Source organism: Salmo salar, chromosome ssa26 (genome assembly GCF_905237065.1).
Source record: "Salmo salar chromosome ssa26, Ssal_v3.1, whole genome shotgun sequence".
NCBI classification, from domain to species: Eukaryota; Metazoa; Chordata; class Actinopteri; order Salmoniformes; family Salmonidae; genus Salmo; species Salmo salar.
Genome location: NC_059467.1, coordinates 51,690,075 through 51,762,163, shown reverse-complemented (window position 1 = coordinate 51,762,163; position 72,089 = coordinate 51,690,075). Strand labels below are relative to the sequence as shown.

The 72,089-nt window shown below is 46.6% G+C and overlaps 2 protein-coding genes and 1 long non-coding RNA gene across 4 annotated transcripts in view; all 3 read right to left on the bottom strand.

Moving 5' to 3' along the window:
- The window catches only part of LOC106588034 (collagen alpha-1(I) chain), an 8,730-nt gene extending 7,679 nt beyond the window's left edge, over window positions 1-1,051 (bottom strand). Inside the window, exon 1 of the mRNA XM_045708657.1 lies at window positions 655-1,051. The gene's annotated coding sequence lies outside the window, so the exon portion shown is untranslated. The remainder of the gene's footprint in view (window positions 1-654) is intronic.
- Window positions 1,052-31,252: 30,201 nt separating this feature from the next.
- On the bottom strand, window positions 31,253-32,748 carry LOC123730804 (uncharacterized). Its single transcript, XR_006762236.1, has 2 exons — window positions 32,085-32,748; window positions 31,253-31,746 (listed from the first exon to the last, which is right to left on the bottom strand). It is a non-coding gene; the product is annotated as an uncharacterized lncRNA (long non-coding RNA).
- A 459-nt stretch (window positions 32,749-33,207) lies between these two features.
- Window positions 33,208-58,767, bottom strand: LOC106588035 (tubulin polymerization-promoting protein family member 3). Of its 2 annotated transcripts, none has more exons than XM_045708431.1 (4): window positions 58,617-58,767; window positions 38,968-39,170; window positions 38,206-38,359; window positions 33,208-36,025 (listed from the first exon to the last, which is right to left on the bottom strand). In XM_045708431.1, exons 2-4 carry the CDS (start codon window positions 39,153-39,155, stop codon window positions 35,834-35,836), a joined length of 534 nt encoding a protein of 177 aa, XP_045564387.1. In that variant the 5' UTR covers window positions 39,156-39,170; window positions 58,617-58,767; the 3' UTR covers window positions 33,208-35,833. The 2 variants fall into 2 exon arrangements, with proteins under 2 accessions (XP_045564387.1, XP_045564388.1); XM_045708432.1 differs by having other exon boundaries at window positions 38,968-39,167; window positions 58,617-58,752.
- Window positions 58,768-72,089: the final 13,322 nt, after the last annotated feature.

Sequence of the window (72,089 nt, the reverse complement as noted above, 5' to 3'; positions counted from 1 at the left end):
ACTACTACTACTACTACTACTACTACTACTACTACTACTACTACTACACAGTGATATCACTAGATAGTAACTACTACTACTACTACTACTACTACACAGTGATATCACCAGATAGTTACTACTACTACTACTACTACTACTACCACTACTACTACTACTACTACTACTACTACTACTACTACTACTACTACTACTACCACACAGTGATATCACCAGATTGTAACTACTACTACTACTACTACTACTACTACTACACAGTGTAATCACCAGATAGTAACTACTACTACTACTACTACTACTACTACTACACAGTGATATCACTAGATAGTAACTACTACTACTACTACTACTACTACTACTACTACTACTACACAGTGATATCACCAGATAGTAACTACTACTACTACTACTACTACTACTACACAGTGATATCACCAGATAGTAACTACTACTACTACTACTACTACTACTACTACTACTACTACTACAACACAGTGATATCACCAGATAGTAATGGACCACTTTCCACACACTGGCTGTGATTTGGTTTTCACCATATACTGTTAATTACTGTATTATACGGCATTATACTTAGAATCATATTATTCGTAAGTGTACTCTATATTACTGTTGGTAATTGATATGGTCTCTAACCTGAGGTGAGCCTCAGCAGTCTGCTGGTCCGGGCCTCCAGGTCCAGCTCTGTATCTCTGGGAGGTGGTGAAGCCAGGGGCTGGAGTACTGGAGTCAAGCTGGAGGAGAGGGAGGGCCAATGGGCATGGCTGCACTCAGGGGCCCAGGCTTTTGGGGCCTGTACTGGGTCTGTCCCCAATGGAGGGGTCCATGGTGCCTGTCCCCTGCCCAGTTGGGCATCATACGGCTGGAGGTTGGGCTGGAGGTTCTGAGGGTCGGGTGTTGACACATCAGAGGTGTTGTTGTCACTGGAACAGTCCTGAGCGAAGGTCACCCTACCTCGGTCTCTGGAGCGGGTTGGAGAGCGGCCGGAGCGCAGAGAGGAGCGAGGGGGAGAGGGGAGAGAGGAGCGAGGGGGAGAAGGCAGAGAGGAGCGAGGGGGAGAGGGGAGAGAGGAGCGAGGGGGAGAGGGGAGAGAGGAGCGAGGGGGAGAGGGGAGAGAGGAGCGAGGGGAGAGGGGAGAGAGGAGCGAGAGGGAGAAGGCAGAGAGGAGCGAGGGGGAGAAGGCAGAGAGGAGCGAGGGGGAGAGGGGAGAGAGGAGCGAGGGGGAGAGGGGAGAGAGGAGCGAGGGGAGAGGGGAGAGAGGAGCGAGGGGAGAAGGCAGAGAGGAGCGAGGGGGAGAAGGCAGAGAGGAGCGAGGGGGAGAAGGCAGAGAGGAGCGAGGGGGAGAGGGGAGAGAGGAGCGAGGGGGAGAGGGGAGAGAGGAACTAGGGGGAGAGGGGAGAGAGCAACTAGGGGGAGAGGGGAGAGAGGAACTAGGGGGAGAGGGGAGAGAGGAACTAGGGGGAGAGGGGAGAGAGGAACTAGGGGGAGAGAGGAGAGAGGAACTAGGGGGAGAAGGGTAGGGGCTGGAACTCTGAACCACAGTTATGAGCAGATGTTAGATGAAGGTGTGATGTTTCTCTATGTTTGTTGGTTGAGTTGTTCTTTAATCATTAGTCCTGAACCAAAAAAAAACATTTATACAACCTACTGAATGGAACACAGATGAAATGTTGATCTGAAATGGCAATCCAAACTCTACATGTAGACCCAGGTCCTTACCCTCTTCCTGTAGGTCCTTACCCTCTCCCTGTAGGTCCTTACCCTCTCCCTGTAGCTCCATGTCCTTACCCTCTTCCTGTAGGCCCATGTCCTTACCCTCTCCCTGTAGGTCCATGTCCTTACCCTCTCCCTGTAGGTCTTTACCCTCTCCCTGTAGGCCCATGTCCTTACCCTCTCCCTGTAGGTCCATGTCCTTACCCTCTCCCTGTAGGCCCATGTCCTTACCCTCTTCCTGTAGGTCCTTACCCTCTTCCTGTAGGTCCTTACCCTCATCCTGTAGGTCCTTACCCTATTCCTGTAGGTCCTTACCCTCTCCCTGTAGGTCCATGTCCTTACCCTCATCCTGTAGGTCCTTACCCTCTCCCTTTAGGCCCATGTCCTTACCCTCATCCTGTAGGTCCTTACCCTCTTCCTGTAGGTCCTTACCCTCTCCCTTTAGGCCCATGTCCTTACCCTCATCCTGTAGGTCCTTAACCTCTTCCTGTAGGTCCTTACCCTCTTCCTGTAGGTCCTTACCCTCATCCTGTAGGTCCATGTCCTTACCCTCTTCCTGTAGGCCCATGTCCTTACCCTCTCCCTGTAGGTCCATGTCCTTACCCTCTCCCTATAGGCCCATGTCCTTACCCTCTTCCTGTAGGTCCTTACCCTCTCCCTGTAGGTCCATGTCCTTACCCTCTCCCTGTAGGTCCATGTCCTTACCCTCTCCCTGTAGGTCCATGACCTTACCCTCTCCCTGTAGGTCCATGTCCTTACCCTCTTCCTGTAGGTCCTTACCCTCTTCCTGTAGGTCCTTACCCTCTCCCTGTAGGTCCATGTCCTTATCCTCTCCCTGTAGGTCCATGTCCTTACCCTCTCCCTGTAGGTCCATGTCCTTACCCTCTCCCTGTAGGTCCATGTCCTTATCCTCTCCCTGTAGGTCCATGTCCTTACCCTCTCCCTGTAGGTCCATGTCCTTACCCTCTTCCTGTAGGTCCTTACCCTCTCCCTTTAGGCCCATGTCCTTACCATCTCCCTGTAGGTCCTTACCCTCTCCCTGTAGGTCCTTACCCTCTCCCTGTAGGTCCATGTCCTTACCCTCTCCCTGTAGGTCCTTACCCTCTCCCTATAGGCCCATGTCCTTACCCTCTCCCTGTAGGTCCATGTCCTTACCCTCTTCCTGTAGGTCCTTACCCTCTCCCTGTAGGTCCATGTCCTTACACTCTCCCTGTAGGCCCATGTCCTTACCCTCTCCCTGTAGGTCCATGTCCTTACCCTCTTCCTGTAGGTCCTTACCCTCTCCCTGTAGGCCCATGTCCTTACCCTCTCCCTGTAGGTCCATGTCCTTACTCTCTCCCTGTAGGCCCATGTCCTTACCCTCTTCCTGTAGGTCCTTATCCTCTCCCTGTAGGTCCATGTCCTTACCCTCTCCCTGTAGGTCCATGTCCTTACCCTCTCTCTGTAGGTCCATGTCCTTACCCTCTCCCTGTAGGTCCATGTCCTTACCCTCTTCCTGTAGGTCCTTACCCTCTCCCTTTAGGCCCATGTCCTTACCCTCTTCCTGTAGGTCCATGTCCTTACCCTCTCCCTGTAGCCCCATGTCCTTACCCTCTCCCTGTAGGTCCTTACCCTCTCCCTGTAGGTCCTTACCCTCTCCCTGTAGGTCCTTACCCTCTCCCTGTAGGTCCCTACCCTCTCCCTATAGGCCCATGTCCTTACCCTCTCCCTGTAGGTCCATGTCCTTACCCTCTCTCTGTAGGTCCATGTCCTTACCCTGTCCCTTTAGGCCCATGTCCTTACCCTCTTCCTGTAGGTCCTTACCCTCTCCCTGTAGGTCCATGTCCTTACCCTCTCCCTGTAGGTCCTTACCCTCTCCCTGTAGGTCCTTACCCTCTCCCTGTAGGTCCATGTCCTTACCCTCTCCCTGTAGGTCCATGTCCTTACCCTCTCCCTGTAGGTCCATGTCCTTACCCTCTCCCTGAAGGTCCATGTCCTTACCCTCTCCCTGTAGGTCCATGTCCTTACCCTCTCCCTCTCCCTGTAGGTCCATGTCCTTACCCTCTCCCTGTAGGTCCATGTCCTTACCCTCTTCCTGTAGGTCCTTACCCTCTCCCTTTAGGCCCATGTCCTTACCCTCTTCCTGTAGGTCCTTACCCTCTCCCTTTAGGTCCATGTCCTTACCCTCTTCCTGTAGGTCCTTACCCTCTCCCTGTAGGTCCATGTCCTTACCCTCTCCCTGTAGGCCCATGTCCTTACCCTCTCCCTGTAGGTCCATGTCCTCTCCCTCTCCCTGTAGGTCCATGTCCTTACCCTCTCCCTGTAGGTCCATGTCCTTACCCTCTCCCTGTAGGTCCATGTCCTTACCCTCTCCCTGTAGGTCCTTACCCTCTCCCTGTAGGCCCATGTCCTTACCCTCTCCCTGTAGGTCCATGTCCTTACCCTCTCCCTGTAGGTCCATGTCCTTACCCTCTTCCTGTAGGTCCTTACCCTCTCCCTGTAGGTCCATGTCCTTACCCTCTCCCTGTAGGTCCTTACCCTCTCCCTGTAGGCCCATGTCCTTACCCTCTCCCTGTAGGTCCATGTCCTTACCCTCTTCCTGTAGGTCCTTACCCTCTCCCTGTAGGTCCATGTCCTTACCCTCTCCCTGTAGGTCCTTACCCTCTCCCTGTAGGCCCATGTCCTTACCCTCTCCCTGTAGGTCCTTACCCTCTCCCTGTAGGTCCTTACCCTCTCCCTGTAGGTCCTTACCCTCTCCCTGTAGGCCCATGTCCTTACCCTCTCCCTGTAGGTCCTTACCCTCTCCCTGTAGGCCCATGTCCTTACCCTCTCCCTGTAGGTCCTTACCCTCTCCCTGTAGGTCCATGTCCTTACCCTCTCCCTGAAGGTCCATGTCCTTACCCTCTCCCTGTAGGTCCATGTCCTTACCCTCTCCCTCTCCCTGTAGGTCCATGTCCTTACCCTCTCCCTCTCCCTGTAGGTCCATGTCCTTACCCTCTCCCTGTAGGTCCATGTCCTTACCCTCTTCCTGTAGGTCCTTACCCTCTCCCTGTAGGTCCATGTCCTTACCCTCTCCCTGTAGGTCCTTACCCTCTCCCTGTAGGCCCATGTCCTTACCCTCTCCCTGTAGGTCCTTACCCTCTCCCTGTAGGTCCTTACCCTCTCCCTGTAGGCCCATGTCCTTACCCTCTCCCTGTAGGTCCTTACCCTCTCCCTGTAGGCCCATGTCCTTACCCTCTCCCTGTAGGTCCTTACCCTCTCCCTGTAGGTCCATGTCCTTACCCTCTCCCTGTAGGTCAATGTCCTTGCCCTCTCCCTGTAGGTCCATGTCCTTACCCTCTCCCTGAAGGTCCATGTCCTTACCCTCTCCCTGTAGGTCCATGTCCTTACCCTCTCCCTCTCCCTGTAGGTCCATGTCCTTACTCTCTCCCTCTCCCTGTAGGTCCATGTCCTTACCCTCTCCCTGTAGGTCCATGTCCTTACCCTCTCCCTGTAGGTCCATGTCCTTACCCTCTCCCTGTAGGTCCTTACCCTCTTCCTGTATGTCCTTACCCTCTCCCTGTAGGTCCTTACCCTCTCCCTGTAGGTCCTTACCCTCTCCCTGTAGATCCATGTCCTTACCCTCTCCCTCTAGGTCCTTACCCTCTCCCTGTAGGTCCATGTCCTTAGCCTCTCCCTGAAGGTCCATGTCCTTACCCTCTCCCTGTAGGTCCATGTCCTTACCCTCTCCCTCTCCCTGTAGGTCCATGTCCTTACCCTCTCCCTGTAGGTCCTTACCCTCTCCCTGTAGGTCCTTACCCTCTCCCTGTAGGTCCATGTCCTTACCCTCTCCCTGTAGGTCCATGTCCTTACCCTCTTCCTGTAGGTCCTTACCCTCTCCCTGTAGGTCCATGTCCTTACCCTCTCCCTGTAGGTCCTTACCCTCTCCCTGTAGGCCCATGTCCTTACCCTCTCCCTGTAGGTCCTTACCCTCTCCCTGTAGGCCCATGTCCTTACCCTCTCCCTGTAGGTCCTTACCCTCTCCCTGTAGGTCCTTACCCTCTCCCTGTAGGCCCATGTCCTTACCCTCTCCCTGTAGGTCCTTACCCTCTCCCTGTAGGCCCATGTCCTTACCCTCTCCCTGTAGGTCCTTACCCTCTCCCTGTAGGTCCATGTCCTTACCCTCTCCCTGTAGGTCCATGTCCTTGCCCTCTCCCTGTAGGTCCATGTCCTTACCCTCTCCCTCTCCCTGTAGGTCCATGTCCTTACCCTCTCCCTCTCCCTGTAGGTCCATGTCCTTACCCTCTCCCTGTAGGTCAATGTCCTTGCCCTCTCCCTGTAGGTCCATGTCCTTACCCTCTCCCTGAAGGTCCATGTCCTTACCCTCTCCCTGTAGGTCCATGTCCTTACCCTCTCCCTCTCCCTGTAGGTCCATGTCCTTACTCTCTCCCTCTCCCTGTAGGTCCATGTCCTTACCCTCTCCCTGTAGGTCCATGTCCTTACCCTCTCCCTGTAGGTCCTTACCCTCTTCCTGTAGGTCCTTACCCTCTCCCTGTAGGTCCTTACCCTCTCCCTGTAGGTCCTTACCCTCTCCCTGTAGATCCATGTCCTTACCCTCTCCCTGTAGGTCCTTACCCTCTCCCTGTAGGTCCATGTCCTTACCCTCTCCCTGTATGTCCATGTCCTTACCCTCTCCCTGTAGGTCCTTACCCTCTCCCTGTAGGTCCATGTCCTTACCCTCTTCCTTACTGCCATTTGTCATCTTTCTGGAATGTTGTGGTTCCTGTATGAAACAGGAAATTAAGACTTGATTCAGTTTGATTGAGCCCATACAACATTATGCAATAATATATTCTGATACTGTAGTCTTGGTAACAGTATCATATAGAATGTTGGACCACTGTCTTCTTAACCTGATATTATACCACAGTCAGTGTTTATTGGTCAGATAAACTTCTGAGAGTGTTTTACCTCATCTGGACATTCTGACCACCGTGCTGCATAGACTGCAAATTTTGTCTATTGACTAGCGAGCTCCAGTATTGAGTCTTATTGGCTGAGTCATTGACTAGTGAGCTCCAGTATTGAGTCTTATTGGCTGAGTCATTGACTAGTGAGCTCCAGTATTGAGTCTTATTGGCTGAGTCATTGACTAGTGAGCTCCGGTATTGAGTCTTATTGGCTGAGTCATTGACTAGTGAGCTCCAGTATTGAGTCTTATTGGCTGAGTCATTGACTTGTGAGCTCCAGTATTGAGTCTTATTGGCTGAGTCATTGACTAGTGAGCTCCGGTATTGAGTCTTATTGGCTGAGTCATTGACTAGTGAGCTCCGGTATTGAGTCTTATTGGCTGAGTCATTGACTTGTGAGCTCCAGTATTGAGTCTTATTGGCTGAGTCATTGACTTGTGAGCTCCGGTATTGAGTCTTATTGGCTGAATCCTTGAAGCATAAATCAAATCAAATCAAATGTATTTATAAAGCCCTTCTTACATCAGCTGATATCTCAAAGTGCTGTACAGAAACCCAGCCTAAAACCCCCCAAACAGCAAGCAATGCAGGTGCAGAAACCTGTGAATGATTAGCATATCCATTCACTGAATGTAGCTTCCTGTCATCATAACCAATATGGGTTTGCGTCCCTATGGGCCCTGGTCAAAAAGTAGTGCACTATATAGAGAATAGGGTGCCATTTGGGACACGGACAATATAATATATGAGACCCCAGGCTGTGTCGCTCTGTGACGTTTCTAAAGCCTTCGTCTCTTATAAATCAAATTACATTTTATTGGTCACATACACATGGTTAGCAGATGTTAATGCGAGTGTAGCGAAACGCTATGTAGAGATTGAAGGTGATTCTGTAACTTCGGGCACTTTTTCCCTGCAAGCTTTCAGAAATTAAAACACAATTTTAGCATTATTATAATTGTCTTTGATTTGTCTAGAAACTATATCTGATAATGTCTGTGATCGTTCTATTCAGGAATTTAGATATTTTTCAAAGTTTTCTCAGACAACAATTGTCACTGTTGTCGTAAGGAGAAGCGGACCAAAGTGCAGCGTGTGTGTCGTTCCACATTATATTTACACTGTGAAACTATGCGATACATATAAACTGAATGACAAAAACAACAAACCGTGACGCAGAGTTAACGTACATATACTCAAAAACAATCTCCCACAAACCCAGGTGGAAAAAAACCCTACTTAAGTATGATCTCCAATTAGAGACACACGAGGACCAGCTGCCTCTAATTGGAGATCATCCCCAAACAAAACCCCAACATAGAAATACAAAACTAGACCCTGACAACATAGAAATAGAAAACATAGAACAAAAAAAACTGTTACACCCTGATCTACTCTACCATAGAAAATAACATCTTTCTATGGTCAGGACGTGACAACAATAGAAAAATATCATTTACATCAAGTCATTAAACATCCATTTTTTTGTCAAATGAAATATTATATAATTAATTTATAACGGATTTCTTATACATTTGTACGTTAACTTGTATTGAATATAATTTTTAAGTGATTTTTAAGGTTTTCCTAAAAGTAATAATTCAACACGACGCCTGAATGTATAAACTTGCCTTGGTAACAGCTCAAAACATTTATCATGAAAAATAAGATATTTCCACCCAACCTTTTTGTGAGATTATGATAACAGCCATATGATTTCTCTATTTAAAACAAATCAATCAATGTAAATTATACATCATATATTAATTTTCCCGCAAAAATATGGGTGTGGTGGAAATGACATCTACGTTAAAAAAAAACGTATGTAAACAATATTTTATTGCAAACATTTTAAACAACAACCATTGTAAAACAAGACAAAGTAAGATTCCAAAAAGTTGCCGATGGGCAGAGCTCAAGGAAGTATATCATAAGGTGAACGCACCAATTTGTAAGTCGCTCTGGAGAAGAGCGTCTGCTAAATGACTTAAATGTAAAAATGTAAATGTAAGCAGGCCAGTGTTTTTGAGAGATGGGGCCCAGATTGCAGAGGGGTCATGCCACATGGAAGAGCTCAGTGAGCAAAGTGAAACTGTATCATTTGTTGTAATATCCAACACAGGTGTAGAGAATCTGCTTGTGAGAATCACAACTACCTGGATTTCACTGCTGTAGTTCTCTGCAAAGTCAATATGTTCGATGATCTCCTCTTTCCCCAGATTCTCTTTTAATTCTCTCCGTTTGGAGTATTGGTGTCGAATGTTGCACACGTGTTTCGCCAACTTCTCTTTCAATCCTTTTGGAGAAGTCCTCCGGTAGAATCTGCAGTGTGCCACATACCTTTTCTTTTACTGTCAAATGTACAGGGAACTTCTCTCTCTCTTTCCTTTTCTCTCTCTCTCTCTCTCTCTCTCTCTGTCTCTCTCTCTCTCTCTCTCTGTCTCTCTCTCTCTGTCTCTCTCTCTCTCTCTCTCTGTCTCTCTCTCTCTCTCTCTCTCTCTTTCTCTGTCTCTCTCTCCCCCCAGCTTTGTTTTTCCACTCACACCACCATGTCTACTCACCAGCATCAAAGTCAGATGTTTTAAGCTCTTTCGCTTGGCAAAGGGAGAACTCTGTTTACATGCACTCTTTCTTCAGGATCTCACAGCACAAAGACCCAATAAGGTTCTGACAGCACAAAGACTCAATAAGGTTCTCACAGCACAAAGACTCAATAAGGTTCTGACAGCACAAAGACCCAATAAGGTTCTGACAGCACAAAGACTCAATAAGGTTCTCACAGCACAAAGACTCAATAAGGTTCTGACAGCACAAAGACTCAATAAGGTTCTGACAGCACAAAGACTCAACAAGGTTCTCGCAGCACAAAGACCCAATAAGGTTCTGACAGCACAAAGACTCAATAAGGTTCTCGCAGCACAGAGACTCAATAAGGTTCTGACAGCACAAAGACCCAATAAGGTTCTGACAGCACAAAGACTCAACAAGGTTCTCGCAGCACAGAGACTCAACAAGGTTCTCACAGCACAAAGACTCAATAAGGTTCTCGCAGCACAGAGACTCAATAAGGTTCTGACAGCACAAAGACCCAATAAGGTTCTGACAGCACAAAGACTCAACAAGGTTCTCGCAGCACAGAGACTCAACAAGGTTCTCGCAGCACAAAGACCCAATAAGGTTCTGACAGCACAAAGACCCAATAAGGTTCTGACAGCACAAAGACCCAATAAGGTTCTGACAGCACAAAGACTCAACAAGGTTCTCGCAGCACAAAGACCCAATAAGGTTCTGACAGCACAAAGACTCAACAAGGTTCTCACAGCACAGAGACTCAATAAGGTTCTGGCAGCACAAAGACTCAATAAGGATCTGACAGCACAAAGACCCAATAAGGTTCTGACAGCACAAAGACTCAATAAGGTTCTGACAGCACAAAGACTCAATAAGGTTCTGACAGCACAAAGTCCCAATAAGGATCTGACAGCACAAAGACTCAATAAGGTTCTCACAGCACAGAGACTCAATAAGGTTCTGACAGCACAAAGACCCAATAAGGTTCTGACAGCACAAAGACTCAACAAGGTTCTCGCAGCACAGAGACTCAACAAGGTTCTCATAGCACAAAGACTCAATAAGGTTCTCACAGCACTGAGACTCAATAAGGTTCTGACAGCACAAAGTCTCAATAAGGTTCTGACAGCACAAAGACTCAACAAGGTTCTCACAGCACAAAGACTCAATAAGGTTCTCACAGCACAGAGACTCAATAAGGTTCTGACAGCACAGAGACTCAATAAGGTTCTGACAGCACAAAGACTCAACAAGGTTCTCACAGCACAAAGACTCAACAAGGTTCTCATAGCACAAAGACTCAATAAGGTTCTGACAGCACAAAGACCCAACAAGGTTCTGACAGCACAAAGACTCAACAAGGTTCTGACAGCACAAAGACTCAACAAGGTTCTGACAGCACAAAGACCCAACAAGGTTCTGACAGCACAAAGACTCAACAAGGTTCTGACAGCACAAAGACTCAATAAGGTTCTGACAGCACAAAGACTCAATAAGGTTCTGACAGCACAAAGACTCAACAAGGTTCTCATAGCACAAAGACTCAACAAGGTTCTCAACGTGGTTGCAGCTGATCCCTTTGTGATGCTGTAGTTTGTCCACCATGAACTGGATGTTGACGTGAGTTTTTGCAGAGGCATGTGTCCCTATCCTGGACCGTTGGCTTGACAACCCAAAATTAGGGACGTATTTTACAGAATTCACAGTAGGACATTTTCATCTCTGAATATTCCCTCTTAAACTTCTGATAAAGGTTCTGAATTTTGTCATTCAAGAAGCGCTTCTGCTTTTTTTTCTTCTTGTACCTCGTTAGTGTGTCCTTTCCCCCCTCCCTGTTGTTGTTGTCCTGTTGACATCCTGTTCATAGAATCTAGTGATTTTCCACTTCTGTTGCTGTGCTAATTCTGTTACACTGCTTTTCCCTGGAGTATTGAAGAGTTGTTGACCTGTTTTCATTTGCCCTCATTGCTTTTACATGAAAATCCAAAATGTTCTGTTTGCAGCTTTGACCAGGCCATACTTTCTCAGGATGTACCAGATGTGACGTCCAGAAGTTGAAGAAAAATCTAGGTACATATTTATTGTGTAGAGAATTTCCAAACAGGGTATAATTTCTTTAATTTGTGGTTGAATTTTGAAAACAATGTGTATATTTTATGTATTTAGTGTAAACTATATGCTAGCTGTAATGCTAACCAAAGCATGCTAAACAGACTGTACTTTTTCTTCAAAACCTGTAGAAGTGTCATTACCATCACAGTCATTTCCATCACAGTCATCACCATCACAGTCATTACCATCACAGGCATTACCATCACAGTCATTACCATCACAGTCATTACCATCACAGTCATTACCATCACAGTCATTACCATCACAGTCATTTCCATCACAGGCATTACCATCACAGTCATTACCATCACAGTCATTTCCATCACAGTCATTACCATCACAGTCATTACCATCACAGGCATTACCATCACAGTCATTACCATCACAGTCATTACCATCACAGGCATTACCATCACAGTCATTACCATCACAGTCATTACCATCACAGTCATTACCATCACAGTCATTTCCATCACAGTCATTACCATCACAGGCATTTCCATCACAGGCATTTCCATCACAGTCATTTCCATCACAGTCATTTCCATCACAGTCATTACCATCACAGTCATTACCATCACAGTCATTTCCATCACAGTCATTACCATCACAGTCATTACCATCACAGTCATTACCATCACAGTCATTTCCATCACAAACTTTAACTGTGGTGGTAATGACAGACCGTGGTGGAAATGATCTCCTCATGGACTGCACCAGATTTGCCAGTTCTTGCTGTGAGATGTTACCCCACTTTTCCACCAAGGCACCTGCAAGTTCCCGGACATTTCTGGGGGAATGGCCCTAGCCCTCACCCTCCGATCCAACAGGTCCCAGACGTGCTCAATGGGATTGAGATCCGGGGTCTTCGCTGGCCATGGCAGAACACTGACATTCCTGTCTTGCAGGAAATCACGCACAGAACGAGCAGTATGGCTGGTGGCATTGTCATGCTGGAGGGTCATGTCAGGATAAGCCTGCAGGAAGGGTACCACATGAGGGAGGAGGATGTCTTCCCTGTAACGCACAGCGTTGAGATTGCCTGCAATGACAACAAGCTCAGTCCGATGATGCTGTGACACACCGCCCCAGACCATGACGGACCCTCCACCTCCAAATCGATCCCGCTCCAGAGTACAGGCCTCGGTGTAACGCTCATTCCTTCGACGATAAACGCGAATCCGACCATCACCCCTGGTGAGACAAAACCGCGACTCGTCAGTGAAGAGAACTTTTTACCAGTCTTGTCTGCTCCAGCGACGGTGGGTTTGTGCCCATTGGCGACATTGTTGCCGGTGATGTCTGGTGAGGACCTGCCTTACAACAGGCCTACATGCCCTCAGTCCAGCCTCTCTCAGCCTATTGCGGACAGTCTGAGCACTGATGGAGGGATTGTGCGTTCCAGGTGTAACTCGGGCAGTTGTTGTTGCCATCCTGTACCTGTCCCGCAGGTGTGATGTTCGGATGTACCGATCCTGTGCAGGTGTGCCACTGTGAGAACAATCAGCTGTCCGTCCTGTCTCCCTGTAGCGCTGTCTTAGGCGTCTCACAGTACGGACATTTAAATGTATTGCCCTGGCCACATCTGCAGTCCTCATGCCTAAAGCACATTCACACAGATGAGCAGGGACCCTGGGCATCTTTCTTTTGGTGTTTTTCAGAGTCAGTAGAAAGGCCTCTTTAGTGTCCTAAGCTTTCATAACTGTGACCTTAATTGCCTACTGTCTGCAAGCTGTTAGTGTCTTAACGACCGTTCCACAGGTGCATGTTCATTCATTGTTTATGGTTCATTGAACAAACATGGGAAAACAGTGTTTAAACCCTTTACAATGAAGATCTGTGAAGTTATTTGGATTTTTTTTACGAATTATCTTTGAAAGACAGGATCCTGAAAAAGGGACGTTTCTTTTTTTTTGTTGCTGAGTTTAGTAGAAGCTCAAAAATCTGGGTCAGAGACAAGGGAAAAACAGTGAAATTGAGGTATAAAATGCATCTGAAAAGTAGCTAAAATACTTGATAGAGAGGTTGTAACCCAGAGGACATTGAAGTTCCCGTAGTTACAGAATCCCCCTTAAACGTCATGGACATAGTTAGTTGGCTGTAAAATGGCTGCTTCCTGTAGCCTTGATTCTCTCTGTTTCTCTGTACGTCATCCTCGTCAGATCCCATATTCACTCCAAAGACAAACACATGTCTCTTAATGTCTTTGCAGTGTCCTGTCTTCTGTGGAGGGTTTTCTATGTGTAAGGCAACCTTCTGTCAGTGGGTTTTTATATAGAATATATCCTAGCCGTAATATGCCTTTGTGGACGCAAAGAAAGAGAGGGAGGGAGAAAGATTGGGAAAGAGAGGTAGAGAGAGAGGCAGAGAGGGTGGAAGAGGGAAGCAGAGGTAAGAGACAGAGAGAGAGAGAGACAGAGAGAGAGAGATATAGATAGATAGAGAGGTAAGAGGCAGCGAGAGAGAGAGAGGCAGAGAGAGAGAGAGAGAGATATAGATAGATAGAGAGGTAAGAGGCAGCGAGAGAGAGAGAGGCAGAGAGAGAGAGATATAGAGGTAAGAGGCAGAGAGAGCGAGAGAAAGAGATGTAAGAGGCAGCGAGAGAGAGAAAGAGAGATAGAGGCAGAGGTAATAGGCAGCGAGAGAAAGAGAGAGAGGCAGAGGTGAGAGAGAGCGATAGAGGTAAGAGGCAGAGAGAGAGAGAAAGAGAGCGATAGAGAGAGGCAGAGGTGAGAGAGAGAGACAGACAGAGGCAGAGGTGAGAGGCAGAGAGAGAGAGAAAGATAGAGAGGCAGAGGTGAAAGGCAGAGAGAGAGAGAGAGAGAGAGGTGAGAGAGAGGGGCAGAGGTGAGAGAGAGAGCGAGATGAGAGCGAGAGAGGCAGAGGTGAGAGAGAGGCCGAGAGAGAGATGAGAGAGATGAGAGAGAGCGAGAGAGAGAGATGAGAGAGAGAGAGCGACAGAGGTGAGAGGCAGAGAGAGAGAGAGAGAGAGAAGCTCAGATTGGTTGTGTAATTGGAGGTTATATTATCTTGTTGTCCTCAGTGACTGTATGAGAGCTGTTGTCATCATACTGCTCATACAGTAGAAACAGACTGCTGAGGTCAGTTCATAACCTGATTCACATGATTTAGTATCTCTATTTATTTAGTATCTCTACTTATTTTGTATCTCTATTTATTTTGTATCTCTATTGATTTATTTATTTATTATCTGTATTTATTTAGTATTTATATTATATATATTCTAAATATATTATCTCTATTTACTAGTATTTATTTATAATTAATAGTATTTATTTATTTAGTATCTCTATTTATTTAGTATCTCTATTTATTTTGTATCTCTATTTATTTATTTTCTCTATTTATTTATTTATTTATTTATTTATTTATTTAGTATCTCTATTTATTTAGTATCTCTATTTATCTCTATTTATTTAGTATCTCTATTTATTTAGTATCTCTATTTATTTATTATCTCTATTTACTCTATTGGCCAACAAAGGTTCATGTATTCATTCCAGCATTACTCAGTGTGGTTCTGCTATGACATGATAGTTTGGCATTTGACACTCTTAAGATTCCCAGTCGTATTCCTCCTTACCTGATGAAATACGTCTGAGTTTCCTCTCTGCTTCTGCCTTCAGATCGTCTCTCTGAATCCTCTTCCAACAGCCTGTAAACTCCCAAAACACTGAGACAAATATAGAAGAGTATCTCTAGTGATTTATAGGATCTCTGAGGTGCCAGACAGGTTGAGGAGAAATGTGCTATAGCCACAGGGGCGATACAGAAGACATCTTCACTACATGAAGGTGGTTGGCGGTTGGGTTACCTGGCCGTGCTCTCCAGGTGCATTCCTGGTCGTCGTGGATACAGCTTGTCTCCTAGTTAAACATTAGAACAGGTGAAGGTTTGAAGAGCAAAGGGGGGAAAAGACTAGACCGGGATTTAGTTGTGGTAACAATAGTAAAAAAACTAACTTCGTTGGCATTTGACAATGTCTTAGATGTACTGTAGTTAATAGTAGTGACATTATACAGTATATTCATAGTACTGTAGTTAATAGTAGTGACATTATATAGTATATTCATAGTACTGTAGTTAATAGTGACATTATATAGTATATTCATAGTACTGTAATTACCCTGTAGTTAATAGTAGTGACATTATACAGTATATTCATAGTACTGTAGTTAATAGTATTGACATTATACAGTATATTCATAGTACTGTAGTTAATAGTAGTGACATTATACAGTATATTCATAGTACTGTAGTTACCCTGTAGTTAATAGTATTGACATTATACAGTATATTCATAGTACTGTAGTTACCCTGTAGTTAATAGTAGTGACATTATACAGTATATTCATAGTACTGTAGTTAATAGTAGTGACATTATACAGTATATTCATAGTACTGTAGTTAATAGTATTGACATTATACAGTATATTCATAGTACATTTACATTTACATTTAAGTCATTTAGCAGACGCTCTTATCCAGAGCGACTTACAAATTGGTGCATTCACCTTATAATATCCAGTGGAACAACCACTTTACAATAGTGCATCTAAATCTAGTACTGTAGTTAATAGTATTGACATTATACAGTATATTCATAGTAGGAAACCTTTGTTGTTCTTTTATAGTTATTTTGATATTTTGTAGCATTGTGTAACTAACTACCTTATTAGAATTGTCTGAGGTGTGTTCAGCGCCCCCTGTGGACACACATGTACCTCACACTCAGTCGCCTCCTCCTCCCTCTTGGAGAAGCTGTGTTTTTCATCATAATGAAACAATCACTTTTCTGTTTAACCTCCGTTGCTACAATACATTTTTCTTTACAAACATATGAACCAATATTGTACAGATTTAGTTCCGCTTGCAAGCGGCCACATGATCGAACCCAAATTATTTGGCTCTAGAATCACCGTGACAGCTCAGCGTAGGAGAGACCTCTTCAAAAATCTGCAGTTCTGTACTGTACGGTACTTTTTCCTGGAGTATTGGGTGCATTCGTTTTGCATCGCCCGGTGCCCCGGTTGGATGGAGATGTGACTTTAGGACCAATGGAAATGGGTAAACCACTCCCAGCTGGGGCACGGCAACGCGAAACAAACGCACCCTCTTTTGACCTACTGCAAGGTTGTTATACAGGGTAGATTTTCTGCAGCCGTTGCAACAGGTGCAACCCAGAACTGGACGTTTTGCCGCTATTGTATGGAAACTGGTATCTGTTGTGTGTTAAGTAACCAGCTGACACAAGATAAAGAAAGTAGAGTTTGAACTTCATCCCGTCTGTTTTAGGCAGAGGAAAAAAATAAAGACACAGAAAACATCTTGAGCAATGCTGTGTGAATTAACCCAAGACTCTGAATATCCACATCTGTATCTATAACTACTGTTGTTTCCATGTAACCATTTAGGGTGGAAACCCGGGGAAAAAAAATGTTGAACCAATAAAAATACACAAAAAAAAAAAAAACACAGATGTTATATAGGAGGTGATAAACTTTAATATGTCAACTGGGACTCTTAGTCCTCCTATTCCCCCCTATTCCCTATAGGGCTCTAGTCTAAAAGTAGTGCACTACATAGGGGATATGGTGCCATTTGGGACATCCTAGTCTCTGTGCCAAAGCCTCAAATTAGACCAGTGTTAGCCCAGCTTGTTCTGGTTTAATCTGCTTTATCCTGAGCAGACAGGACTACTGGTTTAGTCTGCTTTATCCTGAGCAGACAGGACTACTGGTTTAGTCTGCTTTATCCTGAGCAGACAGGACTACTGGTTTAGTCTGCTTTATCCTGACCAGACAGGACTACTGGTTTAGTCTGCTTTATCCTGAGCAGACAGGACTACTGGTTTAGTCTGCTTTATCCTGAGCAGACAGGACTACTGATTTAGTCTGCTTTATCCTGACCAGACAAGACTACTGGTTTAGTCTGCTTTATCCTGACCAGACAGGACTACTGGTTTAGTCTGCTTTATCCTGAGCAGACAGGACTACTGGTTTAGTCTGCTTTATCCTGAGCAGACAGGACTACTGGTTTAGTCTGCTTTATCCTGAGCAGACAGGACTACTGATTTAGTCTGCTTTATCCTGACCAGACAAGACTACTGGTTTAGTCTGCTTTATCCTGACCAGACAGGACTACTGGTTTAGTCTGCTTTATCCTGAGCAGACAGGACTACTGGTTTAGTCTGCTTTATCCTGAGCAGACAGGACTACTGATTTAGTCTGCTTTATCCTGAGCAGACAGGACTACTGGTTTAGTCTGCTTTATCCTGAGCAGACAGGACTACTGATTTAGTCTGCTTTATCCTGAGCAGACAGGACTACTGATTTAGTCTGCTTTATCCTGAGCAGACAGGACTACTGGTTTAGTCTGCTTTATCCTGAGCAGACAGGACTACTGGTTTAGTCTGCTTTATCCTGAGCAGACAGGACTACTGGTTTAGTCTGCTTTATCCTGAGAAGGCAGGACTACTGGTTTAGTCTGCTTTACCCTGAGCAGACAGGACTACTGATTTAGTCTGCTTTATCCTGACCAGACAAGACTACTGGTTTAGTCTGCTTTATCCTGAGCAGACAGGACTACTGGTTTAGTCTGCTTTATCCTGAGCAGACAGGACTACTGGTTTAGTCTGTTTTATCCTAAGCAGACAGGACTACTGGTTTAGTCTGTTTTATCCTAAGCAGACAGGACTACTGCCATCACCTTCAGCCTAATCTTGCTCTGATTCTCATAATGACCACTGCAGTTTGGGGTTGGAGAGACTGAGGTTGGAGAGACTGAGGTTGGAGGGACTGAGGTTGGAGGGGCTGAGGTTGGAGGGGCTGAGGTTGGAGGGGCTGAGGTCGGAGGGGCTGAGGTCGGAGGGGCTGAGGTCGGAGGGGCTGAGGTCGGAGGGACTGAGGTCGGAGGGGCTGAGGTCGGAGGGACTGAGGTCGGAGGGACTGAGGTCGGAGAGGCTGAGGTCGGAGAGGCTGAGGTCGGAGAGACTGAGGTCGGAGAGGCTGAGGTTGGAGGGACTGAGGTTGGAGGGACTGAGGTTGGAGAGGCTGAGGTTGGAGAGGCTGAGGTTGGAGGGACTGAGGTTGGAGAGACTGAGGTTGGAGGGACTGAGGTTGGAGGGACTGAGGTTGGAGAGGCTGAGGTTGGAGGGACTGAGAAAATTGTGCCGTCTGGTTTGCTTAATATAAGAAATGATTTATACTTTTACTTTTGGTACTTAAGTATTTTACTGCTTGACTTTTACTTTTACTTGAGTCATTTTCTATCAAGGTATCTTTACTTTTACTCAAGTATGAGAATTAGGTACTTTCTCCACCACTGTCAATTCCCTCTATAGTGCTCTACTGTTGACCAGAGTCCTAGGGGCCCTATTCCCTATATAGTGCTCTACTGTTGACCAGAGTCCTAGGGGCCCTATTCCCTATATAGTGCTCTACTGATGACCAGAGTCCCAGGGGCCCTATTCCCTATATAGTGCTCTACTGTTGACCAGAGTCCTAGGGGCCCTATTCCCTATATAGTGCTCTATTGTTGACCAGAGTCCTAGGGGCCCTGTTCCCTATATCATGCTCTACTGTTGACCAGAGTCCTAGGGGCCCTATTCCCTATATAGTGCTCTACTGTTGACCAGAGTCCCAGGGCCCTATTCCCTATATAGTGCTCTACTGTTGACCAGAGTCCTAGGGGCCCTATTCCCTATATCATGCTCTACTGTTGACCAGAGTCCTAGGGGCCCTATTCCCTATATAGTGCTCTGTTGACCAGTCCTGGGGGCCCTATTCCCTATATAGTGCTCTACTGTTGACCAGAGTCCTAGGGGTCCTATTCCCTATATAGTGCTCTACTGTTGACCAGAGTCCCAGGGGCCCTATTCCCTATATAGTGCTCTACTGTTGACCAGAGTCCCAGGGTCCCTATTCCCTATATAGTGCTCTATTGTTGACCAGAGTCCTAGGGGCCCTTTTCCCATACAGTGCTCTACTGTTGACCAGAGTCCTAGGGGCCCTATTCCCTATATAGTGCTCTGTTGACCAGTCCTAGGGGCCCTATTCCCTATATAGTGCTCTACTGTTGACCAGAGTCCTAGGGGTCCTATTCCCTATATAGTGCTCTACTGTTGACCAGAGTCCCAGGGGCCCTATTCCCTATATAGTGCTCTACTGTTGACCAGAGTCCCAGGGTCCCTATTCCCTATATAGTGCTCTATTGTTGACCAGAGTCCTAGGGGCCCTATTCCCATACAGTGCTCTACTGTTGACCAGAGTCCTAGGGGCCCTATTCCCTATATAGTGCTCTACTGTTGACCAGAGCCCTAGAGGCCCTATTCCCTATATAGTGCTCTACTGTTGACCAGAGTCCCAGGGGCCCTATTCCCTATATAGTGCTCTACTGTTGACCAGAGCCCTAGAGGCCCTATTCCCTATATAGTGCTCTACTGTTGACCAGAGTCCCAGGGGCCCTATTCCCTATATAGTGCTCTACTGTTGACCAGAGTCCTAGGGGCCCTATTCCCTATATAGTGCTCTACTGTTGACCAGAGTCCTAGGGGCCCTATTCCCTATATAGTGCTCCTGGAGCTGTTGAGTCCATGGTTACCTGGTTACGCCTGTTATCTCTGCTGGAGCTGTTGAGTCCATGGTTACCTGGTTACGCCTGTTATCTCTCCTGGAGCTGTTGAGTCCATGGTTACCTGGTTACGCCTGTTATCTCAGCTGGAGCTGTTGAGTCCATGGTTACCTGGTTACGCCTGTTATCTCAGCTGGAGCTGTTGAGTCCATGGTTACCTGGTTACGCCTGTTATCTCAGCTGGACCTGTTGAGTCCATGGTTACCTGGCAACGTCTGGACCTGCCCACGATGACTGATGGGACACATTCACAAAGGTCAACATGATTTCACCTCAGAACAGACACTCAATCACCTACATTTAGCGCTCTAAAGTCACACAATCGCTTGAGCACAAACACACGCACACTCACACACACACACACACACACACACACACACACACACACACACACACACACACACACACACACACACACACACACACACACACACACACACACACACACACACACACACTTGAGCAGACACACAGACACAAAGGGAGCCCTTGTAGATGTCATGTCAGAACACGCTTGAGGGCCAGCTCCAGGTCAACCCTGTTTGCAGAATGTGACAGAGACAGATGTTTAAAAGGCCCAACCTCTAATATGACTTCATGTTGGCTTTCCTGTTTAACTTCCTGGTTGGTCTGGGGGGGTTGTCACTGTTTAACCTCTCAGGAGGTAGAGCTGTTCTGGGGGGGTTGTCACTGTTTAACCTCTCAGGAGGTAGAGCTGTTCTGGGGGGGTTGTCACTGTTTAACCTCTCAGGAGGTAGAGCTGTTCTGGGGGGTTGTCACTGTTTAACCTCTCAGGAGGTAGAGCTGTTCTGGGGGGGTTGTCACTGTTTAACCTCTCAGGAGGTAGAGCTGTTCTGGGGGGTTGTCACTGTTTAACCTCTCAGGAGGTAGAGCTGTTCTGGGGGGGTTGTCACTGTTTAACCTCTCAGGAGGTAGAGCTGTTCTGGGGGGGTTGTCACTGTTTAACCTCTCAGGAGGTAGAGCTGTTCTGGGGGGGTTGTGTCTGTTTAACCTCTCAGGAGGTAGAGCTGTTCTGGGGGGGTTGTGTCTGTTTAACCTCTCAGGAGGTAGAGCTGTTCTGGGGGGGTTGTCACTGTTTAACCTCTCAGGAGGTAGAGCTGTTCTGGGGGGGTTGTCACTGTTTAACCTCTCAGGAGGTAGAGCTGTTCTACAGTGGAGCAGAAAGCCAGAAAACCCCTGTCCTTGTTTCAGTACAATCCTCCTGTCATCCTAAACAGCCAGACATCCATGCTGTCTGCACAGCCCGGAGAGAGAGAGAAGGGAGGAAGACCAAAAAAGGTCCAGTCGCCAGGATCACAAATACAAATTCCATCTAGACACCGTTGCCTTAGCGCGCACAAAAAACGATACATACCTCGACCTAAACATCAGCGCCACAGGTAACTTCCACAAAGCTGTGAACGATCTGAGAGACAAGGCAAGAAGGGCCTTCTACGCCATCAAAGGAACATAAAATTTGACATCCCAATTAGGATCTGGCTAAAAAATACTTGAGTCAGTTAAAGAACCCATTGTGAGGTCTGGGGTCCGCTCACCAACCAAGAATTTACAATATGGGGCAAACACCTAGACTAGAGAGAGAGAGAGACACTGGAGGGGAGAGAGAGGAGAGGAGAGGAGAGTGAGAGACTAGAGAGTGAGAGACTAGAGAGAGAGAGAGACTAGAGAGAGTGAGAGTGAGACAGAGAGAGACCAGAGAGAGATGGAGAGAGACTAGAGAGACAGAGAGAGAGAGAGAGACAGAGAGAGAGAGACCAGAGCGAGAGAGAGACTAGAGAGAGAGAGCGAGAGAGAGAGAGAGAGAGAAAGACTGGAGGGGAGAGAGAGGAGAGGAGAGGAGAGGAGAGTGAGAGACTAGAGAGTGAGAGACTAGAGAGACAGAGAGAGAGAGACAGAGAGAGAGAGACCAGAGCGAGAGAGAGACTAGAGAGAGAGAGACAGAGAGAGAGAGAGAGAGACTAGAGAGAGAGAGACAGAGAGAGAGAGAGAGAGAGAGAGAGAGACAGAGAGAGAGAGAGAGAGAGAGACTAGAGAGAGAGAGACAGAGAGAGAGAGAGAGAGAGAGAGAGACTGAGAGAGAGAGAGAGAGAGAGACTAGAGAGAGAGAGAGAGAGAGAGAGAGAGAGAGACTAGAGAGAGAGAGACAGAGAGAGAGAGAGAGAGAGAGAGAGAGAGACAGAGAGAGAGAGAGAGAGAGAGACTAGAGAGAGAGAGACAGAGAGAGAGAGAGAGAGAGAGAGACTAGAGAGAGAGAGACAGAGAGAGAGAGAGAGAGAGAGAGAGAGAGAGAGAGAGAGACAAGAGAGAGAGAGAGAGAGAGAGAGAGAGAGAGACTGGAGGGGACAGAGAGAGACAGAGAGAAATTAGACCGTATCTTTAACTCTGAGGTTGTAACTCAACAGGATCCTCTTATGTCATCAGACTGAGCCAAGCTGCCAGTGAGCATGTCATCAATCAGACAATTTATTACCAACAGCAGCCCACATCACCTTTAACCCTGGGGCTATTACCTCAACCCCAGTCCTAACCACGGCCTTAACCCCAGCCCTAACCCACGGCCCCAGCCCTAACTCCAGCCCTAACCCCAGCCCTAACCCCAGCCCTAACTCCAGCCCTAACCCCAGCCCTAACCCCAGCCCTAACCCCAGCCCTAACTCCAGCCCTAACCCCAGCCCTAACTCCAGCCCTAACCCCAGCCCTAACTCCAGCCCTAACCCCAGCCCTAACTCCAGCCCTAACCCCAGCCCTAACCCCAGCCCTAACTCCAGCCCTAACCCCAGCCCTAACCCACGGCCCCAGCCCTAACTCCAGCCCTAACTCCAGCCCTAACCCCAGCCCTAACCCCAGCCCTAACCCCAGCCCTAACCCCAGCCATAACCCCAGCCCTAACCCCAGCCCTAACCCCAGCCATAACCCCAGCCCTAACCCCAGCCCTAACCCCAGCCCTAACCCACGGCCCCAGCCCTAACCCCAGCCCTAACTCCAGCCCTAACCCCAGCCCTAACCCCAGCCCTAACCCCAGCCCTAACCCACGGCCCCAGCCATAACCCCAGCCCTAACCCACGGCCCCAGCCATAACCCCAGCCATAACCCACGGCCCCAGCCATAACCCCAGCCCTAACCCACGGCCCCAGCCCTAACCCCAGCCCTAACCCCAGCCCTAACCCCAGCCCTAACCCCAGCCATAACCCCAGCCATAACCCACGGCCCCAGCCATAACCCCAGCCCTAACCCACGGCCCCAGCCCTAACCCCAGCCCTAACCCCAGCCCTAGCCACTTAGCTGCAGTCCTACTCCCCAGAGCCAGCCACCGACTGAGAAGGGGTTCTGAAGTCACAAGAGCACATGTGACTGCGTTAGCTGCCGTGCCATTGGTCAACCCATGACGGAGATAGCCACAGCAACAAGAGTTGGGCTGGGGGGGGGGGGACGAGGACCGCCCCCCCGGCGGGGCGAGATATGTTTTTGATTCGAGCTTCCAAGGAGACGTCCCAAACAACCAGCGTTGCCATGAACTTGTGTGTTTGGTTACAAACAAAGAAGAGAGAGCGAGAGAGAGAGAGAGAGAGAGAGGGGGAGAGGGGGATGGGGAGAGAGAGCGATAGAGAGGGAGGGGAGAGGGGGAGAGAGAGTGATAGAGAGGGAGGAGGGTGAGGGTGAAAGAGAGAGAGAGAAATAGAGAAAGAGGGAGGGAAGCAGAGAGAGAGAGACCATTGGAGCCAGGTGCTGAAGTGTTATTTTGTGTACACTTGTGCTGCCATGACAACAAGGGACCCGCGTGGGCTTCCTGTTCCCTATTTCTGGACACAGACAGAGTGTACTGCTGGGGAGGGAGTGTGTGTAGGGGGGGAGGGGTGACTGGCTGTTCTGCTCTCTGACTCTGTGTTCAAGGCAACACTTCATAGGCTGTGTGTCCCAAATGGCTGGGGTGAAGGCAGTAGATGGTTTGAAATGGCACCCTATTCCCTCCATATAGTTCACTACTTGTACCCTGGCACCCTATTTCATCTATTTAGTTCACTACTTCTACCCTGGCACCCTATTCCATCTATTTAGTTCACTACTTCTACCCTGGCACCCTATTCCCTCTATATAGTTCACTACTTCTACCATGGCACCCTATTCCCTCTATATAGTTCACTACTTCTACCCTGGCACCCTATTCCATCTATTTAGTTCACTACTTCTACCCTGGCACCCTATTCCATCTATTTAGTTCACTACTTCTACCCTGGCACCCTATTCCCTCTATAGAGTTCACTACTTCTACCCTGGCACCCTATTCCCTCTATTTAGTTCACTACTTCTACCCTGGCACCCTATTCCATCTATTTAGTTCACTACTTCTACCCTGGCACCCTATTCCCTCTATATAGTTCACTACTTCTTCCCTGGCACCCTATTCCCTCTATATAGTTCACTAGGATCACCCTATTCTGTATATAGTTCAATACTATATAAACTCTTATTAGTAAAGGTGCCTGGAAGAACCTTTGGGTTGCCAATAATCTGGCAGAACCTTTCCTGTTGAAAAAGGTTCCTTGAGGAACCCCCGTGTAAAGGTTCCTTGAGGAACCCCCGTGTAAAGGGTCTTTGTGTACACTTGTGCTGCCATGACAACAAGGGACCCGCGTGGGCTTCCTGTTCCCTATTTCTGGACACAGACAGAGTGTACTGCTGGGGAGGGAGTGTGTGTAGGGGGGGAGGGGTGACTGGCTGTTCTGCTCTCTGACTCTGTGTTCAAGGCAACACTTCATAGGCTGTGTGTCCCAAATGGCTGGGGTGAAGGCAGTAGATGGTTTGAAATGGCACCCTATTCCCTCCATATAGTTCACTACTTGTACCCTGGCACCCTATTCCATCTATTTAGTTCACTACTTCTACCCTGGTACCCTATTCCCTCTATATAGTTCACTACTTGTACCCTGGCACCCTATTCCATCTATTTAGTTCACTACTTCCACCCTGGCACCCTATTCCCTCTATTTAGTTCACTACTTCTACCCTGGCACCCTATTCCATCTATTTAGTTCACTACTTCTACCCTGGCACCCTATTCCATCTATTTAGTTCACTACTTCTACCCTGGCACCCTATTCCCTCTATAGAGTTCACTACTTCTACCCTGGCACCCTATTCCCTCTATTTAGTTCACTACTTCTACCCTGGCACCCTATTTCATCTATTTAGTTCACTACTTCTACCCTGGCACCCTATTCCATCTATTTAGTTCACTACTTCTACCCTGGCACCCTATTCCCTCTATATAGTTCACTACTTCTACCCTGGCACCCTATTCCCTCTATATAGTTCACTACTTCTACCCTGGCACCCTATTCCATCTATTTAGTTCACTACTTCTACCCTGGCACCCTATTCCATCTATTTAGTTCACTACTTCTACCCTGGCACCCTATTCCCTCTATAGAGTTCACTACTTCTACCCTGGCACCCTATTCCCTCTATTTAGTTCACTACTTCTACCCTGGCACCCTATTCCATCTATTTAGTTCACTACTTCTACCCTGGCACCCTATTCCCTCTATATAGTTCACTACTTCTTCCCTGGCACCCTATTCCCTCTATATAGTTCACTAGGATCACCCTATTCTGTATATAGTTCAATACTATATAAACTCTTATTAGTAAAGGTGCCTGGAAGAACCTTTGGGTTGCCAATAATCTGGCAGAACCTTTCCTGTTGAAAAAGGTTCCTTGAGGAACCCCAGTGTAAAGGTTCCTTGAGGAACCCCCGTGTAAAGGTTCCTTGAGGAACCCCCGTGTAAAGGGTCTTTGTGTACACTTGTGCTGCCATGACAACAAGGGACCCGCGTGGGCTTCCTGTTCCCTATTTCTGGACACAGACAGAGTGTACTGCTGGGGAGGGAGTGTGTGTAGGGGGGGAGTGGCTGTTCTGCTCTCTGACTCTGTGTTCAAGGCAACACTTCATAGGCTGTGTGTCCCAAATGGCTGGGGTGAAGGCAGTAGATGGTTTGAAATGGCACCCTATTCCCTCCATATAGTTCACTACTTGTACCCTGGCACCCTATTCCATCTATTTAGTTCACTACTTCTACCCTGGTACCCTATTCCCTCTATATAGTTCACTACTTCTACCCTGGCACCCTATTCCCTCTATTTAGTTCACTACTTCTACCCTGGCACCCTATTCCATCTATTTAGTTCACTACTTCTACCCTGGCACCCTATTCCATCTATTTAGTTCACTACTTCTACCCTGGCACCCTATTCCCTCTATATAGTTCACTACTTCTACCCTGGCACCCTATTCCCTCTATATAGTTCACTACTTCTTCCCTGGCACCCGATTCCCTCTATATAGTTCACTAGGATCACCCTATTCTGTATATAGTTCAATACTATATAAACTCTTATTAGTAAAGGTGCCTGGAAGAACCTTTGGGTTGCCAATAATCTGGCAGAACCTTTCCTGTTGAAAAAGGTTCCTTGAGGAACCCCCGTGTAAAGGTTCTTTGAGGAACCCCCGTGTAAAGGTTCCTTGAGGAACCACTGTGTAAAGGTTCCTTGAGGAACCACTGTGTAAAGGTTCCTTGAGGAACCCCCGTGTAAAGGTTCCTTGAGGTAACTAGGGGGGTATTTCCAGTGTACATCGGTGGCTCCTGTTGGTCAAAAGAATATTTAGGACAGCCAAATGATCACAGATGACGTCGCACAGTCCGTAGCGTAGGATAGCCTTTCGCCTTCTCCCGAAACTAATACCAAACCATTCAGGTGGTTGTTTGACAAAACAAAGCTTCGGGACGTCATTGATCACGTTCTTCTGATAAAGTGATTACAAGCATCGGGCACATTGTTTTGAAGGAAACTTCTTAGACGATTTTACTACGTATGTGTCAGAGCTCAGAGTATCAAACTTTAACATCACTCACTTCCCGTTAACGTAAACGTCATCCTCGTTCATCATGTTAAGTTTGTACGCTGCAAATTAAAATATTTTCCTTGAATATTTATCCATATATTATATATTTCTAAAAGAATAATAAGGATTATATTAACATTGCTGATTACATACAGAAAGGGGTAACCATTTCATCTTTGGGATTATGCATAAACTGGTGAGGAACTCATACACCCAAACTGTCAGTGTTCAGCCTTACCATGTGATGACAATTACAACAGAACAGATGAACAGGAATGACATTTACTGTAACGGGTGGCCCAAAAAAAAAATATATATCTTAATGCCACGCCCCTACTAAACCACGCCTCCACTCCGTTGCTATAGCGAATCATTAACTAATCCCCCTAGAACCCCTCTGCTGACCGAAGGTACAACTATAAACCACTGACTAGCAATCAATCCTTGAGGATCTCCATGGTTTCCTCGACACGCTACTAATTCTAAGAGTGTACTTGATACTTCTGCCCTGACACCCTATTCCCCTATTGGCCCTGGTCAAAAGTAGTGCACTACACGTGGAAATAGGGTGCTGTTTGGAACATAGACCAGCTTGTTGAGCTCCAGATGTGTCAGTGCTGTGTTGAAAATGTCACATTGACGAGGAGGCAACGAGGCAGTACCGCGTGAAACGGGACGCATAAACATTAGGACCAGATTCTCCCCTTCCCCTTCCTGCTGTTACCACGGTGACTCCTGTCAGCCCGAGGGCCCAGCTCCTAGTGAGTGCAGGGTGACCACACTACAGCCAAGTCAGCCAAATGGCACCCTTTTCCCCTGTATAGTGTACTACTAGTCCTGGGCTCTGGTCATAAGTAGTGCACTATGTACAGATGTAGGATCTTAATTTGACCAGTATTGTCACAGCAAAATAATCCTGCAGCAACAGGATTTTAATGTTTACTCCATAATGTTGCTTGATCGGTGGTTAGGCTATTAGCTGGACAAAAGTAGTAGAATACAATGTAACACAGGCTAGTTACCTGTTTATTAGGATAATACAATGTAACACAGGCTAGTTACCTGTTTATTAGGATAAACAATGTAACACAGACTAGTTACCTGTTTATTAGAACACAATGTAATACAGACTAGTTACCTGTTTATTAGGATAATACAATGTAACACAGGCTAGTTACCTGTTTATTAGGAGAATACAATGTAACACAGACTAGTTACCTGTTTATTAGGATAATACAATGTAACACAGGCTAGTTACCTGTTTATTAGGATAAACAATGTAACACAGACTAGTTACCTGTTTATTAGGAGAACACAATGTAACACAGGCTAGTTACCTGTTTATTAGGATAATACAATGTAACACAGGCTAGTTACCTGTTTATTAGAAGAATACAATGTAACACAGGCTAGTTACCTGATTATTAGAATACAATGTAACACAGACTAGTTACCTGTTTATTAGGAGAATACAATGTAACACAGACTAGTTACCTGTTTATTAGAATACAATGTAACACAGGCTAGTTACCTGTTTATTAGAACACAATGTAACACAGGCTAGTTACCTGTTTATTAGGAGAATACAATGTAACACAGACTAGTTACCTGTTTATTAGAACACAATGTAACACAGACTAGTTACCTGTTTATTAGGATAAACAATGTAACACAGACTAGTTACCTGTTTATTAGAATACAATGTAACACAGGCTAGTTACCTGTTTATTAGGAGAACACAATGTAACACAGACTAGTTACCTGTTTATTAGAACACAATGTAACACAGGCTAGTTACCTGTTTATTAGGAGAATACAATGTAACACAGGCTAGTTACCTGTTTATTAGGAGAATACAATGTAACACAGAGTAGTTACCTGTTTATTAGAACACAATGTAACACAGACTAGTTACCTGTTTATTAGAACACAATGTAACACAGGCTAGTTACCTGTTTATTAGGAGAATACAATGTAACACAGGCTAGTTACCTGTTTATTAGAATACAATGTAACACAGACTAGTTACCTGTTTATTAGAACACAATGTAACACAGGCTAGTTACCTGTTTATTAGGAGAATACAATGTAACACAGACTAGTTACCTGTTTATTAGAATACAATGTAACACAGACTAGTTACCTGTTTATTAGGAGAATACAATGTAACACAGGCTAGTTACCTGTTTATTAGAATACAATGTAACACAGACTAGTTACCTGTTTATTAGGAGAATACAATGTAACACAGACTAGTTACCTGTTTATTAGAATACAATGTAATACAGGCTAGTTACCTGTTTATTAGGAGAATACAATGTAACACAGACTAGTTACCTGTTTATTAGGAGAATACAATGTAACACAGACTAGTTACCTGTTTATTAGGAGAATACAATGTAACACAGACTAGTTACCTGTTTATTAGAATACAATGTAACACAGACTAGTTACCTGTTTATTAGAATACAATGTAACACAGACTAGTTACCTGTTTATTAGGAGAATACAATGTAACACAGACTAGTTACCTGTTTATTAGGAGAATACAATGTAACACAGACCAGTTACCTGTTCATTAGGAGAATACAATGTAACACAGACTAGTTACCTGTTTATTAGAACACAATGTAACACAGACTAATTACCTGTTTATTAGAATACAATGTAACACAGACTAGTTACCTGTTTATTAGGAGAATACAATGTAACACAGACTAGTTACCTGTTTATTAGGAGAATACAATGTAACACAGACCAGTTACCTGTTCATTAGGAGAATACAATGTAACACAGGCTAGTTACCTGTTTATTAGAATACAATGTAACACAGACTAGTTACCTGTTTATTAGAATACAATGTAACACAGGCTAGTTACCTGTTTATTAGAATACAATGTAACACAGACTAGTTACCTGTTTATTAGAACACAATGTAACACAGGCTAGTTACCTGTTTATTAGGAGAATACAATGTAACACAGGCTAGTTACCTGTTTATTAGGAGAATACAATGTAACACAGACTAGTTACCTGTTTATTAGAATACAATGTAACACAGACTAGTTACCTGTTTATTAGGAGAATACAATGTAACACAGGCTAGTTACCTGTTTATTAGGAGAATACAATGTAACACAGACTAGTTACCTGTTTATTAGAATACAATGTAATACAGGCTAGTTACCTGTTTATTAGGAGAATACAATGTAACACAGACTAGTTACCTGTTTATTAGGAGAATACAATGTAACACAGACTAGTTACCTGTTTATTAGGAGAATACAATGTAACACAGACTAGTTACCTGTTTATTAGAATACAATGTAACACAGACTAGTTACCTGTTTATTAGAATACAATGTAACACAGACTAGTTACCTGTTTATTAGGAGAATACAATGTAACACAGACTAGTTACCTGTTTATTAGGAGAATACAATGTAACACAGACCAGTTACCTGTTCATTAGGAGAATACAATGTAACACAGACTAGTTACCTGTTTATTAGAACACAATGTAACACAGACTAGTTACCTGTTTATTAGAATACAATGTAACACAGACTAGTTACCTGTTTATTAGGAGAATACAATGTAACACAGACTAGTTACCTGTTTATTAGGAGAATACAATGTAACACAGACCAGTTACCTGTTCATTAGGAGAATACAATGTAACACAGGCTAGTTACCTGTTTATTAGAATACAATGTAACACAGACTAGTTACCTGTTTATTAGAATACAATGTAACACAGGCTAGTTACCTGTTTATTAGAATACAATGTAACACAGACTAGTTACCTGTTTATTAGAACACAATGTAACACAGGCTAGTTACCTGTTTATTAGGAGAATACAATGTAACACAGACTAGTTACCTGTTTATTAGAATACAATGTAACACAGACTAGTTACCTGTTTATTAGGAGAATACAATGTAACACAGGCTAGTTACCTGTTTATTAGAATACAATGTAACACAGACTAGTTACCTGTTTATTAGGAGAATACAATGTAACACAGACTAGTTACCTGTTTATTATATTAGGAGAATACAATGTAACACAGACTAGTTACCTGTTTATTAGAATACAATGTAATACAGGCTAGTTACCTGTTTATTAGGAGAATACAATGTAACACAGACTAGTTACCTGTTTATTAGAATACAATGTAACACAGGCTAGTTACCTGTTTATTAGGAGAATACAATGTAACACAGACTAGTTACCTGTTTATTAGAATACAATGTAACACAGACTAGTTACCTGTTTATTAGGAGAATACAATGTAACACAGACTAGTTACCTGTTTATTAGAATACAATGTAACACAGACCAGTTACCTGTTTATTAGGAGAATACAATGTAACACAGACCAGTTACCTGTTCATTAGGAGAATACAATGTAACACAGACCAGTTACCTGTTTATTAGGAGAATACAATGTAACACAGACTAGTTACCTGTTCATTAGGAGAACACAATGTAACACAGACCAGTTACCTGTTCATTAGGAGAATACAATGTAACACAGACCAGTTACCTGTTCATTAGGAGAACACAATGTAACACAGACCAGTCACCTGTTCATTAGGAGAATACAATGTAACACAGACCAGTTACCTGTTCATTAGGAGAATACAATGTAACACAGACCAGTTACCTGTTCATTAGGAGAATACAATGTAACACAGACCAGTTACCTGTTCATTAGGAGAACACAATGTAACACAGACCAGTTACCTGTTCATTAGGAGAATACAATGTAACACAGACCGGTTACCTGTTCATTAGGAGAATACAATGTAACACAGACCAGTTACCTGTTCATTAGGAGAACACAAACTAGTTACCTGTTTATTAGGAGAATACAATGTAACACAGACTAGTTACCTGTTTATTAGAATACAATGTAACACAGACTAGTTACCTGTTTATTAGAATACAATGTAACACAGGCTAGTTACCTGTTTATTAGGAGAATACAATGTAACACAGACTAGTTACCTGTTTATTAGAATACAATGTAACACAGACTAGTTACCTGTTTATTAGGAGAATACAATGTAACACAGACTAGTTACCTGTTTATTAGGAGAATACAATGTAACACAGACTAGTTACCTGTTTATTAGAATACAATGTAACACAGACTAGTTACCTGTTCATTAGGAGAATACAATGTAACACAGACCAGTTACCTGTTCATTAGGAGAATACAATGTAACACAGACCAGTTACCTGTTTATTAGGAGAATACAATGTAACACAGACTAGTTACCTGTTCATTAGGAGAACACAATGTAACACAGACCAGTTACCTGTTCATTAGGAGAATACAATGTAACACAGACCAGTTACCTGTTCATTAGGAGAACACAATGTAACACAGACCAGTTACCTGTTCATTAGGAGAATACAATGTAACACAGACCAGTTACCTGTTCATTAGGAGAATACAATGTAACACAGACCAGTTACCTGTTCATTAGGAGAATACAATGTAACACAGACTAGTTACCTGTTTATTAGGAGAATACAATGTAACACAGACCAGTTACCTGTTCATTAGGAGAACACAATGTAACACAGACCAGTTACCTGTTCATTAGGAGAATACAATGTAACACAGGCCAGTTACCTGTTCATTAGGAGAATACAATGTAACACAGACCAGTTACCTGTTTATTAGGAGAATACAATGTAACACAGACCAGTTACCTGTTTATTAGGAGAATACAATGTAACACAGACCAGTTACCTGTTTATTAGGAGAATACAATGTAACACAGACCAGTTACCTGTTCATTAGGAGAATACAATGTAACACAGGCCAGTTACCTGTTTATTAGGAGAATACAATGTAACACAGACCAGTTACCTGTTTATTAGGAGAATACAATGTAACACAGACCAGTTACCTGTTTATTAGGAGAATACAATGTAACACAGGCTAGTTACCTGTTCATTAGGAGAATACAATGTAACACAGACCAGTTACCTGTTCATTAGGAGAATACAATGTAACACAGACCAGTTACCTGTTCATTAGGAGAATACAATGTAACACAGACCAGTTACCTGTTCATTAGGAGAATACAATGTAACACAGACCAGTTACCTGTTCATTAGGAGAACACAATCTTTTTCTAGACATGAGAAGGCCTGTGGCTAAAGGCACATGCCATTGGACACTTCCTGGTTTGGTAAGTGATGATTGGCTCACTGAGTAATGACATTTGTTATAAATACCACTCAGAATCAGAATAACAGAAACCACAAACTAAAGAGAAACACTTTATTACCGTTTTTTTATTCATTACCAGTTTCTACAAACAAACAAATGAAAACAAACAAAAAAACAGAGAAAAATTAATTGAAACGTTTTGAAAGCAACGAGCGTTAAAGAAACAGTGTCAGAATAAAAAGCTAGCTAGTTCTAAAACAAGTCTTAAAGACGTAACCCTGAAACTATGAGTTTGAGAGATGTTTTGTACTGTAAGAAATATGAAATATACTGTAAGAAAGATGAAATATACTGTAAGAAAGTGAACTGAATTCAAAATCAAAGAGGCCGTTCATGGTTTGAAGCCTGTGGAACGCGGTACAATGTCAGATTATTTTACCAGAATGTATTTTTTTGTTGTTGTCTAATCGCGATCTTGACGCTGACGTTTTTACTTTACGGTGGATGTTTCGTTAAATTCCAGATCAACTCTTGCATCAGTATGTCACAGTCCAACTCAACATGTTAAAAACAAATCCAAGGTAAAGAAAGGTATGCTATATCACAGGTCTATGTACAGTCTCAGGGCAGGCCAGGTGTGACAGTGAACAGAGCATTCTGATCGAGTCATGTGTAAACACACATCGTTCATATATCTCTGTTTAAGGACATCACCTCACACAAGCTCTCTAACTATAACATCCTCAGAGTAAAAAGCATGCTCTCTCATCATCCCCAATTACAACACACACACACACACACACACACACACACACACACACACACACACACACACACACACACACACACACACACACACACACACACACACACACACACACACACACACACACACCCTCAGAACATATCAAAGATAAGAGAGGAACAGCCTCTGTCGACAGGGCCTGGGGTTGAGCCTGTGGTTAGGGGTCAAAGGTCAGAGTTCGGGGTTCAGGGTTTGGTCCCGACTGTAAGGGGGGAGGGGGGGCTAGGGGATAGTGACCCTGGAAGTGTCTCAAATGGTACTTTATTCCCTATATAGTGCACAACTTTATAGCAGGACCCATAGTGCTCTGGTTAAAGTAGTGGACTATATAGAGTAGGATGTCATTTGGGATACATCCCATGTTGTGGGCCTGTTGACCACCTCGCCTGGCCCGGTGGGCTACTGGTCCTGTTGACCACCACGCCTAGCCCGGTGGGCTACTGGACCTGTTGACCACCACGCCTGGCCCGGTGGGCTACTGGACCTGTTGACCACCACGCCTGGCCCGGTGGGCTACTGGTCCTGTTGACCACCACGCCTGGCCCGGTGGGCTACTGGACCTGTTGACCACCACGCCTGGCCCGGTGGGCTACTGGGCCTGTTGACCACCACGCCTGGCCCGGTGGTTTACTGGCCTGTTGACCACCACGCCTGGCCCGGTGGTTTACTGGACCTGTTGACCACCACGCCTGGCCCGGTGGGCTACTGGACCTGTTGATCACCACGCCTGGCCCGGTGGGCTACAGGACCTGTTGACCACCCGCCTGGCCCGGTGGGCTACTGGACCTGTTGACCACCACGCCTGGCCCGGTGGTTTACTGGGCCTGTTGACCACCCCGCCTGGCCCGGTGGTTTACTGGACCTGTTGACCACCCCGCCTGGCCCGGTGGGCTACTGGACCTGTTGACCACCACGCCTGGCCCGGTGGGCTACTGGACCTGTTGACCACCACGCCTGGCCCGGTGGGCTACTGGACCTGTTGACCACCACGCCTGGCCCGGTGGTCTACTGGACCTGTTGACCACCACGCATGGCCCGGTGGGCAACTGGACCTGTTGACCACCACGCCTGGTCCGGTGGTCTACTGGACCTGTTGACCCCCACGCCTGGCCCGGTGGTCTACTGGACCTGTTGACCACCCCGCCTGGCCCGGTGGTCTACAGGACCTGTTGACCACCCCGCCTGGCCCGGTGGTCTACAGGACCTGTTGACCACCCCGCCTGGCCCGGTGGGCTACTGGACCTGTTGACCACCACGCCTGGCCCGGTGGTCTACTGGACCTGTTGACCACCCCGCCTGGCCCGGTGGTCTACTGGACCTGTTGACCACCCCGCCTGGCCCGGTGGGCTACAGGACCTGTTGACCACCACGCATGGCCCGGTGGGCTACAGGACCTGTTGACCACCACGCCTGGCCCGGTGGTCTACTGGACCTGTTGACCACCCCGCCTGGCCCGGTGGGCTACAGGACCTGTTGACCACCCCGCCTGGCCCGGTGGGCTACAGGACCTGTTGACCACCCCGCCTGGCCCGGTGGGCTACAGGACCTGTTGACCACCCCGCCTGGCCCGGTGGGCTACAGGACCTGTTGACCACCACGCCTGGCCCGGTGGGCTACTGGACCTGTTGACCACCACGCCTGGCCCGGTGGTCTACAGGACCTGTTGACCACCACGCCTGGCCCGGTGGTCTACAGGACCTGTTGACCACCACGCCTGGCCCGGTGGGCTACAGGACCTGTTGACCACCCACGCCTGGCCCGGTGGGCTACAGGACCTGTTGACCACCCCGCCTGGCCCGGTGGGCTACAGGACCTGTTGACCACCCCGCCTGGCCCGGTGGGCTACAGGACCTGTTGACCACCCCGCCTGGCCCGGTGGGCTACTGGACCTGTTGACCACCCCGCCTGGCCCGGTGGGCTACTTAGCCTTGGTTTTCTCCTCGTAGGTTCCGGCGTTCTTGTAGGAGCCAACGTAGCCCGTTTTCTCCACCAGCTCCTCCCGCCCGCCTTTACCCCTCCCCTTCCCGCTCTCGTCGAAGCGCTCTTTGTGGGAGCCTGTGTACTTGGTGGTGTCCGTCAGTCTGTCCACTGCGGCTGTCTTCGCCATTTTCTGTGGAGGGAGGGGGGGAGACGGGGGGGGCGGACAGTAACAGAAACCATGTTGTCATGTCGGTGTGTTAAACCAATACAGTTCTGTTTTAATGGTAAACTGCTACTGTAGGTTCTCTTGACAAACTCCAGCGTTGGGGTTACAACGGGTCTAAAAGGTCCCTAGAATCTGAATGTTGTACACAGGAGGAAACAGCTGGAGATGGATAGGTAGAACCGCTCCCTAAAAAGGGATTACTTTAAATCAATTACCATTTCTTAAGTCAAAAACCAACAGCCGCTCTTAGATAAAGAGGTTGAACTCTGGTTCAATTCACAGCATGAGAACAGCCAGCCAGTGTTAACAGATAATAAAACACACACACACACACACACACACACACACACACACACACACACACACCAGCCAGTGTAAACAGATAATGGTGTTGGAGGAAAAAAAACTTAGGTAAGACACACACACACACAGACAGACAGACAGACAGACAGACAGACAGACAGACAGGAACAGACAGACAGACAGACAGACAGACAGACAGGACACACACAGACAGAGAGACATGACAGACAGACAGACAGACAGACAGACAGACAGACAGACAGACAGACAGACAGACGAGACACACACACACAGACACACACACACAGAGAGAGACAGGACAGACAGACAGACAGACAGACAGACAGACAGACAGACAGACAGACAGACAGACAGACAGACAGACAGACAGGACACACACAGAGAGAGACAGGACAGACAGACAGACAGACAGACAGACAGACAGACAGACAGACAGACAGACAGACAGACGAGACACACACACACAGACACACACACAGACACACACACACACACACACACACACACACCTCACCGATGAAGCCAGTCTCTTATAATGGCTATGATGTCATGAAAGTGAGTTGGTTCAGAGCGAGCCAGAGCACTGAGACGGTTTGGATAGGAGAGCTGAGTACATTCACTACATTCACTCAGGCACGTCTAAACAACCTCCTTGACTTCAGAATTGTGTGATAAACACACCGTACTGTTACTATCCTCCTCCACAACTGTCCTATCTACCCTCAAGTGACAGTAGACTACTTTGCCAGGCCTTACCCCATATTCATTTATGTACATAATCTCACCACACACTTGAAGATGTGTTACAGAACAAGACAGTGTTTATTTAGCCGGCTAACATGTCAATAATGAAAGTTGATTAGTTGTAGTCGTATAGAAGTAGTAGTAGTAGTAGTATATTAGTAGTAGTAGTGTAGTAGTAGTAGTGTAGTAGTAGTAGTAGTAGTGTAGTAGTAGTATAGTAGTAGTATATTCGTAGTAGTAGTAGTATATTAGTAGTAGTAGTGTAGTAGTAGTAGTGTAGTAGTAGTAGTAGTAGTGTAGTAGTAGTAGTAGTAGTAGTAGTGTAGTAGTAGTATAGTAGTAGTATATTAGTAGTAGTAGTAGTAGTATATTAGTAGTAGTAGTGTAGTAGTAGTAGTAGTAGTGTAGTAGTAGTATAGTAGTAGTATATTCGTAGTAGTAGTAGTATATTAGTAGTAGTAGTGTAGTAGTAGTAGTAGTAGTAGTATAGTAGTAGTATATTCGTAGTAGTAGTAGTAGTATATTAGTAGTAGTAGTAGTGTAGTAGTAGTGTATTTGTAGTAGTAGTAGTAGTAGTAGTAGTAGTAGTAGTAGTAGTAGTAGTAGTAGTAGTGTAGTAGCAGCATAGTAGTAGTAGTAGTAGTAGTAGTAGTAGTAGTGTAGTAGTAGTGTATTTGTAGTAGTATATTAGTAGTAGTAGTAGTAGTGTTGTAGTAGTAGTAGTAGTAGTAGTGTATTTGTAGTAGTATATTAGTAGTAGTAGTAGTAGTAGTAGTAGTAGTAGTAGTGTAGTAGAAGTACGGGTGTAGTAGTAGTAGTAGTAGTAGTAGTGTATTTGTAGTATCTGTAGTAGTAGTAGTAGTAGTAGTAGTAGTGTATTTGTAGTAGTATATTAGTAGTAGTAGTAGTATATTAGTAGTAGTTGTAGTAGTAGTGTATCTGTCATACCGTGACTCCTACATTGGTGGGCTCATTACTCTCAATCAGCTTGTCGACAGACAGCAGTATATCTGTCGTGTAGTAGTAGTATATTAGTAGTAGTAGTAGTAGTAGTAGCAGTAGTGTATCTGTCGTACCGTGACTCCTACGTTGGTGGGCTCCTTGCCCTCTATCAGCTTGTAGACAGACGTTAGGGCCTCCTCTTTGCTCTGACCTTTAAACCTCTTAGGGGCCAGCTCCTCCAGGGCTCTCTGGAATTCCTCGTAGGTGATCACCCGGGACGTCTTTGCTCTGCAACCGTCAGAAAGCAACAGCTGTTCCACAACACTGTTCTGAAGTGGATTTAAACTCTTTAACTGTCAGAAAACAACAGCCGTTTCACAACACTGTTCTGAAGTGGATTTAAACTCTTTAACTGTCAGAAAACAACAGCCGTTCACAACACTGTTCTGAAGTGGATTTAAACTCTTTAACCGTCAGAAAACAACAGCCGTTCTACAACACTGTTCTGAAGTGGATTTACCTGAGTATTATCAGTACTAGTATAAGTATTATGTAATAATAATAATAATAATGGGCCAATTGCAACTAACATTGGCCACTATATTATCGCCAGCTGATCTCTCTTAAACCATGAACAAGTTCATTTTAATATGGCCCAGTGCCCCCTGGGTGGGTGGAGATTACCCTTAAGGACCAATGGAATGGTCTAAAAATGCGCAAACTCCGCCAATCCCGGGGCACTGGGCCATACAAAACAAACTCGCTCATGATTTAAGAGAGATCAGTTGGGGATAATCTAGTGGCCAGTGATGTTTGAAATTGGCCCATAAATAATAATAATAATAATAATGTATTAGATTGTTATTATGTTGTAGTTGGTTGTTATTGAAACTCACTTGACTTTAGTGAAGACGATATCCACGTCAGTGCCGGTGACATTCTTCCCGTCGATGATCTTGCAGTCCTTACACAGTTTAGCCCAGTTCTTCCCGTTCATCTCCTTCCCTGTAGCCTTGGTGTCTCCGTGGATCGCAAACTTCTTAAAAGAGCTCATCAGCTGTTCCAGGTCCGTGCTCTCCGCCATCTTGAAGAATATCTACTAAATAAGACAACATGGGTCATTATAAATATGTAAGCACTTTTGTCTGACACTAAAGCATGTTTATAATTTTGTTTTTTAAAGAAGCAGGTGCATTTAAAGCAGCCTGATTACAAGACTCAAGCTGTGTTCGAATACCCATACTAACATACTGTATACTACATACTTAATGAGTACATACTATTAGTTCATTTTAGAATACTGTATACTACATACTTAATGAGTATATACTATATACTATTAGTTCATTTTAGAATACTGTATACTACATACTTAATGAGTATATACTATATACTATTAGTTCATTTTAGAATACTGTATACTACATACTTAATGAGTATATACTATATACTATTAGTTCATTTTAGAATACTGTATACTACATACTTAATGAGTATATACTATATACTATTAGTTCATTTTTAGAATACTGTATACTACATACTTAATGAGTATATACTATATACTATTAGTTCATTTTAGAATACTGTATACTACATACTTAATGAGTATATACTATATACTATTAGTTCATTTGTAGAATACTGTATACTACATACTTAATGAGTATATACTATATACTATTAGTTCATTTTAGTATACTGTATACTACATACTTAATGAGTATATACTATATACTATTAGTTCATTTTTAGAATACTGTATACTACATACTTAATGAGTATATACTATATACTATTAGTTCATTTTAGTATACTGTAAACGAAGAGTATCGTTCCAGTTGAGCGTACTTTAAAATAAAAACAATCCTAGAGCTTCTCCCGTCCACCGGAAGTTGATGCCGTTGCTATGCAACGTCTTGCTAGCTAGTTAGCATAACAAAATCACCAGCTAGACGTTTTACGATGTCGGGGTGTGTTCGTAAATTCATTAATGGAGTGCCAGAGTACTTCATTCTGGGCCTTCCCGTTGTCAGATTGTCAGTTCGTATATATCTCGGAGCGTTCAGAGCTAAATATATATATAACTAACATACTGTGTATATATATATATATATATATATTTGGACGCTCTGGTCGAGGAGTAGGGTTGATCCGAGCGTTCAACGGCAGTCAAACACCCAAGCTAACTGGCTAACGTTGGCTAGCTACTTAAAAAATATATATATTTTAAATTTGACACATTTTATTGATAGTGGAAAAGAGTCATCTTGCAGGATAAAAATGTAGTCTGAAATGATGGACGTCTTGATATCGGTCACACTGGTGGCTGTAGTTGTGAATGGCCTGGCTAGCTGCTTCCAGACAGCTCACTGTGACCATTATACTCTCTCTCCCTAGCAGAGCTGGTCAGGCTGCTTCCATATTAACTCTGTTCCTGGCAACAATTTCATTTATCTTTTTTGTTTGTTGTTTGCGCCGACGTTTACTGACACCGGTCAAAGCTTATTGAAACGCACGACGACTATACCACTTAACTAAGAATGATGTGAATAATCAAGTCAATAAACGTTGGGTAATAAGATAGCAGATCGTTAATATACTGCCTGGCTAGTTAGATGTATCGGTAGGCAACTAACGTTAGGTAACTAGCTAACATACTGCTGCAACGCTATGCACTTCTTAAGGACAGCGCTGTCACGGTTGTCGTAAGGATTTGACCAAAATGCAGTGGGAATATGTATACTCATCTTCTTTTTATTTGAAGAAGGAGAAACAAATAAATACAAATACAACAAACCGAAACAGTCCTGTCAGGTGCAACAAACACTAAACAAGGAACAACTACCCACAAAACCCCATAGAAAAAATACCCCTCTTAAATAGGACCTTCAATTAGAAGCAACGAGGAGCAGCTGCTTCCAATTGAAGGTCAACCCCCTTTAACTAAACATAGAAAATAGAAAGACTAGAACGAACATAGAAATATACTAAATTAGAACATTAACCACAACCCCGAAACACATAAAACAAACACCCCTCTTACATAGTAACATAGACCAACAAACCCCCGAAACACACTAAACAAACACCCCCTGCCACGTCCTGACCAAACTACAATAACAAATAACCCCTTTACTAGTCAGAACGTGACAAGCGTAGATAATATGTTTTCAGCCAACATAGCGTGTAACAAAACTTATTTCAAAAGTTATTACTTTATTACATTGCTCAATTAAAATAAAAAATAAAATAAAAAACATTTGTCATAATTAGTTAAAGCAATGAATTTGTATCTGCTCTCCTCAGGCTGTATATTCCCCCCCCCCCCATTTTCTCCAATCTGAAAACGTAGTGAAGCCACACACATTTTCTGAAGAATTGCATTATGGGTCCTAAAAGCATGGATATAGTGTACACTGCATGTTTACTTCGTATTTTGGCAAATTTAGTACGACATCCGGGAACTTTTGACATACTAACTACTAACTAACATACTAACTATGACCAATGAGCATACTATATACTCAATTCACCTCACAAATATTACGGTTAGTGTGGTTAGTATGAGTTTTCTAACACCTTAAGACTTTCTATACTGCTCAAAAAAATAAAGGGAACACTAAAATAACACATCCTAGATCTGAATGAATGAAATAATCTTATTAAATACTTTTTTCTTTACATAGTTGAATGTGCTGACAACAAAATCACACAAAAATAATCAATGGAAATCCAATTTATCAACCCATGGAGGTCTGGATTTGGAGTCACACTCAAAATTAAAGTGGAAAACCACACTACAGGCTGATCCAACTTTGATGTAATGTCCTTAAAACAAGTCAAAATGTGGCTCAGTAGTGTGTGTGGCCTCCACGTGCCTGTATGACCTCCCTACAACGCCTGGGCATGCTCCTGATGAGGTGGCGGATGGTCTCCTGAGGGATCTCCTCCCAGACCTGGACTAAAGCATCCGCCAACTCCTGGACAGTCTGTGGTGCAACGTGGCGTTGGTGGATGGAGCGAGACATGATGTCCCAGATGTGCTCAATTGGATTCAGGTCTGGGGAACGGGCGGGCCACGCCATAGCATCAATGCCTTCCTCTTGCAGGAACTGCTGACACACTCCAGCCACATGAGGTCTAGCATTGTCTTGCATTAGGAGGAACCCAGGGCCAACCGCACCAGCATATGGTCTCACAAGGGGTCTGAGGAACTCATCTCGGTACCTAATGGCAGTCAGGCTACCCCTGGCGAGCACATGGAGGGCTGTGCGGCCGCCCAAAGAAATGCCACCCCACACTATGACTGACCCACCGCCAAACCGGTCATGCTGGAGGATGTTGCAGGCAGCAGAACGTTCTCCACAGCATCTCCAGACTCTGTCACGTCTGTCACGTGCTCAGTGTGAACCTGCTTTCATCTGAGAAGAGCACAGGGCGCCAGTGGCGAATTTGCCAATCTTGGTGTTCTCTGGCAAATGCCAAACGTCCTGTACGGTGTTGGGCTGTAGGCACAACCCCCACCTGTGGACGTCGGGCCCTCATACCACCCTCATGGAGTCTGTTTATGACCGTTTGAGCAGACACATGCACATTTGTGGCCTGCTGGAGGTCATTTTGCAGGGCTCTGGCCGTGCTTCTCCTGCTCCTCCCTGCACAAAGGCGGCGGTAGCGGTCCTGCTGCTGGGTTGTTGCCCTCCTACGGCCTCCTCCACGTCTCCTGATGTACTGGCCTGTCTCCTGGTAGCGCCTCCATGCTCTGGACACTACGCTGACAGACACACAAACCTTCTTGCCACAGCTCGCATTGATGTGCCATCCTGGATGAGCTGCACTACCTGAGCCACTTGTGTGGGTTGTAGACTCCGTCTCATGCTACCACTAGAGTGAAAGCACCGCCAGCATTCAAAAGTGACCAAAACATCAGCCAGGAAGCATAGGAACTGAGAAGTGGTCTGTGGTCCCCACCTGCAGAACCACTCCTTTATTGGGGGTGTCTTGCTAATTGCCTATAATTTCCACCTGTTGTCTATTCCATTTGCACAACAGCATGTGAAATGTAATGTCAATCAGTGTTGCTTCCTAAGTGGACAGTTTGATTTCACAGAAGTGTGATTGACTTGGAGTTACATTGTGTTGTTTAAGTGTTCCCTTTATTTTTTTGAGCAGTGTATAATGGATGTTCCATAGTATAGTATTTCTTTGAATGGCATATGACATGCATACTTGATCCCATGGTAGATACCTTGTCAACGACTAAAGAACATGTCAAAGTTTACTTGACTGATTTGTTGTGTTCGTTTTGTACCTACTAATAACGTCTGTCTCTGCTCCAGATGACCCTCGGGACTTTAACATGAATATCACATCTCCTCTAACACCACTCGACTTGACCTCTCAGTCCTTCCCTTCAGGGATCTGGGTTCACACAATCTGTTGAAACGATTCCTTTACTTAAAAATAAAAAAAAGAGAACAGGAGAGGAGGAGGAGAAGGAGGCAGAGAAGCGAGGAGAGGAGAGAGGAGGAGGAGAGGAGAGAGGAGGAGGAGAGGAGAGAGGAGGAGGAGAGGAGAGAGGAGGAGGAGAGGAGAGAGGAGGGAAGAGGAGGAGGAGAAGGAGGAGAGAAGAGAGGAGAGGAGGGAAGAGGAGAAGGAGGAGAGAAGAGAGGAGAGAAGACAGGAGTGGGGAAGAGGAGAGAGGAGGAGGAGAGGAGAGAGGAGGAGGAGAGGAGAGAGGAGGAGGAGAGGAGAGAGGAGGGAAGAGGAGGAGGAGAAGGAGGAGAGAAGAGAGGAGAGGAGGGAAGAGGAGAAGGAGGAGAGAAGAGAGGAGAGAAGACAGGAGTGGGGAAGAGGAGGAGGAGAAGGAGGCAGAGAAGCGAGGAGAGGAGTGAGGAGGAGGAGAGGAGAGAGGAGGGAAGAGGAGGAGGAGAAGGAGGAGAGAAGAGAGGAGAGGAGGGAAGAGGAGAAGGAGGAGAGAAGAGAGGAGAGAAGACAGGAGAGGAGAGAAGGAGGAGAGAAGAGAGGAGAGGAGGAGGAGAGAAGAGAGGAGAGGAGGGAAGAGGAGAAGGAGGAGAGAAGAGAGGGGAGGAGAAGGAGGAGGAGAGAAGGGACTGGAGGAGAGGTCAAGGAGAGGAGAGAACATCATGTGTTTCCAGAACCCATCCTGCAGCTCTTCACAGTCCGAGAACTCCAGTCTTGAAGGTTCACATCTTTAACACAGCTAATGAATAAGAACCTGTGTTCTGATAGCTAGCTAGCCGTGGCTAACGTTAGTGTCGTCATGAAAAAGGGTCATGGGGGAAGCTCTACAATATTACGCTTTGTGAGAACGCTTAGAAGCAGGTAATGTTGAAAAGTCATCTTTACTTGGACTTTTTCTTAAATGTAGTTTTGTAATTGACTTAAACATGCAGACAACAACAACATTGCCAATAACCAAGGTAACCACGGGTTGTTTTCCCACAACGTTCTATTTAAGGCAGATCCCATGTCCACAGCCTTACTGGGGCACAATAGGATGACGGGAGGCCTCCTCTCTCTCTGGGGACAGAAGGACAGTTCTCTCTCTCTCTGGGGACAGAAGGACAGTTCTCTCTCTCTCTGGGGACAGAAGGACAGTTCTCTCTCTCTCTGGGGACAGAAGGACAGTTCTCTCTCTCTCTGGGGACAGAAGGACAGTTCTCTCTCTCTGTGGGACAGAAGGACAGTTCTCTCTATCTCTCTCTCTAGCTCTCTGTGGGACAGAAGGACAGTTCTCTCTCTCTCTCTCTCTGGGGACAGAAGGACAGTTCTCTCTCTCTCTCTCTCTGGGGACAGAAGGACAGTTCTCTCTCTCTGCGGGACAGAAGGACAGTTCTCTCTCTCTCTCTCTCTAGCTCTCTGCGGGACAGAAGGACAGTTCTCTCTATCTCTCTCTCTAGCTCTCTGTGGGACAGAAGGACAGCTCTCTCGATCTCTATCTCTCTGTGGGACAGAAGGACAGTTCTCTCTATCTCTATCTCTCTGTGGGACAGAAGGACAGCTCTCTCGATCTCTATCTCTCTCTATCTCTCTGGGGACAGAAGGACAGTTCTCTCTATATCTCTCTCTCTGGGGACAGAAGGACAGTTCTCTCTCTCTCTCTCTCTGGGGACAGAAGGACAGTTCTCGCTATCTCTATCTCTCTCTCTCTCTCTCTCTACAGTACAGGAGAGATCCCAGTTCCACAACCTGAATCTGACCCAATAGTTTCCTGGTATTTTCTCCTTACCAGATTACAATGGGTTGTGTATGATAGAAACCTATCTAGGAAGACAGAAAGAGGAAGGAGAGGAACAGAGACCAGGAAGGAGAGGAACAGAGACCAGGAAGGAGAGGAACAGAGACCAGGAAGGAGAGGGACAGAGACCAGGAAGGAGAGGAACAGAGACCAGGAAGGAGAGGAACAGAGACCAGGAAGGAGAGGGACAGAGACCAGGAAGGAGAGGAACAGAGACCAGGAAGGAGAGGAACAGAGACCAGGAAGGAGAGGAACAGAGACCAGGAAGGAGAGGAACAGAGACCAGGAAGGAGAGGAACAGAGACCAGTAAAGAGGAAGGAGAGGAACAGAGACCAGGAAGGAGAGGAACAGAGACCAGGAAGGAGAGGAACAGAGACCAGGAAGGAGAGGAACAGAGACCAGTAAAGAGGAAGGAGAGGAACAGAGACCAGGAAGGAGAGGAACAGAGACCAGGAAGGAGAGGGACAGAGACCAGGAAGGAGAGGAACAGAGACCAGGAAGGAGAGGGACAGAGACCAGGAAGGAGAGGAACAGAGACCAGGAAGGAGAGGAACAGAGACCAGGAAGGAGAGGAACAGAGACCAGGAAGGAGAGGGACAGAGACCAGGAAGGAGAGGGACAGAGACCAGGAAGGAGAGGGACAGAGACCAGGAAGGAGAGGGACAGAGACCAGGAAGGAGAGGAACAGAGACCAGGAAGGAGAGGGACAGAGACCAGGAAGGAGAGGAACAGAGACCAGGAAGGAGAGGAACAGAGACCAGGAAGGAGAGGACCAGAGACCAGGAAGGAGAGGACCAGAGACCAGGAAGGAGAGGACCAGAGACCAGGAAGGAGAGGAACAGAGACCAGGAAGGAGAGGAACAGAGACCAGGAAGGAGAGGACCAGAGACCAGGAAGGAGAGGACCAGAGACCAGGAAGGAGAGGAACAGAGACCAGGAAGGAGAGGACCAGAGACCAGGAAGGAGAGGACCAGAGACCAGGAAGGAGAGGGACAGAGACCAGGAAGGAGAGGAACAGAGACCAGGAAGGAGAGGGACAGAGACCAGGAAGGAGAGGAACAGAGACCAGGAAGGAGAGGGACAGAGACCAGGAAGGAGAGGAACAGAGACCAGGAAGGAGAGAAACAGAGACCAGGAAGGAGAGGGACAGAGACCAGGAAGGAGAGGAACAGAGACCAGGAAGGAGAGAAACAGAGACCAGGAAGGAGAGGGACAGAGACCAGGAAGGAGAGGGACAGAGACCAGGAAGGAGAGAAACAGAGACCAGTAAAGAGGAAGGAGAGGAACAGAGACCAGGAAGGAGAGGGACAGAGACCAGGAAGGAGAGAAACAGAGACCAGGAAGGAGAGAAACAGAGACCAGTAAAGAGGAAGGAGAGGAACAGAGACCAGGAAGGAGAGGAACAGAGACCAGTAAAGAGGAAGGAGAGGAATAGAGACCAGGAAGGAGAGGAACAGAGACCAGGAAGGAGAGGAACAGAGACCAGGAAGGAGAGGAACAGAGACCAGGAAGGAGAGGAACAGAGACCAGGAAGGAGAGGAACAGAGACCAGGAAGGAGAGGGACAGAGACCAGGAAGGAGAGGGACAGAGACCAGGAAGGAGAGGGACAGAGACCAGGAAGGAGAGGGACAGAGACCAGGAAGGAGAGGAACAGAGACCAGGAAGGAGAGGGACAGAGACCAGGAAGGAGAGGAACAGAGACCAGGAAGGAGAGAAACAGAGACCAGGAAGGAGAGGGACAGAGACCAGGAAGGAGAGGGACAGAGACCAGGAAGGAGAGGAACAGAGACCAGGAAGGAGAGGAACAGAGACCAGGAAGGAGAGGGACAGAGACCAGGAAGGAGAGGAACAGAGACCAGGAAGGAGAGGGACAGAGACCAGGAAGAAGAGAAACAGAGACCAGTAAAGAGGAAGGAGAGGAACAGAGACCAGGAAGGAGAGGAACAGAGACCAGGAAGGAGAGGGACAGAGACCAGGAAGGAGAGGAACAGAGACCAGGAAGGAGAGGGACAGAGACCAGGAAGGAGAGGAACAGAGACCAGGAAGGAGAGGGACAGAGACCAGGAAGGAGAGGAACAGAGACCAGGAAGGAGAGGAACAGAGACCAGGAAGGAGAGGACCAGAGACCAGGAAGGAGAGGACCAGAGACCAGGAAGGAGAGGACCAGAGACCAGGAAGGAGAGGAACAGAGACCAGGAAGGAGAGGAACAGAGACCAGGAAGGAGAGGACCAGAGACCAGGAAGGAGAGGACCAGAGACCAGGAAGGAGAGGAACAGAGACCAGGAAGGAGAGGACCAGAGACCAGGAAGGAGAGGACCAGAGACCAGGAAGGAGAGGGACAGAGACCAGGAAGGAGAGGAACAGAGACCAGGAAGGAGAGGGACAGAGACCAGGAAGGAGAGGAACAGAGACCAGGAAGGAGAGGGACAGAGACCAGGAAGGAGAGGAACAGAGACCAGGAAGGAGAGAAACAGAGACCAGGAAGGAGAGGGACAGAGACCAGGAAGGAGAGGAACAGAGACCAGGAAGGAGAGAAACAGAGACCAGGAAGGAGAGGGACAGAGACCAGGAAGGAGAGGGACAGAGACCAGGAAGGAGAGAAACAGAGACCAGTAAAGAGGAAGGAGAGGAACAGAGACCAGGAAGGAGAGGGACAGAGACCAGGAAGGAGAGAAACAGAGACCAGGAAGGAGAGAAACAGAGACCAGTAAAGAGGAAGGAGAGGAACAGAGACCAGGAAGGAGAGGAACAGAGACCAGTAAAGAGGAAGGAGAGGAATAGAGACCAGGAAGGAGAGGAACAGAGACCAGGAAGGAGAGGAACAGAGACCAGGAAGGAGAGAAACAGAGACCAGGAAGGAGAGGAACAGAGACCAGGAAGGAGAGGAACAGAGACCAGGAAGGAGAGGGACAGATACCAGGAAGGAGAGGGACAGAGACCAGGAAGGAGAGGGACAGAGACCAGGAAGGAGAGGGACAGAGACCAGGAAGGAGAGGAACAGAGACCAGGAAGGAGAGGGACAGAGACCAGGAAGGAGAGGAACAGAGACCAGGAAGGAGAGAAACAGAGACCAGGAAGGAGAGGGACAGAGACCAGGAAGGAGAGGGACAGAGACCAGGAAGGAGAGGAACAGAGACCAGGAAGGAGAGGAACAGAGACCAGGAAGGAGAGGGACAGAGACCAGGAAGGAGAGGAACAGAGACCAGGAAGGAGAGGGACAGAGACCAGGAAGAAGAGAAACAGAGACCAGTAAAGAGGAAGGAGAGGAACAGAGACCAGGAAGGAGAGGAACAGAGACCAGGAAGGAGAGGGACAGAGACCAGGAAGGAGAGGAACAGAGACCAGGAAGGAGAGGAACAGAGACCAGGAAGGAGAGGAACAGAGACCAGTAAAGAGGAAGGAGAGGAACAGAGACCAGGAAGGAGAGGAACAGAGACCAGGAAGGAGAGGAACAGAGACCAGGAAGGAGAGGAACAGAGACCAGTAAAGCGTACTGGGACGTAGCCATTGGGGGTGTGAGACATGATCTCACGCTGGAGATTACACAGTACTGATGCAGTCCCTAACACAAGGGTAGTCATGGTTACTGTCCCCTCATGCCTTCTCATTCCACATCACATAGAGAGTCCTTTTGGATGTTGCTACAACGTTGTAGTAGCTAATAGTTTGGTTGTTGCTGCAACATGTGGGTGGGTGGGTCTTAGATGGGTGTGGGTGGGTGGGTGGGATGTGGGTGTAGGTGGGTGGGTGGGTCTTAGATGTGGGTGGGTAGGATGTGGGTGGGTGGGATGTGGGTGTGGGTGGGTGGGGTGTGGAATAACGTATAGCTGTAGTAGAAAGCAGCTGTAGCAGCAGTAGTACTGTAGTTGTTATGACATTGAGTAATGAAAACACCAGTCATGGCTCTGTAGTGCTCTGTAGTGCTCTGTAGTGCTCTATAGTGCTCTATAGTGCTCTATAGTGCTCTGTAGTGCTCTATAGTGCTCTGTAGTGCTCTATAGTGCTCTGTAGTGCTCTATAGTGCTCTGTAGTGCTCTATAGTGCTCTGTAGTGCTCTATAGTGCTCTGTAGTGCTCTATAGTGCTCTGTAGTGCTCTATAGTGCTCTATAGTGCTCTGTAGTGCTCTATAGTGCTCTGTAGTGCTCTATAGTGCTCTGTAGTGCTCTATAGTGCTCTGTAGTGCTCTATAGTGCTCTGTAGTGCTCTATAGTGCTCTATAGTGCTCTGTAGTGCTCTATAGTGCTCTGTAGTGCTCTATAGTGCTCTATAGTGCTCTGTAGTTATATAGTGCTCTATAGTTCTCTGTAGTTATATAGTGCTCTGTAGTTATATAGTGCTCTGTAGTGCTCTGTCAGTTGTTATGGGACTAGTGAAGTTGATATTTCATAGTAGATGTGATTTAGAGTGAACAGAGTCTTGTCTGTGGAACAGCCAGTCAGCAGGGTCTAGAAGAGGAGGTGTTGCTGAAACAGTGGGTGGCCTTGGATAGAAGTCAGCTTCTCTCTATACCAGCTGCTTCCACTCTAGAAAACTTCCTCAACGAGGCCGTTCGTTTAGCAGCAATCACAAAACATACAGATAAAATCACATATTACAAACTACAGGATCAAGCTAGCAAAGGATAGCAAGCAAGTAGGATGGTAAAGTGCAGTGTAATTTCCTAATAAAACATGTCGGGAATAAGGCTTCATGTAAAGTGCCTGTGCTTTACCAGACAGTCGTAATCCAGAGGGATTTACTGGAGCAATTAGAGTTAAGTGCCTTGCTTATGGGCACATTGACCGATTTATTCACCTAGTTGGCTCAGGGATTTGAACCAGTGACCTTTCGGTTACTTGCCCAACGGTCTTAACCGCTAGGCTACCTACCGACCCGTGTGTGTGTGTGTGTGTGTGTGTGTGTGTGTGTGTGTGTGTGTGAGTGAGTGAGTGAGTGAGTGAGTGAGTGAGTGAGTGAGTGAGTGAGTGAGTGAGTGAGTGAGTGAGTGAGTGAGTGAGTGAGTGAGTGAGTGAGTGAGTGAGTGAGTGAGTGAGATAGTGAGATAGTGAGTGAGTGAGTGATATTGCAGACATGACTCTTAGTTTGCGCTGCCTAGCAATAATAATAGTGTGTGTAATGAACTGTTCTTGTGTAGGAGGTGCTGTGTGGGGGGGTGAAGCACAGTCCAGTGACAGACAGACAGACAGACAGACAGACAGACAGACAGACAGACAGACAGACAGACAGACAGACAGACAGACAGACAGACAGACAGACAGACAGACAGACAGACAGACAGACAGACAGACAGACAGACAGACAGACAGACAGAGCATTGCATCCTACAGCCAGAGAGTAGAAAGAGCATATTGAGAGAGAGAGAGAGAGAGACGGTATGTCCCAAATGGCACCCTATTCCCTGTACTGTATAGTGCACTACCACAGGCTCCTGGTCAAAAATGTGTGCACTATAAAGGCAATAGGGAACCAGTTGGGACGTAGAACCCAGATTCCACCCCTGCTCTTCCGTCTAGCACAGAGGACAAGTTCCCAGTGATCCTACCATTTAGAGAACCTCTCCATGGTGAAGAACCAGCTGATCAGTTAGACTCAGTCCCTGTGGAGGACTAGAGATACAAGGACTGCATCACTCCAGGTACTGTAGGCTGCAATGCATCACAAGGTTTTAGGTGGTGAATTTGCTATTTCATTCAAATCCCATTCAATTGGGGGCGGCAGGTAACCTAGTGGTTAGAGCCTAGTGGTTAGAGCGTTGGGCCAGTAACCAGCAGGTAACCTAGTGGTTAGAGCGTTGGGCCAGTAACCAGCAGGTAACCTAGTGGTTAGAGCGTTGGGCCAGTAACCAGCAGGTAGCCTAGTGGTTAGAGTGTTGGGCCAGTAACCAGCAGGTAGCCTAGTGGTTAGAGCGTTGGGCCAGTAACCAGCAGGTAGTCTAGTGGTTAGAGCGTTGGGCCAGTAACCAGCAGGTAACCTAGTGGTTAGAGCGTTGGGCCAGTAACCAGCAGGTAGTCTAGTGGTTAGAGCGTTGGGCCAGTAACCAGCAGGTAACCTAGTGGTTAGAGCGTTGGGTCAGTAACCAGCAGGTAGCCTAGTGGTTAGAGTGTTGGGCCAGTAACCAGCAGGTAGCCTAGTGGTTAGAGCGTTGGGTCAGTAACCAGCAGGTAGCCTAGTGGTTAGAGTGTTGGGCCAGTAACCAGCAGGTAGCCTAGTGGTTAGAGCGTTGGGCCAGTAACCAGCAGGTAGCCTAGTGGTTAGAGCGTTGGGCCAGTAATAAGCAGGTAGTCTAGTGGTTAGAGCGTTGGGCCAGTAACCAGCAGGTAACCTAGTGGTTAGAGCGTTGGGCCAGTAACCAGCAGGTAGTCTAGTGGTTAGAGCGTTGGGCCAGTAACCAGCAGGTAACCTAGTGGTTAGAGCGTTGGGCCAGTAACCAGCAGGTAGCCTAGTGGTTAGAGCGTTGGGTCAGTAACCAGCAGGTAACCTAGTGGTTAGAGCGTTGGGCCAGTAACCAGCAGGTAGTCTAGTGGTTAGAGCGTTGGGCCAGTAACCAGCAGGTAGCCTAGTGGTTAGAGCATTGGGCCAGTAACCAGCAGGTACCCTAGTGGTTAGAGCGTTGGGCCAGTAATAAGCAGGTAGACTAGTGGTTAGAGCGTTGGGCCAGTAACCAGCAGGTAGTCTAGTGGTTAGAGCGTTGGCGCCAGTAACCAGCAGGTAGCCTAGTGGTTAGAGCGTTGGCGCCAGTAACCAGCAGGTAGCCTAGTGGTTAGAGCGTTGGGCTAGTAACCAGCAGGTAGCCTAGTGGTTAGAGCGTTGGGCCAGTAACCAGCAGGTAGTCTAGTGGTTAGAGCGTTGGGCCAGAAACCAGCAGGTAGCCTAGTGGTTAGATCGTTGGGCCAGTAACCAGCAGGTAACCTAGTGGTTAGAGCGTTGGGCCAGTAACCAGCAGGTAGCCTAGTGGTTAGAGCGTTGGACCAGTAACCAGCAGGTAGCCTAGTGGTTAGAGCGTTGGGCCAGTAACCAGCAGGTAGCCTAGTGGTTAGAGTGTTGGGCCAGTAACCAGCAGGTAGTCTTGTGGTTAGAGCTTTGGGCCAGTAACCAGCAGGTAGCCTAGTGGTTAGAGCGTTGGGCCAGTAACCAGCAGGTAGCCTAGTGGTTAGAGCGTTGGGCCAGTAACCAGCAGGTAGCCTAGTGGTTAGAGCGTTGGGCCAGTAACCAGCAGGTAGCCTAGTGGCTAGAGCGTTGGGCCAGTAACCAGCAGGTAGCCTAGTGGTTAGAGCGTTGGGCCAGTAACCAGCAGGTAGCCTAGTGGTTAGAGCGTTGGGCCAGTAACCAGCAGGTAGTCTTGTGGTTAGAGCGTTGGGCCAGTAACCAGCAGGTAGCCTAGTGGTTAGAGCGCTGAGCCAGTAACCAGCAGTAATCCTAGTGGTTAGAGTATTGGGCCAGTATCCGAAAGGTTGCTGGATTGAATCCCTGAGCTGACAAGGTAAAAATCTGTCGTTCTGCCCCTGAACAAGGCAGTTTAACCCACTGTCCCCCTGAACAAGGCAGTTTAACCCACTGTTCCCTGGTAGGCCGTCATTGAAGATAAGAATTTATTCTTAACTGACTTGACTAGTTAAATAAATAAACAATTCTATGATGAACTGAATTAGCAGCATGGTTCTGTAAAATCTCTAGACTCTTCACTCCATCCATATGGTGATGAACTGAAATGGCAGTATTGCTCTGCTACTAATGTAAAGTACATTTACATTTTAGTCATTTAGCAGACGCTCTTATCCAGAGCGACTTGCAGTAGTGATTGCATACATTTCATTTCATGCATTTTTTTGTACTGACCCCCCGTGGGAATCGAACCCACAACCCTGGCGTTGCACACACCATGCTGGCATTGCAAACACCATGCTCTACCAACTGAGCCACAGGGAAGGCTATGATACATGGTAATGAACTGAAATGGCAGTATTGCTCTGCTACTAATGTAAAGTACATGGTAGTGTTGTAGATACAATACATGACCAAAAGTATGTGGACATCTGCTCGTCAATCACCTCATTCCAAAATCCTGGCCATTAATATGGAGTTGGTCCCCCCTTTGCTGCTAGAACAGTCCTCCACTCTTCTGGGAACAATTTCCTCTAGATGTTGGAACATTGCTGAGGGGACTTGCTTCCGTTCAGCCACAAGAGCATTAGTGAGGTTGAGCACTGATGTTGGGCGATTAGTCCTGGCTCGCAGTCGGCGTTCCAATTCATCCCAAAGGTGTTCGATGGGGTTGAGGTCAGGGCTCTATGCAGGCCAGTCAAGTTCTTCCACACCGATCTCGACAAACCACTTCTGTATGAACCTCGCTTTGTGCACGGGGGCATTGTCATGCTGAAACAGGAAAGGGCCTTCCCCAAACTGTTGCCACAAAGTTGGAAGCACAGAATCATCTAGAATGTCATTTTATGCTGTAGGGTTAAGATTTCCCTTCACTGGAACTAAGGGGCCCGGACCATGAAAAACAGCCCCAGACCATTCATCCTCCTCCACCAAACTTTACAGTTGAGCATTATGCTTAGGGGCAGGTAGCGTTCTCCTGGCATCTTCCAAACCCAGATTCATCCGTCAGACCACCAGATGGTGAAGTGTGATTCATCACTCCAGAGAACGTGTTTCCACTGCTCCAGAGTCCAATGGCAGCAAGCTTTACACCCCTCCAGCTGACTCTTGGCGTTGCGCATGGTAATCTAAGGCTTGTGAAAACCCATTTCATGAGGCTCCCCCGATGAACAGTTATTGTGCTGACGTTTGCTTCCAGAGGCAGTTTGGAACTCGGTAGTGAGTGTTGTAACCGCGCTATGCACTTCAGCACTCGCCGATCCCGTTCTGTGAGCTTCTGTGGCCTACCACTTCGCGGCTGAGCCGTTGTTGCTCCTAGACATTTCCACTTCACAATAACAGCACTTACAGTGCTGACCGGGGGCAGCTCTAGCAGGGCAGAAACTTGACGAACTGACTTGTCTATGGAGATTGCATGGGCTGTGTGCTTGATTTTATACACCTGTCAGCAACGGGTGTGGCTGAAATGGCCGAATCCACTAATTTGAAGGGGTGTCCACATAGTTTTAGTGTACAGTACATGTCATAGCAAGTTTACATCTATATCTGTGGTGAAGTCTGGTCACACACACACACACGCACACACAGACACGCACACGCACACACACACACACACACGCAGACACACACACACACACACACACACACACACACACACACACACACACACACACACACACACAAATCTGTGTTGCAGTCTGGTCTAGTCTGGTTGTCTCCCTGCAGGTTTCTAGGTTTCTTGACCCCAGTCTGAGCACCAGGCACGAGCCAATCAGCGTGTTAGTAGTGTGGACAGCAACAGACCCTGCAGCCAGTAGTGCACTAAATAGGAAAAGGGTGTCATTTGGGATGGGTCTGGTTGGTTCTGGCTTTCATCATCAATACAGACAAAACACTCTCCCTCACTGGATAACGTCTGTCTGCAGGGCTGTTGGAAATGGACACGTGTATAATTCTACGGTAGCAGCATCCTAATATGACATACTGTAATATAATAACAATGTATTATATGCCACTTGCCGTTATATCCAATGCAGATGCTTTCATCCAAAGTGATTTACAGTAAGGACAGTGAGTTATTTCATCCAAAGTGATTTACAGTAAGGACAGGGAGTTCTTTCATCCAAAGTGATTTACAGTAAGGACAGTGAGTTCTTTCATCCAAAGTGATTTACAGTAAGGACAGTGAGTTATTTCATCCAAAGTGATTTACAGTAAGGACAGTGAGTCCTTTGATCCAAAGTGATTTACAGTAAGGGCAGTGAGTTCTTTCATCCAAAGTGATTTACAGTAAGGACAGTGAGTTATTTCATCCAAAGTGATTTACAGTAAGGACAGTGAGTCCTTTGATCCAAAGTGATTTACAGTAAGGACAGTGAGTTCTTTCATCCAAAGTGATTTACAGTAAGGACAGTGAGTTCTTTCATCCAAAGTGATTTACAGTAAGGACAGTGAGTTCTTTCATCCAAAGTGATTTACAGTAAGGACAGTGAGTCCTTTGATCCAAAGTGATTTACAGTGAGGACAGTGAGTTCTTTCATCCAAAGTGATTTACAGTAAGGAAAGTGAGTCTGTTCATCCAAAGTGATTTACAGTAAGGACAGTGAGTCCATACATTTCCAGTATATGTGCTGTATGTGATTGCTGTAGGAATCTACATGCTGTATCATAGATCATCTCCCGATAGGTGATACTGTATCTCTGTTCACAGTTCTTTATCTTCTGTTAGCTTATCAATGGGTTTTTGTCATTGATCTCTTATATTGTACAGTGTGTAGAGTATGAGAAAGTATCTCTGTACTTGACCCCTACCTACATGTACATATTACCTCAATTACCTCTACCACGTACCCCTGGACATTGACTCAGTACCGGTATGCCCTGTATATAGCCTCCATATTGACTCTGTACCGTAACACCCTGTATATAGCCTCCACATTGACTCTGTACCGTAACACCCTGTATATAGCCTCCACATTGACTCTGTACCGTAACACCCTGTATATAGCCTCCACTTTGACTCTGTACCGGTCCCCCTGTATATAGCCTCCACATTGACTCTGTACCGTAACACCCTGTATATAGCCTCCACATTGACTCTGTACCGTAACACCCTGTATATAGCCTCCACATTGACTCTGTACCGTAACACCCTGTATATAGCCTCCACATCGACTCTGTACCATAACACCCTGTATATAGCCTCCATATTGACTCTGTACCATAACACCCTGTATATAGCCTCCACATTGACTCTGTACCGGTATCCCCTGTATATAGCCTCCACATTGACTCTGTACCGGTACCCCCTGTATATAGCCTCCACATTGACTCTGTACCGTAACACCCTGTATATAGCCTCCACATTGACTCTGTACCTAACACCCTGTATATAGCCTCCACTTTGACTCTGTACCGTAACACCCTGTATATAGCCTCCACATTGACTCTGTACCGGTAACACCCTGTATATAGCCTCCACATTGACTCTGTACCGTTACACCCTGTATATAGCCTCCACATTGACTCTGTACCGGTACCCCCTGTATATAGCCTCCACATTGACTCTGTACCGGTACCCCCTGTATATAGCCTCCACATTGACTCTGTACCGGTACCCCCTGTATATAGCCTCCACATTGACTCTGTACCGGTACCCCCTGTATATAACCTCCACATTGACTCTGTACCGGTACCCCCTGTATATAGCCTCCACATTGACTCTGTACCGTAACACCCTGTATATAGCCTCCACATTGACTCTGTACCGGTACCCCCTGTATATAGCCTCCACATTGACTCTGTACCGGTACCCCCTGTATATAGCCTCCACATTGACTCTGTACCGTAATACCCTGTATATAGCCTCCACATTAACTCTGTACCGGTACCCCCTGTATATAGCCTCCACATTGACTCTGTACCGGTACCCCCTGTATATAGCCTCCACATTGACTCTGTACCGTAATACCCTGTATATAGCCTCCACATTAACTCTGTACCGTAATACCCTGTATATAGCCTCCACATTGACTCTGTACCGGTACCCCCTGTATATAGCCTCCACATTGACTCTGTACCGTAATACCCTGTATATAGCCTCCACATTAACTCTGTACCGTAATACCCTGTATATAGCCTCCACATTGACTCTGTACCGGTACCCCCTGTATATAGCCTCGTTATTGTTATTTTATTGTGTTATAATTTTTTCTTTCGTTTAATTACCACATTTTTCTTAGTTACTTTTTAAAACTCTGCATTGTTGGTTAAGTTCTCGTAAGTAAGCACTTCACTGTGAGGTCTACACCTGTTGTATTATTCGGCGCATGCGACAAAATTAAATTTGATTTGGACAGCAAAATATTCTGATTATGATGCAGATTAATAATTGTATTTAACTGAACATTTTATCCACAGCATATTACTGGGAATGTTCTAAATGGTGTTCGCTTGACTTGAGCGAAATTGTCCAAAGTATAATTCTCTAATCTGTTTCTATAAACGTCAAATATTTTAAAAACTTTTTTCTAAACTTACAGTATATCGTCAAGATCTTTTCCCTCAACTCTTGACTGAAGTATTTGCCCAGAGAGGAAAGAACAGTGAGGTAATATTACCTGGTGTATATTATGCTAGGGGAGAGGGTAGCCGTGACTAATATATACACACGGGTGTGTTGTTATTCACACAGCCAGACACAAGTATTCACTAACCATTCAGGAACCACTGTACAAACCTAGAATCACCTCAATTACAGTTACAATCCATCCCACCCCACCCCCCCCCCAAAAAAAACCCAGCACTAATACATTACAAATACAAAATCAGCAGGCCAGAAATTAAACAATGTTTGATATTTTAATGATATCAATCGCTTCTCTATTTGTTATGTCAATATTAAATGTGTCACAGCAAAGCAATGCCATAGGAACATAACATAGTATCATAGCAACACACAACAAGCCGCTTCTCAGATCGCTAAGTCACAGATGAAGAAGGCTTGTAACAGGAACAGCATTGTTGAGCAGTAAAAAAAACCCAGCTCTGTTGATGATACAGTGTTAATGTTAGGATTGTTGTGCATATGCTGTGTAGCCGACAGGGATCTGGCATACACACACACACACACACACACACACACACACACAGAGAGGTAATCTACAGCCTACAGTACAGTTACCCAGCAGTAGTAGTAGCAGAGCCCCAGATCTCCCAGAGCCCCCAGATCTCTCAGAGCCCCCCCAGATCTCTCAGAGCCCCCAGATCTCTCAGAGCCCCTCCAGATCTCTCAGAGCCCCCAGATCTCCCAGAGCCCCCCAGATCTCCCAGAGCCCCCAGATCTCCCAGAGCCCCCTGATCTCCCAGAGCCCCCTGATCTCCCAGAGCCCCCTGATCTCCCAGAGCCCCCTGATCTCCCAGATCTCCCAGAGCCCCCTGATCTCCCAGAGCCCCCCTGATCTCCCAGAGCCCCCCTGATCTCCCAGAGCCCCCTGATCTCCCAGTGCCCCCAGATCTCCCAGAGCCCCCCAGATCTCCCAGATCTCCCAGAGCCCCCCAGATCTCCCAGAGCCCCCCAGATCCCCCAGAGCCCCCCAGACCTCTCAGAGCCCCAGAGCCCCCAGATCTCCCAGATCCCCCAGAGCTAGAAAGCAACACTAAACTGCAGCAGCTCTTACCTCTTGCTAATGTCAAGTCCCTTCTGCCTCTGTCTCTGTCCTGCACTGCCTCTCCTTGCCCCACCTCAAACGCCAACCCATACACTCAAATGAGCTTTAAAGGCTGCTGAGCATTTGTTATCATCTGTTTATCCCTGTCTCCATAGAGACATCCTGTTCAACATCAAGGGAGGGCAATAAAAGAGAGAGAGAGAGAGAGAGAGAGAGAGAGAGAAAGAGAAACTAAGGGAGGGAGGGAGAGGAAGAGGGAGTGACCACGGTCCTTTAGAGGGGCTGGGGTTGGTTGAGGAGAGGCTGAGGAGACATTGGGGTAGGCTGAGGAGAGACTGAGGAGAGACTGGGGAGAGACTGAGGAGAGACTGGGGTAGGCTGAGGAGAGACTGGGGTAGGCTGAGGAGAGGCTGAGGAGACATTGGGGTAGGCTGAGGAGAGACTGGGGTAGGCTGAGGAGAGGCTGAGGAGACATTGGGGTAGGCTGAGGAGAGACTGGGGTAGGCTGAGGAGAGGCTGAGGAGACATTGGGGTAGGCTGAGGAGAGACTGGGGTAGGCTGAGGAGAGGCTGAGGAGAGACTGGGGTAGACTGAGGAGAGACTGGGGTAGGCTGAGGAGAGGCTGAGGAGACATTGGGGTAGGCTGAGGAGAGACTGGGGTAGGCTGAGGAGAGGCTGAGGAGAGACTGGGGTAGACTGAGGAGAGGCTGGGGTAGCCTGAGGAGAGACTGGGGTAGGCTGGGGTAGGTTGAGGAGAGGCTGAGGTAGGTTGAGGAGAGACTGGGGTAGGCTGAGGAGAGACTGGGGTAGGCTGAGGAGAGGCTGAGGAGACATTGGGGTAGGCTGAGGAGAGACTGGGGTAGGCTGAGGAGAGACTGGGGTAGGCTGAGGAGAGGCTGAGGAGACATTGGGGTAGGCTGAGGAGAGACTGGGGTAGGCTGAGGAGAGGCTGAGGAGACATTGGGGTAGAGTGAGGAGAGACTGGGGTAGGCTGAGGAGAGGCTGAGGAGACATTGGGGTAGGCTGAGGAGAGACTGGGGTAGGCTGAGGAGAGGCTGAGGAGACATTGGGGTAGGCTGAGGAGAGACTGGGGTAGGCTGAGGAGAGGCTGAGGAGAGACTGGGGTAGACTGAGGAGAGACTGGGGTAGGCTGAGGAGAGGCTGAGGAGACATTGGGGTAGGCTGAGGAGAGACTGGGGTAGGCTGAGGAGAGGCTGAGGAGAGACTGGGGTAGACTGAGGAGAGGCTGGGGTAGCCTGAGGAGAGGCTGGGGTAGGCTGGGGTAGGTTGAGGAGAGGCTGAGGTAGGTTGAGGAGAGACTGGGGTAGGCTGAGGAGAGACTGGGGTAGGCTGAGGAGAGGCTGAGGAGACATTGGGGTAGGCTGAGGAGAGACTGGGGTAGGCTGAGGAGAGACTGGGGTAGGCTGAGGAGAGGCTGGGGTAGGCTGAGGAGAGACTGGGGTAGGCTGGGGTAGGTTGAGGAGAGGCTGAGGTAGGTTGAGGAGAGACTGGGGTAGGCTGAGGAGAGACTGGGGTAGGCTGAGGAGAGGCTGAGGAGACATTGGGGTAGGCTGAGGAGAGACTGGGGTAGGCTGAGGAGAGGCTGAGGAGAGACTGGGGTAGACTGAGGAGAGGCTGGGGTAGCCTGAGGAGAGGCTGGGGTAGGCTGAGGAGAGGCTGGGGTAGGCTGAGGAGAGGCTGGGGTAGGCTGAGGAGAGGCTGGGGTAGGCTGAGGAGAGGCTGGGGTAGGCTGAGGAGACACTGGGGTAGGCTGAGGAGAGGCTGGGGTAGGCTGAGGAGAGGCTGGGGTAGGCTGAGGAGAGGCTGGGGTAGGCTGAGGAGAGGCTGGGGTAGGCTGAGGAGAGGCTGGGGTAGGCTGAGGAGAGACTGGGGTAGGCTGAGGAGAGACTGGGGTAGGCTGAGGAGAGGCTGGGGTAGGCTGAGGAGAGGCTGAGGAGAGGCTGAGGAGAGGCTGGGGTAGGCTGAGGAGAGGCTGGGGTAGGCTGGGGTAGGCTGAGGAGAGGCTGGGGTAGGCTGAGGAGGGGGAGGCTGAGGAGAGGCTGGGGTAGGCTGAGGAGAGGCTGGGGTAGGCTGAGGAGAGCCTGGGGTAGGCTGGGGTAGGCTGAGGAGAGGCTGAGGAGAGGCTGGGGCCTGAAACATTTCTGGGTGGGGTGGATGAGGTTTGGACTGAGCAGACTGAACAGTTTTGTGAGAGGTGTATCAGGTCGCTACACTTTAGGAAATCCATGGGTCCATTTGGAGTAGATTACATTGATACTGCAGATGCACAGGGTATTTTGTGACTGTGGTATTTAAGGAAATAGGATACTTCAAGTTAAGGCCATAGCACTAGCAGCAGCTGCACCTACTCCTCACAATGCTTGCCTTCACTCACTGTATAATAGTTGACAGACTTGTTGGCCACTACTGTCAGATTAGGGAGAGAGAGCAATGAGGACATAACAAAAATCATGATTGATAGAAATTATTCTGGAACACATTTTAAGTCTGATGTTTTGATATGCCTGATTTAATCCAAGACATTCATCTATCTTAGTTCGTCTAAGTGCCAAAGCTCATCTGAAAGAAAAAGTTATTTAACCTCTACGGGGGCGGTGACCCCGCCCCGCCCCGCGGGACTGTTGAGCTAACGTGCGCTAATATGATTAGCATGAGGTTGTAAGTAACAAGAATATTTCCCAGGACGTAGACATGTTTTATATGGGCAGAAAGCTTAAATTCTTGTTAATCTAACTGCACTGTCCAATTTATTGTAGCTACTACAGGGAAAAATTAGCATGCCATTGTTTGAGGAGAGTGCACAGTTATGTAGTTGAAAATGTGTCAATTGGCCAATTAGGCACATTTGGGCAGACTTGATACAACATTTAGTACAGTAATGCAATGGTTCATTGGATCAGTCTAAATCTTTGCACATACGTTGCTGCCATCTAGTGGCCAAAATCAAAATTGCGCCTAAGTCATAATGGCTTTTCTCTTGCATTTCAAAGATGATTGAACAAAAAAAATGTTAATAGAAAACGCATGTTTTTATTCTTTCGTATTATCTTTTACCAGATCTAATGTGTTATATTCTCCTACATTCATTTCACATTTCCACAAACTTCAAAGTGTTTCCTTTCAAATGGTATCAAGAATATGCATATCCTTGTTTCAGGTCCTGAGCTACAGGCAGTTAGATTTGGGTATGTCATTTTAGGAGAAACTTTTTAAAAAAAGGGTTCGATCCATTTGCACCTATGAACCGTTTTATTTTCAACAGAGCTGTGCAATGCTGGCAGTTTTGGCCACTATTTTACATCCAGTCTAGAACAGATTAATATATACTTGGATACGTCCAGTAATTATTTATGGCAATAATTGTCATTCCTAGTTTGCTGTGTCATCCAATGCAGTAGGGGGGGGGGGGTGCTGTGCTTGTAACTCAGAGCTATCCAGTCTAGTCAGGATCAAACCCTCCTCTGTTCTCCTCTCCTCTCCTCTCCTTTTCTCTCCTCATTGGCACCAAGCTGAAACTATGCCATTATTTCTTCCAGCCCCCCCTCTCCTCTCTCACCCACCCTCTCCCCCCTCTCTCTCACTGTCTCTCCTCCCCTCTCTCTCTTCCCCCTCTTTCTCTCCCTCTCTCCCCCACCCCCCTTGCTCTCTCCCCCTCCTCTCTCTCTCCTCCCATCTCTCCCCTCTCTCTCCCCTCTCTCTCCCCCCTCTCTCTCTCTCCCCTCTTTCTCTCTCCCACCCTCCCCTACTGTCTCTCCTCCCCTCTCTCTCTTCCCTCTCTCTCACCCTCTCCCTCACCTTGCTCTCTCCCCCTCCTCTCTCTCTCCCCCTCCTCTCTCTCTCTCCCCTCTTTCTCTCCACCCCCCTCCTCCCCTCTCTCTCTCTCCCCCTTCCCTCATCTCTCCCCCTCTCTCTCTCTCTCTCTCCTCACCCTCTCCCCCCTCTCTCTCTCCTCTCTCTCCCCCTCCTCTCTCTCTCCCCTCTCCCTCTCTCTCCTCCCTCTCTCTCTCCCCTCTCTCTCTCTCTCTCTCCTCCCCCTCTCTCTCTCCTCCCCTCTCTCTCCCCCCCTCTCTCTCTCCCCCTCTCTCTCTCTCCAGACATAAGTGCTGTCCAGGGATAATGTAGTGCAGTGTGATGCCATCCAGTCAGATATTAGTAATAATCTCTGGCTTTAATTAGGCTCTGGGATCTGACCTACCAGTTAAAAGGTCTGCCATGTTAGAAACAAATCCTAGCGGTTTATGCTGCCTTGTAGACTTCCTCTCCATGGGCCTTGGTCAAAAGGTAGTAGGGAATAGGAGGCCATCTAGGACACTGCTTCTGTCTGTCTGTCTGTCTGTCTGTCTGTCTGTCTGTCTGTCTGTCTGTCTGTCTGTCTGTCTGTCTGTCTGTCTGTCTGTCTGTCTGTCTGTCTGTCTGTCTGTCTGTCTGTCTGTCTGTCTGTCTGTCTGTCTGTCGAAACATCCACAGCAGGTTGAGAGTCTGCCTCTGGCTAGACATGGCACAGTCATTAATATGATATAACATGATATACTGTAAGATATGACAACATACCATACTCTACTTACCTCTGCCTGGACCTCAGCCTGGACTGGACCTCAGCCTGGACCTCAGCCTGAACCTCAGCCTGGACCTCAGCCCGGACCTCTGCCTGGACCTCTGCCTGGACCTCAGGCTGGACTGGACCTCAGCCTGGACCTCAGCCTGGACCGGACCTCAGCCTGGGCCTCAGCCTGGACCTCAGCCCGGGCCTCTGCCTGGGCCTCTGCCTGGGCCTCTGCCTGGACCTCAGCCTGGACCTCAGCCCGGACCTCAGCCTGGACCTCAGCCTGGACTGGACCTCTGCCTGGGCCTCTGCCTGGATCTCAGCCTGGACTAGACCTCTGCCTGGGCCTCTGCCTGGACCTCAGCCTGGACCTCAGCCTGGACTGGACCTCAGCCTGGACCTCTGCTGCTGCTCCCCAGTATACCATACAGGATCAACAGTTTCTCCACTCCAGTCTCCAGTAGTCTCCAGGCTGCTGCTCCCCAGTATACAGGATCAACAGTTTCTCCACTCCAGCCTCCAGTAGTCTCCAGGCTGCTACTCCCCAGTATACAGGATCAACAGTTTCTCCACTCCAGCCTCCAGTAGTCTCCAGGCTGCTGCTCCCCAGTATACAGGATCAACAGTTTCTCCACTCCAGCCTCCAGTAGTCTCCAGGCTGCTACTCCCCAGTATACAGGATCAACAGTTTCTCCACTCCAGCCTCCAGTAGTCTCCAGGCTGCTGCTCCCCAGTATACAGGATCAACAGTTTCTCCACTCCAGCCTCCAGTAGTCTCCAGGCTGCTACTCTGTACTGCTCTCTCTGTTTGTTTTGTTGCCATTCACAATAATTAGCTAATGAAATAATCAATCTCAGCCGAGCAGCTCCCCTGACAAGAGTCACATACGGGGGGAGGGGGGTTAGTGGGGGTTAACATGGATCTCCGGGTGTTAGTGGGGGGTTTACATGGATCTCTGGATGTTAGTGGGGGTTGATATGGATCTCTGGGTGTTAGTGGGGGTTGACATGGATCTCTGGGTGTTAGTGGGGGTTGACATGGATCTCTGGGTGTTAGTGGGGGTTGACATGGATCTCTGGGTGTTAGTGGGGGTTGACATGGATCTCTGGGTGTTAGTGGGGGTTGATATGGATCTCTGGGTGTTAGTGGGGGTTGATATGGATCTCTGGGTGTTAGTGAGGGTTGATATGGATCTCTGGGTGTTAGTGGGGGTTGACATGGATCTCTGGGTGTTAGTGGGGGTTGATATGGATCTCTGGGTGTTAGTGTGGGTTGATATGGATCTCTGGGTGTTAGTGTGGGTTGATATGGATCTCTGGGTGTTAGTGAGGGTTGATATGGATCTCTGGGTGTTAGTGGGGGTTGACATGGATCTCTGGGTGTTAGTGAGGGTTGATATGGATCTCTGGGTGTTAGTGGGGGTTGATATGGATCTCTGGGTGTTAGTGGGGGTTGATATGGATCTCTGGGTGTTAGTGAGGGTTGATATGGATCTCTGGGTGTTAGTGGGGGTTGATATGGATCTCTGGGTGTTAGTGGGGGTTGACATGGATTTGACATGGATCTCTGGGTGTTAGTGGGGGTTGATATGGATCTCTGGGTGTTAGTGGGGGGTTGACATGGATCTCTGGGTGTTAGTGGGGGTTGATATGGATCTCTGGGTGTTAGTGGGGGTTGATATGGATCTCTGGGTGTTAGTGGGGGTTGACATGGATCTCTGGGTGTTAGTGGGGGTTGACATGGATCTCTGGGTGTTAGTGGGGGTTAACATGGATCTCTGGGTGTTAGTGGGGGTTGACATGGATCTCTGGGTGTTAGTGGGGGTTGACATGGATCTCTGGGTGTTAGTGGGGGTTGACATGGATCTCTGGGTGTTAGTGGGGGTTGACATGGATCTCTGGGTGTTAGTGGGGGTTAACATGGATCTCTGGGTGTTAGTGGGGGTTGGCATGGATCTCTGGGTGTTAGTGGGGGTTGACATGTATCTAAAGGGTTTGGCCTGCCGACACATGAGCAGTCAGCACCACCACCACCGCCACCACCGCCACCGCACTGCAACTCAATTCACAGTCTATGTTATGCAAATGTGTGGCTGAGGCCTGGGGAGGCTGGCCCTGGGTTGGCTGAGGCCTGGGGAGAATATTCCTGGGTTGGCTTAGGCCTGGGGAGAATATCCCTGGGTTGGCTGAGGCCTGGGGAGGCTGTCCCCATCACCATAGGAACAGAATGGACAGTGGTGTTGTATTGTTGTCATACATACTACAACAGACCAGAATAGTCAGACATGTTCTAGAGAATAATACTGCCCTACCAAACAAAAAGGCAGTAACTGCTCATAGTGTGGAACTGAGAAAATTTGCTTTTATTTACCTTGGTTTCACAGTAACTTTATGCAGTTACTGCTAACATGGCCCCCGTTTTCTCCTGAACACAATAGAGGCAGGATACTTGTCCACATGATTAAGCCTGTATTTAAATGTAGCAAAAATGACATACATTTATTCTTCGACCAAATTAGCAGTTACTGCCTTTTTTTTGCTCGTTAGGTCAGAATACACTACTTCAGTTTATGTCAAATCTACGACACACTCACAGTGTGGTTACGTCTTTAGAAACACAGCGATAAACACAAACATACATTCATTGTTTCACTTTAAAAACAACAGTTTTATAATAACCGGATAAATAATCTGTCATATTGTGGTCACACGTCAGAAAGAGATGACAGCCAGCCTGGACTTCTAGAATGAACCATTGTATTGTTTCAGGCAACCTCAGCGTCAGAGGTAGACAGAGAGTTACCTCAGCGTCAGAGGTAGACAGAGAGTTACCTCAGCGTCAGAGGTAGACAGAGAGTTACCTCAGCGTCAGAGGTAGACAGAGAGCTACCTCAGCGTCAGAGGTAGACAGAGAGCTACCTCAGCGTCAGAGGTAGACGGAGAGTTACCTCAGCGTCAGAGGTAGACAGAGAGTTACCTCAGCGTCAGAGGTAGACAGAGAGTTACCTCAGCGTCAGAGGTAGACAGAGAGCTACCTCAGCGTCAGAGGTAGACAGAGAGTTACCTCAGCGTCAGAGGTAGACAGAGAGTTACCTCAGCGTCAGAGGTAGACAGAGAGCTACCTCAGCGTCAGAGGTAGACAGAGAGCTACCTCAGCGTCAGAGGTAGACGGAGAGCTACCTCAGCGTCAGAGGTAGACAGAGAGTTACCTCAGCGTCAGAGGTAGACGGAGAGTTACCTCAGCGTCAGAGGTAGACGGAGAGTTACCTCAGCGTCAGAGGTAGACAGAGAGTTACCTCAGCGTCAGAGGTAGACAGAGAGTTACCTCAGCGTCAGAGGTAGACAGAGAGTTACCTCAGCGTCAGAGGTAGACAGAGAGTTACCTCAGCGTCAGAGGTAGACAGAGAGTTACTCTAGACTAGGTCATATAGAAGTACCACAGTACTGCAGATAGCGAGCGTGACAGAAGGAGTCTATCTTCAAACTCCCTGTCGTATATCAACCAAGGCGCAGGGTGCTTGTAATTCCACGTCTTTTATTGAGGTGAAACCGAACAAAACAATAAACAGGATAAACAGAAAAGAACGTGACGCAACCGAGGTTGCACACAAAACACTCACAGAAAATAATAATTACCCACAAACACAGGTGGGGAAAAGGGCTGCCTAAGTATGGTTCCCAATCAGAGACAACGATAGACAGCTGCCTCTGATTAGGAACCATACTCGGCCAAAAACAAAGAAATACACAACATAGAATGCCCACCCCACATCACACCCTGACCTAACCAAAATAGAGGAAATAAAACGTCTCTCTAAGGTCAGGGCGTGACACCTTCATAGTGTGGTCTCATCTCAGAAACAGATACACAGCCGTGGATTATTATTATTTCAGACAGCGTTGACAATCACAGTTCATGCAGAAAGCGAAATGTTTGCAATATTCGCTGTGTACAGCAGAACAATAGGTCATGTCTGTCTGTCTTCGGACAGTGTAGTTGCTGCTTTCTCAATAGCCAATGGGGATGCTAATAAAATACCAAACACTGATCATACCACGCTCAAAGTCGCTTAGCCTGTTAGGGCTAGGGGGCAGTATTGACACGGCTGGATAAAAAACATACCCGATTTAATCTGGTTACCACTCCTACCCAGTAACTAGAATATGCATATACTTATTACATATGGATAGAAAACACCCTAAAGTTTCTAAAACTGTTTGAATGGTGTCTGTGAGTATAACAGAACTCAAATGGCAGGTCAAAAACTGAGAGATTCCTTTACAGGAAGTGGCCTGTCTGACCATTTCTTGAACTTCTTTTCCATCTCTATCTTTTACTAAGGATCTCTGCTCTAACGTGACACTTCCTACGTCGTCCATAGGCGCTCAGAGCCCGGGAAAAACCTGAATGTCGTCATCCCAGCCCCAGGCTGAAACACATTATCGCCTTTCTCAAGTGGCCGATCAAGGGACTCTGGGCTTAGGCGCGTGACCTGACCTCCCCCGTCTTTGTGATTTTTTCCTCTGTTTGCCGAAAAGGAGATTCCCGGTCGGAATATTATCGCTTTTCTACGAGAAAAATGGCATAAAAATTGATTTTAAACGGCGGTTGACATGCTTCGAAGTACGGTAATGGAATATTTAGAATTTTTTTGTCACGAATTGCGCCATGCGCGCGACCCTTCTTTACCATTTCGGATAGTGTCTGGAACGCACAAACAAAACGCCGCTATTCGGATATAACGATGGATTATTTTGGACCAAACCAACATTTGTTATTGAAGTAGCAGTCCTGGGAGTGCATTCTGACGAAGACAACAAAAGGTAATCAAACTTTTATAATAGTAAATATGATTATGGTGAGTGGTAAACTTGCCGGGTGTCTAAATAGCTAGCCCGTGATGCCTGGGCTATGTACTTAGAATATTGCAAAATGTGCTTTCACCAAAAAGCTATTTTAAAATCGGACATATCGAGTGCATAGAGGAGGTCTGTATCTATAATTCTTAAAATAATTGTTATGCTTTTTGTGAACGTTTATCGTGAGTAATTTAGTAAAATGTTAGCGAATTCCCCGGAAGTTTGCGGGGGGTATGCTAGTTCTGAACGTCACATGCTAATGTAAAAAGCTGGTTTTTGATATAAATATGAACTTGATTGAACAAAACATGCATGTATTGTATAACATAATGTCCTAGGGTTGTCATCTGATGAAGATCATCAAAGGTGAGTGCTGCATTTAGCTGTCTTCTGGGTTTTTGTGACATTATATGCTAGCTTGAAAAATGGGTGTCTGATTATTTCTGGCTTGGTACTCTGCTGACATAATCTAATGATTTGCTTTCCTTGTAAAGCCTTTTTGAAATCAGACAGTGTGGTTAGATTAACGAGAGTCTTGTCTTTAAAATGGTGTAAAATAGTCATATGTTTGAGAAATTGAAGTAATAGGATTTTTAAGGTTTTGAAAATCGCGCCACAGGCTTCAAGTGGCTGTTACGTAGGTGGGACGAATTCGTCCCGCCTAGCCCAGAGAGGTTAGGTTACTACTTCTGCCCCATTCTCTAACATTTAATAGATCAGTAACTGAATGCCTCGATGCCGGTCTGCCTGCTTTAATATAGACAGCCACGGCCATGTGACTCACTGTCTGTAGGAGAGAAGCCATTTTCGTGAACGGGGTGGTGTACCTAAGAAACTGTTGATTACGAGCTCACTGGAGCCACTGTAAACATTAGAGAATTAGAGAAGAGTAAATATAATTTATAAAAGCAGTCGTGGAAACCTTAGAGAATTAGAGAAGAACTTGAGTAAAGACCATTAGCTCTGTTTTACTCATTGTCTTTGTGAAGGGAAAAATACATGGTACTTTGGGAGTGGCTCTTTTTATGTTAAAAGTGAGATGTACATATAGTTTGACGTTGTAGTCTTGTCCATACACATGTAATAAGACATTAGGCTGATTCATCGTTACTCATAGAACGTGTTTCCTTTATCGTTTATGTAATTATAGCCTCCACATTGACTCTGTACCGTAACACCCTGTATATAGCCTCCACATTGACTCTGTACCGTAACACCCTGTATATAGCCTCCACATTGACTCTGTACCGTAACACCCTGTATATAGCCTCCACATTGACTCTGTACCGGTACCCCCTGTATATAGCCTCCACATTGACTCTGTACTGTTAACCCCTGTATATAGCCTCCACATTGACTCTGTACCGTAACACCCTGTATATAGCCTCCACATTGACTCAGTACTGGTACCCCCTGTATATAGCCTCCACATTGACTCGGTACCGGTACCCCCTGTATATAGCCTCCACATTGACTCTGTACTGGTACCCCCTGTATATAGCCTCCACATTGACTCTGTACCGGTACCCCCTGTATATAGCCTCCACATTGACTCTGTACCGGTACCCCCTGTATATAGCCTCCACATTGACTCTGTACCGGTACCCCCTGTATATAGCCTCCACATTGACTCTGTACCGGTACCCCCTGTATATAGCCTCCACATTGACTCTGTACCGGTACCCCCTGTATATAGCCTCCACATTGACTCTGTACTGGTACCCCCTGTATATAGCCTCCACATTGACTCTGTACTGGTACCCCCTGTATATAGCCTCCACATTGACTCTGTACCAGTACCCCCTGTATATAGCCTCCACATTGACTCTGTACCAGTACAACCTGTATATAGCCTCCACATTGACTCTGTACCAGTACACCCTGTATATAGCCTTGTTATTGTGTTACTTTCAATTTTTTTAACTCTTATTTTTCTTAAAACTGCATTGTTGGTTTGTAAGTCAGCATTTCATGGTGTTTTATATTGAACCTTTATATAACTAGGCAAGTCAGTTAAGAACAAATTCTTATTTTCAATGACGGCCTACCGGGGAACAGTGGGTTAAACTGCCTTGTTCAGGGGGCAGAACGACAGATTTGTACCTTGTCAGCTCGGGGATTCGATCTAGCAACCTTTCGGTTACTAGTCCAACGCTCTAAATACTAGGCTACCTGCCGCCCCAGTGCACTATGAGCCCCAAGCACTATGAGTGCTTGTTCCAGCCTGCAACATGGGTGGGGTTGACCATTTTGGGACTATTCTATTGGTCCATTAAGCCAGGCAAGCTGAACCAAGCACAGATAAAGTATTTGAAATGATTTGAAATACAAGTTGAATCCTTAGTTACTTAGCAGCAGAGCTACAGGTCACACCATTGGCCTGGTCTATGTTCTGAAAACTCCCTACTCAAAATCAAATCTACATTAGTCACATGCGCCGAATACAACAGGTGTAGTAGACCTAACAGAGAAATGCTGAATACAACAGGTGTAGTAGACCTAACAGTGAAATGCTGAATACAACAGGTGTAGTAGACCTAACAGTGAAATGCTGAATACAACAGGTGTAGTAGACCTAACAGTGAAATGCTGAATACAACAGGTGTAGTAGACCTCACAGTGAAATGCTGAATACAACAGGTGTAGTAGACCTCACAGTGAAATGCTGAATACAACAGGTGTAGTAGACCACACAGTGAAATGCTGAATACAACAGGTGTAGTAGACCTTACAGTGAAATGCTGAATACAACAGGTGTAGTAGACCTTACAGTGAAATGCTGAATACAACAGGTGTAGTAGACCTCACAGTGAAATGCTGAATACAACAGGTGTAGTAGACCTCACAGTGAAATGCTGAATACAACAGGTGTAGTAGACCTCACAGTGAAATGCTGAATACAACAGGTGTAGTAGACCTCACAGTGAAATGCTGAATACAACAGGTGTAGTAGACCTCACAGTGAAATGCTGAATACAACAGGTGCAGTAGACCTTACAGTGAAATGCTGAATACAACAGGTGCAGTAGACCTCACAGTGAAATGCTGAATACAACAGGTGTAGTAGACCTCACAGTGAAATGCTGAATACAACAGGTGTAGTAGACCTCACAGTGAAATGCTGAATACAACAGGTGTAGTAGACCTCACAGTGAAATGCTGAATACAACAGGTGTAGTAGACCTCACAGTGAAATGCTGAATACAACAGGTGTAGTAGACCTCACAGTGAAATGCTGAATACAACAGGTGTAGTAGACCTCACAGTGAAATGCTGAATACAACAGGTGTAGTAGACCTCACAGTGAAATGCTGAATACAACAGGTGTAGTAGACCTCACAGTGAAATGCTGAATACAACAGGTGTAGTAGACCTCACAGTGAAATGCTGAATACAACAGGTGTAGTAGACCTCACAGTGAAATGCTGAATACAACAGGTGTAGTAGACCTCACAGTGAAATGCTGAATACAACAGGTGTAGTAGACCTTACAGTGAAATGCTGAATACAACAGGTGTAGTAGACCTCACAGTGAAATGCTGAATACAACAGGTGTAGTAGACCTTACAGTGAAATGCTGAATACAACAGGTGGTAGACCTCACAGTGAAATGCTGAATACAACAGGTGTAGTAGACCTTACAGTGAAATGCTGAATACAAGAGGTGTAGTAGACCTCACAGTGAAATGCTGAATACAACAGGTGTAGTAGACCTCACAGTGAAATGCTGAATACAACAGGTGTAGTAGACCTCACAGTGAAATGCTGAATACAACAGGTGTAGTAGACCTTACAGTGAAATGCTGAATACAACAGGTGTAGTAGACCTCACAGTGAAATGCTGAATACAACAGGTGTAGTAGACCTTACAGTGAAATGCTGAATACAACAGGTGTAGTAGACCTCACAGTGAAATGCTGAATACAACAGGTGTAGTAGACCTCACAGTGAAATGCTGAATACAACAGGTGTAGTAGACCTCACAGTGAAATGCTGAATACAACAGGTGTAGTAGACCTCACAGTGAAATGCTGAATACAACAGGTGTAGTAGACCTC

What these genes read in the sequence shown, in the direction of transcription:
- LOC106588035 (XM_045708431.1), bottom strand. Translation starts at nt 39,155, where the DNA reads ATGGCGGAGAGCACGGACCTGGAACAGCTGATGAGCTCTTTTAAGAAG. An exon ending in ATCGTCTTCACTAAAGTCAA is followed by an intron (nt 38,360 to 38,967) that starts GTGAGTTTCAAT and finishes TGACGGTTGCAG; the next exon opens with AGCAAAGACGTCCCGGGTGA. An exon ending in CCACCAACGTAGGAGTCACG is followed by an intron (nt 36,026 to 38,205) that starts GTACGACAGATA and finishes CTCCCTCCACAG; the next exon opens with AAAATGGCGAAGACAGCCGC.